The sequence below is a fragment of the Anopheles cruzii genome, chromosome 3 (genome assembly GCF_943734635.1).
Source record: "Anopheles cruzii chromosome 3, idAnoCruzAS_RS32_06, whole genome shotgun sequence".
In the NCBI taxonomy this organism is placed as follows: Eukaryota; Metazoa; Arthropoda; class Insecta; order Diptera; family Culicidae; genus Anopheles; species Anopheles cruzii.
This window is the reverse complement of record NC_069145.1, coordinates 36220968-36293056: the sequence shown is the minus strand read 5'-3', so window position 1 is coordinate 36293056 and position 72089 is coordinate 36220968. Positions and strand designations below refer to the sequence as shown.

The window sequence follows — 72089 nt, the reverse complement described above, 5'->3', positions numbered from 1 at the left end:
GTCCCGTGCGGTTGAGTATCGCAATTTGAATTTCGGGTCCGAGCCCGGACCAACTCGAATTCCTAGTCGAGCGTTTGGCTTGGCTGAACGAAATCCAATCGACTCAACTGCCTGCTCCGTATCGTGCTGTAATTTTTTTTTTTCGGTCTTTCGGCCGCTGTGGAATTGCAGAGAGACTAGCTAGAGGCCGGTCACCGGTAGGTGGCCACCGGTCATCGTTAACCTTCGCCACGCCACGGCGAACCTCAAACAAGAGCGCCTCAATCGGGTTGGTTACGGCGGTTTAATGCGGATCGTAAATTATGACCTTAATAAGCAGAAACTTGGTCAAACGGGTGATTTATATGATCCCGGGAGGGCCCGAACTTATCGGCCGGCCGGGAATGTGGTGATGAATTATTATTCAATTGGCTGCGTGAGGAAAATGTGTGTGCAAAACAAAAAGGAACCGTTGGATGAACTTTCGCCTGATGTTGGTTCCACTCCGAGGGGGGCGATAGCGGCGGATTTTTCGGGGGTCCTACGAAAAGGTCCATAATTAGCTGGTGCTGCTTGATACTTTAGCCGAGCCGGAATAGGCGTGTTCCGTTTCTACGGCCACAAAACAGGATCATGATCTCACCTCTGCAAAGCAACTCACTCACATCGTACACGACTCCGACTCGGACTTCTCGGCCGCAGAGCATATCGGATAACTCATCCCGTATGAGTCAAATCGGGCCCAAACTATTCCGGGAGAGTGCGGGCAGCGCACAGAGCTCATGAAAAACGGTTCCATTTTATGGCGGGGCAATAAAAGTGAGCATCGCACTTAAAACGCATGTGTTTACGTCATTACGGAGCGTATTAAAAATAAAAGAACCGAACTCGTCCGTCTTGGAGTATCGCTTGTTGAAGTGCGCAGCAAATCGCCGTCCCACGATCCGGAGGCGCCATTCAGAAAATAAGTCCACCCCGAACGTCCCATCCGCTTGGCAGAACATCAATCTGCTGCGACTTATGGTGCGACCAACCACGAAGCATCAATCACGGTGCGTGTTCGATAATTAAAACCGTCCTGTTTTTTTTGTGATCCATCGCACGCCTTTCATTTCCTAATCAACCCTGCGCTGTGCCGTGCTGAACGAGCGATCAAAGAAGATCGAGAGTGGGCCCTTGAGCGAACCCTTTCTGCCGAGCTGGGGCTCGCATCCTTTACCTTCACCAATTATTACTCGAAAGCTTCTACTGTCCGAAGGCCGTACAGACGACGACATCGCCGGGTAACTTGAGCCATCTCAGCTCCGTATGCTCCACGCTCGTTCAACTAATAGTTCACATCCGTTTTATTCCGTCCGAGCGGCTTGCAAGTCAATCTTTCCCGTGCGCCGGGCCTCTTCGCTTTCTTGCTCGCCGGCCGCAGGGCCCTAAGTCTACCTCCGGGCCCAGTACGGGGTACCATCTGGTTTGGTTTCGTCATGGCTCACCGAGTCCCGCAGTTGCATACTCCGGAGGACGCTCCGGAGGACGAAAAAGCTGTTGATGACTTTTACACCACGATGAGTTTGAATGTCGAACGAGCAAAAAATAAAAGAACACCGACAAACGGTAAACGACGGAACGACAGCGCAACAGGAACGGAGGACCACAAAAAAAATGCATTACACAAACACACGATCCCGAACGCATCCTTCTAGCGTTCCGGCCGTTGGGAAGGTTTTCGTCAAAAACCGGCAGCAGTTTCCGGTATCCGGTCGTGCCACAATGCGCCAACATTCGAGGCACGGGTTCCCTGGGCACGGCCTTGGGATGGATGAAGTTGTCGACGGAGCATGATCCACAGCGCCCCTGCGGGGTTTTCGGTGTTCAAGGTAAAGGTCATTGGCGGCTGGAACGTGTCACCGCATATCATCAAGCGGATCAAGGAGCGTCACCCGGGGCCCGGGGCTGCCCCGGTGTTCCGATTGTGAACCGGTGACGGTAGCGCGCGCAAATTGGACGACCGACAATCGGAGCAAGGCATCAATCATTATTCTAATTATTTGATCATTCACCGGCGAGCCGCCCTCCGATCGCATCAGACGCTGATGACGGACCTTCAATTGCATCACACGGTGCCAACGCGTGCCGCGGAATTGCACAGCACCCCGCACCGGACCGAGTATCAGCGTGCCTTACGTAAGAAGCCGCGCTGGCGTCGTTGCTAGCAAAACTGTCCGGTACGGGCTACTGATGGGATGGCGGTAAGCTACAAATTACTTACTGCCTCGACGAGGAGCTGTGGTAGCCCTTCGAGAGGTAACACACACATGAGTAAGACATTCAAAGCTGATGAGCTCATCGGCGCAACGGTATCGCTCTGATCCGCCGCCTGAAGCAGTCAGCAGTTGTCACCGCCGCAGCTGATTTCATTCCGTCAGGGAAATAAAATTAGGCCGCGCTGATGGGAAAAATCGGTAACACTGCCACACTCCGACGGCCCGGAAGTCCGGCCGCCACACGTCCGGTCACCAGCAGCGCTGGGGGCTGGTGCTGATGATGATGCCAAGCGCCGCCGGCCGATCTATTGCGTTGTGTGCGGCGATTGCGGCGCACATTAAATTACGCCCGGCCCGGTCCGGTCGATGATGTCAAACAGAAGAAGAAAAGCGTGGCCTTGTGGCCGCACCGGGAAGGGCTGCTGGCCATTCCAGCCGGCAGCTGGATGGTGAAACCAGACGCGCATTTTTGTGATTTATTTATAAAACTAGACTACCCCGAAGCCCTTGAGCGGCGCTCGATGCCCGCGGATGCCAATATTTCAATACCGCTCCTATTGTGGGCCCTTTCGGGAACCCCCTCCCCGGGTGGGTTCGAGAAGGGCACATTAGAAAGCATAATATTTTTACGGTGCCGAACGAATCCGCCCCAAAGAAACCTCGGCCTCGGCAACCAGGCGCGCCACGAGCGTGTTGAATTTTTTGTTCGTGTTCTTGGTAATTATGAAAATCTCCAACAGATGTCATCTGGCGATCGTGGGGCGCGATTCCAAACAAGAGAAATCACATTACAACAACCATAAACCGGACGTGACGAAATATTAACCACCCGAAAGTCGGTAGCGTTCGGTGACGTTTTAACATCGGGAGGAGGTTCGAGAATGACTGGCTTTACGGCACTCCGGGGACGCTCTGGGAAAACTCAGAACCGGCGCATTGCAAAAAAACTGGTCATTTTATACGTCCGAGCTCTGATAACGCCAAAGGGTAGTCTGGTTTGATCGGTCGCTTGAAACACTTTTAATGCGGGTCTGTTTCCCAATCGGTCACTTTTGGTCAATCTGGCTTCTGTGCGATATTTTCCAAATGGATCGACGTCGGCCGGAAACAGATGCTGCCTCTCGCATTCGCGCACATTCCGCGGGGAACACAACCCCTTCGGTTGCTGCGGAACTGCGGATTGATTTGAGTGGGTCTGGAATTTGAATTGGGGTCTTGGGTCGGATAACCGCTCAAAACATAACCGAACGGGTGTAAGTTACTTGTCAGCTTTAATGCAACATGTCCGATCCGATGAGACATTTGACTGTAAACAAATCTCTAGCGACGGGGAACGAGTGGTGTCAATACTGCACGAAAGCGATAGGAGTTTGTCGGAGAAAACGAACCGTACACTAACTTTTAAGAGACCTCCAGGGGAGGCTCAATTAAGGCAGAAGACCACCATGTCTGTCTCTCATTTGTTTTAAAAACGCTTGAAGCATCTTGCGGTGTATCTGCGCGTCCATAACGATGATTCCCGCGAATCACTTAGACAGCAAAGACGGCCAACAGTTCCACGCGCACCACGCAAACGGATATGATGGATGAAGAAGGTGCTCAAAATTGTTCGTTGCTCGCTTGAGATACACCTTTCAAAACACCGCGCACAGCGACCGTTTCCACTTGAACCCCCAGCACTCAAGTTTGTCGTACGAGTCTGCGGGCGACCTACGCAAAATTCTCCCCAACATATCTTGCCAATAGTTTCCCCCGTCTCGCGCCTACCAAAGCCTGGGCCGCAGAGTGCTCTCCAATGCTGCTCCGGTCTAGTGAGCTTTCGTGTACCGTCACATTTCCACCACTCCTTTCCGCCACCCACCGCCGATGGCTGACAGCCGTCGCTAAGCCGAAGATTTGTTCTCCAAGGTTACGATCGGCAGAGGTCTGGCGCCCATAGGTGGTGGCCACACACCACCAGCGTCGTTGGCTCCGCTCCGAGCGACCTCCAAGAACGGCGAAGAAAACTAAAACTGCCATTCGGAACGAACACTCCGCGGAGGCCGAGAGTCCACCGAAGAAGGAATTCGATTCCGCGTTCCGTGACCGCGGGTACATGACATGGAGAGGTGTGCTTCTCCGGGAGAGTAGCGAAAATATAGCAACAAAACGCAGGATTAGATTAGATTACGGGCACGTTGTGCATCCCACGGTCACCATTTTACGCGCCGTACTCTACGTACCGGCCGGCCCCATCATCGTTAGCGAACTTGAGAGTTTTTTTGTGTGTTTCAGACGACAAGCCGACGTGGATTACCGTTGTCACTAGGCGAAGGATACGGCATTGCGTTCGAAGTGTTAACGTGCACGGTAAACATCTCGAACAGACAGAACACAAAGTTCCTTAGAGGCTTTTCTGTTGTTTTAAGGCACACCAGGAAAATACTCGGTAAAAATAGAGAATCCCGGAGTCATGTAATGCCCATACGACGTATCGACCCTAAGATTTTGAGTCGTGCTCTCGTACATTTGGTAGGGGATTTGTCCGTGTAGGAAACAAGGAGGAAGTTCTCAGCATCGGAGTAAATATTAAAAAAACGGTCGAAAAAATCCCGAAGAAGGATGGAGGATAATAGATGAGCATCGAACGGACGTCGAAGTGTCAGTGCCAAGTGGCAGGGCCATCCAGAAGCCTCCAGAGTTTGGCTGCCTCAGATTTGTCTCTTATTTTGCTTTTCTCTTCCATTTCGAGACTTTGAAGTCTTCGAGAAGACGCGTTACACACACACATAGCCACACTAGCGCGCCAGAGCGGGTCCCGGCGTCTGGCTGTCGACCGCAGCGGAGATTCGGACTGCCGATTATAATTCTCAGCTCGGGAACAGAGAACCGGGCCCAAGAAGGGTTAGATAGAACAAAATGCCACCAAAAATTGGAAATCTACCATACGACATCGACATCTATCGTATCACATAAAAAGTATGCCCGGAAAGTATCGAAAGAGAAGCTTAAAAACAAGAACACATTAATCATACACCAAATTCCGGATCAGAAACTTTAATGTCGTTAGGGCTCTGGAGTTTGCGTCGTTTGCATTTTGTACCATATTCTAATAAAATGCTTATGCTTAATCATAGCATACGCAAGATCAGTTAGCCAAAATTGATTCTAAGGTCAAAACAATTCAATTGCGTAGTTCCGTTTGTGTTCTCCGGCGATTCTCTCGGTAAATTCCACACGCCACAAAGCAATTGGATAAGATGTTCTACAAGTGACTCATCTTCAACGAGCACACACCGAAATGCTATTAGAGCGCCGGAGGCCTCGCGGAGTTGATTGCCAACGGAGGGAGGCACACAGCAAGATGGTGGGTTACGATCACGCTCCTCCGTTGCCAGTACCAAACAGCTTTAATTGGCATTCCGTTGAGAGACACCATATTTCAACAAAAAAGCTCACTATCAGCAGAGCTCCGATTGCTTACTGGTCGGCTCTGGGTCGGAAAATAAACAAAACGTGCCAGCATAGAGCCCCACTAAACCCGGTGTTCGGGCGATCTTTAGCTTATCGGGCTCGGGTTGACGTAATAGATTCTTCACCTAAATTATGTCTCAATGGATCGGATTTTTTTTGCGAAAACAATAACAATTTTAGAGCAATAAATTCTAATCAATAGTTGAATATAATACGACCAGCAGGGAAGTATGAAACTTGACTTATATCGAAAAATATAGAATAGAAAAGAAAGACACCGTGGCACGGCTAGAAAACTAACCTTCAAAATCGTGAACTCCAAACAAACGCACACACACACATACAGCAGCTAATCCTTTCCTTGTGGTGCGATCGCCGACAGCCGCTATCGATCAATTCTTCTGCGTTTCGCTCTTCTCAGACTCACTTTTTTACGATCGGAACTTGAAGAATTCAAACCCGCAGCTAGGAAAGTAAACACCACAAACCAAACACTGAATAATGCTAATTAATCTCGAAAACACTGTCACAATTGAAGTGCCGCGACGAGCACGAGAACCGACGTCGATGAATGATTCAACGGAACGGCGGCCACCATCGGAACGATCGCTATGCCGGTTCGGCACTAACATTGGAACCGGTCGGTCGACGTTTGGTTTTATGATCGGTTGTTCATCTAGCGGCCTTCAAAACCCTGCGGACGCGCGTTAGGACACTAAGCTTATGCTCCTACGCTATTGAACTGTGTAGCGCACGTGAATCGGTGATCGATTAATTGTGGCGTCCGGCTCGGTAAAAGCTGGACCACAACACGTCTTTTTCGTAGCCGCGAAACGTTCACCGGCAGCACGCAACACGCAACGGACGCACGTGCTAACGCGTGTTTATTCGAAGGCAGTCAAAAACGACTTCGCGCAGCATAGCGTATAACCGACGGAAACACGCTGTGGTCCCGCATTGGCTCTGAACTTCGCTCTCAAAACCGCTCTCTTTTGCTCGCACCCGCTCTCGAATGATACGGCAAGCGTGAGAAAACGAAAAAAGGGGTTCAAAGGGTGAGTGTGTGTGAGAAGCTCGCCCTTCTCACGCTCACGTCACTGGTTCCTGGAACAACATCCGATGACGAAAGATGTTTCGGGCTTTCCCAGGGAGAGCAAAACAGATGAAGGAAAACAGAGAGTAGAGAGCTCAAAAGGATAAATTCCTTCGCCGGTAGAAGGGGACAGCAACAATAACAAACCGCTCGCACTTCGCTCTGGACATTCCTCGGGACTCCTCGGTGAGAGAGAGAGCCGAAGCAGTGAGAGTGAGCCGAAGCAGTGAGAGTGAGCCGAAGCAGAGAGTGAGAAAGGTTGAAGGTATTTTCTCTTAGTAGGTGAAAACCTATTGTTTCTTTGGAGTTTAACTGGTAGTGTACTTTGAAATGGTTAAGAAATTGACTGTTAACGGAAACAACATTTATTCAGAATAGCCTAAATGGTGTTGCATGTTTGGTGTGGCAAAATGTTTGAAAATAAAACAATTATTACACGCAAACCCTTTCGACGTTCGCCTGGCAGCACTGCCGACCAACCCGTCGTTTGACAGCTCGTTTATTGCCCTGACAGCTGGTTCACCGAAGGAGGAAAATTCCAACTCATTCCGTTCGTCGCGAAAACACCTGCCAGTGTCCGAATTTAGTCGAATAAAAGCTAGTTTTGTGGGAAAAAATGTGTTTCGCTGACTGAAAGGTGCTCGTGAACTCACCCTACCCTTCGTACCATCCCACGTACCGTCGCAAAAGTTCCGTGTCGTGCATGAAAACAGAATCGGAACCACAAACATCGTTAGCTAGGAACTAGGAACTAGACATAACAGGCAGGCAGGCAGGCAGGCAGGCAACCGACAACAAACATCCGACGACGATGGCCGAGAAGATGGATACGTCACAGAAACCGAATCCGGTCGAGCAGAAAACGAATGCCCACATCGAGAAGATTTTTCTGATCACGCTGAACAAGAATCCACAGAAAAACAAGCAGCTCGTGTACATGGAGGATGTGGCGCAGGGGGTCGACAGCGGGCTGCTCGACCTGGAGGTCCTCGAGCAAGCCCTGTTCGAACGGATCCTGCTCTTTAACCCGGCCGAGTATCTGCTACCGAACGACATTACGACACCCAGCACACCGGAAGTCTCGGAAACGAAGGTCATCCTGTATCTGTACGGGTGTTTCGCGCGGAACGAGCAACCCGTCGATCAGAATGACACTGTGGCCGCGGAAAATCAGCGGAAAATGAAATCCCTCATCCTGCGCAACACGTGCACCTCGCTAAAGCAACCGGAACTGTACGAAGGCCAGAATCTGCCCGCCCAGTTGCTGGACATTTTCAAGCAAGCCGAATCGGACGATCAGCAAGCGGACAGGGCGCACTTTGTGTCCGAAGCGGTGCGCGAGCTATTTGCCGATGCCGAGAGTGAAGAGGATGGTTACGTCGTGATACGGAGCATCTTCGGGCCGATGCTGGTCGACGTGCTGAAGGCGCTGCGTACCGCGTCGCTGATCAGCATCGAACGGTGGGTGATGCCGTTCCTGCAGGTATTTCCCAGTGACAAGACGAACCCGCGGTTGGCACACATTTTCCTCGACTACACGACGCCGCCGGCCGGTTCGGAGGGAATCAAGTACTCGGAATCGCTGCTCGGCCAGCTGCTCTCGCTCTCCATAATGCCGCGAAACCACAACGGACCGTACGAGTACTACGAGAACGCGCTAACCAGCAACCGGTCGGCGTGCGACAATCTGTCGTCGAACCTGTGGAATGCCACCAAGCTGCACCTGGAGATGATGCACTCGTTCGTGAAAAGTTTCCTTTTGCTCGGTGGCGACGTGCGCTCGAAAACGCTCGACTGGATCGGAAAGTGTCTGCACGCGAACGTTCCTCGGGGGCAAATTTGGAACACGCACCATGGGATGGGTATGTTCGGTGGTAATCAAACCACTTCGCCTGACTCTTTCAGCATTAACCTGGCCAGCGTACTGTTGCGCCTGTGCCAGCCGCTGCTGAAACCCCAGCTGAAGGTCCTTATCGTCGATCCCACGTATTGCGCCGTGCGGGAAGCGGACAAGCAGGCCAAGGGCGTGCACATGATCGACACGGAAAAAGAAACCTGCCTGCTGCCGCCCGAGGACGATGAAGAGCAGCGGTTGGAAGCGGACAAGTACAACTTCGTAACCGAGTGCTTCTTCATGACGCACAAAGCGATCGATCTGGGCTACCGGGTGTGTATCGAGAAGTTTTTCCGCTCCAACCGTGAACTGCACCGACTGCAAACGATGTACCACGAAACGATCCTTCAGAATGGGCCCGATGTGGCGAACGACATTATGCAGATGCTGTCGTCGCAGACGCAACAATTTCTCTGCCTGCAGAACGTGCTGCTCGAACCGGTCACCGATCAGCTGTTGCTGCACTTCTACGAAGCATCGGCCATCTGGTTGACGCAGCTCAGCGCCCGAGATGCTGCACGGATCGATAGCCTTGGCCGGGCGGTGGGTTACGCACCGCAAACGGTCGAAGATGTGCAACTTCCACTGCCCACGGAAGGAGTTTCACGGGTTCTCAAAAGCATTCCGGAGTACATCCTCGAAAACATTGTGGGGTATCTGCAGTTTTCGCGCCACTTCGAGAGCCGACTGTTGCGCGTGCATGTCGAGGCACAGAACTCCATCTTCACGATGGTTCTCATTTTTATGGGCAGCTCCGAGCGCATACGCAATCCGCATCTGCGTGCTCGGCTGGCTGAGGGGCTGGAAAGCCTGTTGCCGAAGGAATCGGAATCGGGTGGGTTCAGCTTCAGTGCTGCCCTCTTCACTAACCATCCGCATCGGTTGGAGATCATTCCCAATTTGCTGCGCGTTTTCGTGAGCATCGAAATGACGGGCCAGAGCGTGCAGTTTGAGCAAAAGTTCAACTATCGCCGACCGATGTACGCCATCATGGATTATCTGTGGAAGATCGACGAACAGCGGCAGCGGTTCCTGGAGCTGGAGCGCATTGCCATCCGCAACATCGAAGCCGAAGATCCGCCGATCTTTCTGCGCTTCATCAATCTGCTGATCAACGATGCCATCTTTTTGCTAGACGAATCGCTCAGCAACCTGCAGCAGATCCGGCAGATGCAGGGCGCCCAGGATGCGGGCGAGTGGGACTCGTTGCCACAAACCGAGCGCCAGCAGAACGTGGCCAATCTGCGCAACCTGGGCATGCTGGCCCGCTTCGACAACATTCTCGGGCGGGATACGATCAACATCCTGCAGCTGCTGACGTCCGAGACGAAGACGATCTTTTGCCACTCGTCGATGGTGGACCGCGTGGCGGCCATGCTGAACTACTTCCTGCTCAACCTGACCGGACCAAAGAAGGGTAACTTTAAGGTGAAGGACAAGCGCGAGTTTGAGTTTGACCCGGCACGGACGGTGCTCGAAATCTGTCGCATCTACGAGAATCTGAAGGAGTGCGATGCGTTCTGTCTGGCCGTTTCGCAGGATGGTCGCAGTTACAGCCCACAGTTGTTCGAGTACGCCGAAACGGTGTTAAGTAAGTCCCAGTCTCGCAAATCCACCGGCTGTGGCCGAGTCATTTTATCATTCGTTTTTTTTTACTTTGCAGCCCGCATTGGCGGTGGACAGCTCATCGGAGAGATACGGGAGTTCGCGCAGAAGGTGCAGCGCCTGGAGCAGCAACAGAAAATCGACGAAGAAGCGTTAATTGATCCGCCAGACGAGTTCCTTGATCCGATCATGTCCGCCCTGATGATCGATCCCGTTACACTGCCAAGCTCGCGGATAACCGTCGACCGATCGACGATCGCGCGCCACTTGCTTTCCGATCAGACCGATCCGTTCAACCGTTCGCCCCTGACGATGGACCAGGTAAAACGGAACGATCAGCTAAAGGCCGATATTGATGCGTGGATCGCGGAAAAGCGAGCTGCGCATGCGGCGGCCATGTCCTCCGGAGCAGCGGCAACACCGGCCGCCGACGGGTCGAGTGACGACCAATAGCCTTCCCTTCCTTAGCCAATCGCTTCAACACACCAATCTGCGTGTCTCCTGCTGCCTCGGCTCCTCGAGCGAGCCCGGCCTTTGTATTTTGTATGTTTTGGTTTTATTATTAAACGTAGTGCAGGTTTTTCTCTAATTTTAACAAAATCTAAACTGTAGTGTGCGGGAAAATCATCTTTGTATCATGAAGTGTCTGTGTGTGTATCTGAGTAGCTGTATCGAACTAAGGGAATTCCTAAAAATAAAGACAATGCCACACACTCCTTCGGTCACCGATTTTCGGTGTGGAATAGCCAATTATCTGTTTGGTTTTCTTTTTTCGACAGTGTTTCAATCCGCTTTTCGAACAATCTTAACATACGCGTTTGCCGCATCCTTTTCAGTCTATATCGTTCGGAGGCCGAAGGGACGTGTTATCTATTTAATATCAATCTTTGTAGCGGTATTAGATGTATCACGAATGCCGGGACGAAACGAACCGTCGGGCGTTTAAATGAACAGCTTAAACTCGTTCAGTGGCCAAAGTCGACAAATAGCTCGGCTTTTCACGAGGCCAATCGGAACGGGACCATAGTTGCGCGAATCGGAACTGTTTTGTACATTGTCACCCTCGATCCACAGGTGACCCCGCGGTACTGTAACAATGCTCGGTCTGGGTTCTATATAGGTTCCAGACTCGTCCATCATCTCGACCCTGGCTTCGCCCTCGTTGCTGTCTGGCTGGTGACTGTGGCCAGTGTTGGTGGTCGGCGGGCTCGTTGATCGTGTTTCATCGATCGAACTGCTTACATAGTCCACTTTTTCTCGCAGCTTAGCCACGGGCACGGGGAGGGGTTTGTAAGCTGTGGCTGGCGCTGATCTTGGAGTCTGTTGCGCTGCCGTCCGTTCGGATGCGACGACCGATGTGTAGATTGTGTACGTGTTCGAAAGCGGGTTTAGATTGAACGATGCTCGGGTCATAATACGATCACCCGGCATACCAATGATTCGCTTACACACGTGCTGCACTGGGTTTGTTGGGCTTTTCGTGATGATTATGTCGCCGCGTTTTAGTTTCGAAAGCCGTGGCGTGATCCGGTCAGTAATTAGCACGTTGTTGGTGGTAAGCGTTGGTTCCATAGATGGTCCCACGCACTAGAAAATTACCAGAAAAGATCTTTGTCGTTAGAACCGTGCGAACTAACTTAGGTTACATAAATCCATTGGCCTAATACATACGACGACAAAATCACCAATGTACTCGAAGGTGCAATGCGTAATGCAGCCATACTGAATAATGTACCCGCAAACGCCTAGAGCTTTCGAGACGAATTTAAACATTTGCGTGAGGCTTTTGCAAAAACTCAGAACGACTCTTTTCCCGGAAAACTGTTTTGTTGCCCGATCAGCTGTGAAATAAAAATCTCAGCTGTCGAAAGGCTGATAATGGGTTACAAGCATTAGTTAACTTCCGATTTTCGGCAATGCTTTCGCTATAGTGTAAAGTAATACTTTTAACCGTGCCGCACGTTAGTGAGGTTTCATAAAATAATTTAAAGAAAAAAAACCACACAGATAACTAGCTCTCACGGATAAAACAATGTCTTGTTGGGGTTGATTGACATTTTTCAAGCCTGCTTGAAATCGCAATCGGGCTCTGAAGAACATAAATAACAAACTGCGCAGGGTTGCCAGTATTGCTAAAGCCACATTGCATGCTAGATGGCTAAATGTTGTATGCAATTGTGAGAATTTTAAAATTTCTCCAAATTCTGGTTGAGAACGTCCGAATGGGAATTAATACTAAAGCACATTGTCGTTTTAAGAATATTTTTATCGTCTTTGTATTTTTAAAGTTCATTTATTCCGGCAAGCAACAATTCTCTCTTAGTACCTTGTTGATTTACCTCCATAGCCAAAGGAAAGCTTGTTTTATTTTCATCTTGAAGAACGGACAGTGCCGTATTTATTAATCCTATTTCTTAGATCCTTCGACATCACAAACTTAAATGGAAGATGCCGGTGACAGTGGGATTTCTACTGCGCGGACGCCTTATCCCGGGCTAGCACAGTTGTCGGATGTTGATGGTTGGCGTGGTTTGATTCTGATGGTTTTGTCGATTTGTTAATGTGGTTGTTTTTGTGTTGTAGTGTTTGTGTGGTATATTGTTATATTGTCTTTTCTCTATTGCCTATTGTGGTTGTTGGAGGTGATGGAGTGTTCGAGCATAAAGGACACCTTCCGCCCATTGCTCGCTGTTGCATGTTTTGATAACTCATTAAGCCAGTTCGGCCTGCTTCGAGAATTGATTCGAAAAGATTAATAAGCCTCAGTTTTAGTGATATCCTCTTCATTCGAGCGAAATTTCTTACCGACAGAACATTTTTTGAGGTTTGCAAATAGCCAGCAGTCGCTAAGAGACAAATGTTGTGGATTTTTTTTTTAATTTTCTGGTGTTAGTACCTCATTTTGATGTCCACTGCGTTTTGCATCATCGGAGTCTTTAGGGCCACGTTTTACTTAAGTCAGCAAACTAACATTATTTTGTTGTTCTTGAGTTGAGAAGCGGAGTCCTTATACTATTCAAGCCGTTTGCTTCGTTTGAGCGATGTTTTTACCCGCCAAGAAGTAGTGTACAATTAAAACACGAAATTGTTTTTGATCCATTATTTTGAAAGTAACAGAAGTAGGGTCACTCTTAACACAATAACTCTCAAACTTATCAGTAGAATGTAATGAAATTTTAACAACTTTTTTTTAAAGGTTAATACTAACTGAAAAAGCGATGAATGCAATAAGACTAGCGCCATATATGGGTTAGGTCCGGGACCGGGACATGTGTTAAATGTTTTTACTTAACTTGATGTCGAGTTTGTTGTGTAATGTTGGTTTGAAGGTTCGGAGATGATTGTTAAATGTGGTTACAATTTAAGAACATTTAGTGTCCTGTTTCAGTCAAAATGCTTTGCAGAATTTGCTGCACGAACCAACGATCAGATTGAACCACCGGTAAACGAGCTTCCTTTAAAGGTTACGCACTTCTACTCGAGTTCATTGCTGCCTGCCGCCGTTTGAACACCCACATTTCCGCACAGTTCATTATAAAACATTCATTCGCTTCCAGTCGAACATATGGCACCGGAGTTTCGCTCTGTAGAAGGCGTTCGGTTTGGTTTCCTGCGATCCGAAATTGATGTACGCCATATGTCACCAGTGGGAGCTTGTCTCCATAAATTTTCGTTTGCACTTTGTGCATTGCAGCGTCGAAAGATCCTGGCCCGTAAGGCGCGGGCTTGATGGTGAAACAATATATCCCGACGCCGCCATTTAAGTTCACCGTGCACGTTAACCGCCACCACGCAACAATCGTCACAAGCCAGCTGAGGTTGATTTTCCAAGTGTTTTTGTGATTCGCCGCCACCGTCCCTCCGGATTGTGGCAGCATTTGGGTTTGATGGTAAATGTATTTAAACCGAAATCCCCGTTTCCTAGAACCGTGGATGTAAAAACTCAACCATAATCCGCTGAAAGTAATCGTACCTTCCGAATATCATACCGTATCATACCGTAATATATCGCGTCGTTTCAATGTCGGATAATGCTTCTTTTCGAGCATTCAATGGAGATACCTGTCTCATTTCGGAATTGATATCAGAATTTGACAATTGATACGTCTATCGCCAAACTCTCGTGTGATTATCGGTTTCCATTAATGTTACTCGTTACTCGAATTCTGATTCGAACTCTCGATACTGTTACAGACAGAACGGACCCGAAGTAATTTTAAAATTGTGATTGTGCCCACAATATTTATCACAAATCCATACTTTCACAAACCTCGGCACCGGTAGAGATTATTGAAGAAACGGCTTAACGAGTAACAGCCGGCATGCGTTGAAACGTGCAACGCAAAGGAAAGGGCAATATCTTTGATGTTTTGGGAAGTTTTTTTTAAATATTGAAAGTGCCGAAGTTTATAGAAATGCCAACCAACTGAAATTATCATTAAAAATGCAATAGTTTTACAATAGCTTTTTCAAACAAGGAAGCGGTTTTGTTTTGTATATCGCTTGGAGTTTGATAGAATAAAGGAAGTTTTGTATGCTGCACGAATCCATGAATAAATAAGTTAGATTTCGAGTCCCAAGTTTTCTCGGTAAACAATTCAAAAGTTTCGCCTATTCCCCTAACAGAAGCTATATTTTGTCAACTGTGTAAACAACTATAAAAGATTCAGTGCCTTTTTAATTTTTTCATTGGTTTCATTGGTTTCATGGTTTCATGATTCTGATAAAAAAGCTGAAACTGTTTGTATTTACATTATCACTGTGATCAATCGCATTAATATTGATGAATGATCTTGCTAGTAAGGGACGTGACACTTCCTACGCGATTTTTGCACCTACACGATTCAAAGGTTAAAAAATGAATTGCGGAATAAAAATCGCTCCAACTAATGTTCGCTTCCGTGATAGGATAACACGACAACAGCACTTTTCTGTGGCCGTAGCTGGTGTAGCATCCTTCATTGAAGAACGCCAGTAGAGCCCGTCTGAGTGGTCAAGCGCAAGCAAGAAGTTTACTCTATTGTCTTGGCATCGTGACAACTTTTGGTCAAAACAAGACTCTAGTAAGAGTCGGCAATTTTGTTGGAAAAATCAATTGCACTCTGGTGCTCCAACTCAGGCACAAGCCGCTCTCGGTTGTCCAATTTTCTGTTCGCGAACCAATCGAATGGAGGCGCTTTTAACAAAATAATTCTATAAGGTTTCTTGTCTTTAATATCGCTCCACAAAACAGTCGCCAAAGCAGAAAATTTAAATGTACTGTAAATCTGAGCCGAGAAACAATAGTACCGATAATCACCTCGAACTGTTCAACACATTCCCGTCATACAGAAAAGTTTGTCGTTGCCGAATCGTATGCGGGCGAGTTCTCTATGAAACGTACCAGAAAGAAAGGATTCGAGTGCAGTTGAAAACGATTGAATCAGTAAACGTAGTTTAATCTAACGGTATGTTCCATTTTTTGCAACAATATTCTGAATTCGGATCAGATCCATTCATGACCATAAATACCAAACTAAGACATTTTACCAGCCAGCTGCAGCATGAAGATATCCATTGAAACTGGTGGACACGACTTCAACAATTCGTCGAATTGTCTGGTAAAGGTGGTACACATCCTCAGATCAACCGAGACCACTCTGGTCAGGATTTACACCACTTCAGCTGACCAGAAATCGATTCAATGGACATAACACTTGCCTCTGCGATGCTACTTGTTCGACCACGGAAGACGTAGAGTGTTTTGAAGAGTAATTATTTATGGATGTCAGTCCGTTAAGCTTAAAAGCTTCCATCGCTGACCGTCGGGCACGAGATTGGATTTCCAGCTCGGAGCAATCCAATCCGGAGTGAAGCTTTTAATATGCTGAATTTTCACAAAATTATCGGGACGTCGGTGGTAAGTTCTCGAAAAGTCGGTCTTACAGATGCGAAAGTTGCCAATCCTGGGCGAAACGTGCTGAAACCAACGTTTGCCGGTGGGCAAAGATTAAAGCCAACATTGACGCGGAGAAGGTGAGCCAGTCTTTGGAAAATGGCATGTTTTCCCACCGTGATATCGCCGCTCAACCATTTCAAGCGGGCAAACAGGTGGTGTACTGCAGGCTTGTCGAAATCAAACATTTAAATGAGTGGGGCTTCTCTAATTTATGGATAATCTTTTCAAGAACCAGTGAGCATAAGCCCAATAACGCTAATGAATAAGCAATTCAGTGAGCCAATTGTCAATAATCGCAAACGAACTACATAGCTTTCGTAATAGTTTGTTTAATCCTTGCTTTTGATAACAATTAATTATTTTTCTTTGTGATTTTCATTTCATCTGAATTGGATATAGTATAAAATATATATCATGATATGGTAAATTACTATGAACAGGAACCAAAAATCCCATGTTCCGTTTTTATTAAGGTCCTTAAAAATATATTTTATTTGTTTGCTTAATGTAGTTGATAACAAGAAAAGTGTAATATTTTTTTTACTTACCTATGATTAAAAGATTCTATTTGGTTAAAAAGAAACGGCAACACGAGTTAGGAAAAGAGCCTTGATATCTTCTACCGCTAAACACATTAAATCGAAACATTCACTGCCAATCTTGCCAGACACTCGTCGTGTTTTCGGGACCCTATCGGTCGGCACTGAACAGAAAGTGGAAAATCCGTTCGCCCTAGCCGCAAGTGTTCGAAGAGTAAAGAGACCATTTTTATCCTTTCCACTTGAGATGATTGGACAGAAGGCGATTGAAAATGAACGAGTACGGTCAGTAAACAAGTGCTCGAACGGTAGATACTAACTACCCAGAGTGGAGGGCAGCAAGAGAGAAGAATGGTGCCAGCATTGGCCCCTGTCAGGATCCTTGGACTTAAACCATCCATTAATATCCTGCTCAAGGAACCGAGTAAGACATATTCGGGGAGTGTGAACCGAAGTAAAATGGTGGTGCTTGCTTTCACCCAAAAAATAGTAGAACAGTGACGTGAACCGATTTTCCACCGGAGCAAGTTTGGCACGATGCGCTTGAAGAGGAATTAAAGCTGCAGGGTGAAGTTTTACTTATTCTACCAGTTGTACTCGCTGCATTCAATTGCTGCGCTGTAGGTGAAACAGAAGGTGGCTTTTAGTTCCTCTTCTCCGAAAAAGAATCATATCGTTAAACACCTCGAGAAATACTATATTTTCGCGTACCATCCAGCGTACAAGGGCACCGTAATTTCAGTGCCGCGCCGCTTACGGGAAATTAAAACACAAAAACGCTTCCGGCAGCGAACGCTGATGTTCCATTAGTGTGGAGAGCGGATGCTTTACGCTAACACGGTCCGAGGAGTCAAGCATGGGCTTGCGACTCGTCGTTATTTTTTCTAGCCCTACATTAGCATTCAGCATAATGCTCGGCAGATAGCGATGAGCTCGGTCTGCGGAGGTTGAAAGCAATTGCATCGGGGATACGCCAGGGTTTTTTTGTGAACCTATAGCTTACTGCACCTATTTACATTGCTTAATGTTTTGAGAAAGTAAAAATGCTACCTTGCGAATTGAAGGCGGGAAGCAAGGAAAACAAATTCCTCCGAGCGTTTCGCTGATTGGTTTACGTAATGTACCATAAATAAACGCGAAATTAAACCAAAACAAAGTATGATCGACGCGCTAATAAACGGCGCGAAAATCGGATGTCTTCAATTTGGTACCAAATAAACTGCACCGACAGCATCGCTTGAGAAAGTTAATTATTACACAGTTTTTATGCGCACAATCGGCCAGTTTTCGACAGCAATTCATCAATCGGAAAACACTGAACGATGATTCACCTGAAAGTGAAGCTCGTTTTACCAGTAAACTGCGATAATCGCGTTTAATTGCAGGGCGCGTTTGGGGCAACATAAAAGCGTTGGTGTGGACGTGGAAATTAAATTTATTAAAATAACGTTTCTTGTTTGTTTGGAAGGCTGACGAATCCTGCTGGCATGTTTCGCTAACAACATTACCTGCACCGAAAGTTTCGATCGCCCTGACGACGATTCAAAAGTACATGCGTGCAGCCTCACGCACGATTATTACGCACGTTGGCTGGCCAGTGGGTGGCGGAGGACTGCGAGCTAATTCAATTAACTTTGATTCCTGATCTTCTGCGGGCTGCTCCCCCACTCAAGGCCGGCGAGGGTGGTGAAGCAATACCAACGTTTCACCGTTGTGGCGGTTTTGTGTAGGTAAAAGCACAACATGAAACAGACAACCGCGGGAAAAAAAAGAAACACAAACATCGCCCTGTCGAATACGCTCGGCCCGGCCACGGCTAGTACATTAAACATGACACACCTCCCGGGGGCCAGTCAGCAGGATGCGGAACGTTATTTTATTTCCATTCGCGGAGCTTTTGGAAAAATAACCATTTGCCTTTCGGGCGTGGAAGGTTTTGCCCGTTCACGCGTCCCCACGGCCAAAAGCGGGGCCCGCTAGCAACCACGGTTTTCCATTTCAAAGATGCAACTAATGGAGCGGAACTGAAAACAGAACGTACTAATCCGCTTCAATAATAGAAAGCTTCAATTAGCGTGTCACGTGACGTGACACGGCCCTGATTGAAATTGATGGCGCCGAGAAGCGAGCTGGGCTGGGCTGCTGGGTTGCTTTCGGTGCACAAAGTTGATTTAAATATTATTACAAAATAGACTCACCACATCCCATCATGCCCCACACACACACACACAACCGTGCGGAATCGTCAATAGCAAAAGTTTCAACCTGACTTTGTTGCGTGTCGTATGGTTTAAATCCACGATTTAAATAACACGACTTTGGCTTCCTCTTTGCACTTGTCCGCCAATTTTAAACTCAAAACAAAACCTTGACAGAACACTACACTCCACCACTTATCATTCGATCCTGATGTCTTCCGGTGGTAAAGTGCTTCTGTTTATGTAAAAATGATTCAACATATTCATCGTTGGCGTGTCTGTGTCGTTCGCACGCGTATACTGAGACAAGACAATCCTGGAACGCGCTCCGTGACCCAATAATGTTGCCTCGCATGAATATTTATGGTGTACAGCCACAGTATAGCTTCAACAGGAAGCAGCAGTGCTCGGTGCCACTGCCAAAAACTCCGAACAGATCACTATCAAGCTTCGTGTGCCGGTGCTGGTAAACGAATTTCTCCTATCTGGTTCCTCATATCAGCTGATTTATAATTAGACGCCATTTGCGACATCTTGCGTCTCAATCTCAGGGATGTTTGTGTGATGAGCTTGCCGCCTTGCTGCCATTTTCGCATTCAAAGCCCGATTTAGTCATTTTAAAAAGCATAGCTCTTAAATCTTTAAGCTCGGTTCTAGCAATGCTCGGCGCGCTTGAAAGCGGCCACGGTCGTACCGTTTGGTCGAGGCGATTTGTCTGTGAACGTTTTTGCACTCTGATAAAATGGCGATAAGTGAAGAAAATGGTGTGCTTAGTGCCCGTTTCACACGTCTGCACACAAAATAGCATTTAATGAATAGGGTTTTAATTGAATCGGGCAGTTGAGCGCATTAAGCGGCTTTGAATGGAGTAAATGCATTACCGGCACCATAAAACACAACCCGACGTCAAGAGTTTTATGTTATTTGATGAATCGATGCACGCCCCGCAGAAGGTCTTGCCATGGAGCAGTTGCGTTAGCTTCCTTGTAACGATTGTTCTGCGTTACGTGGCTTCACCTGTTGCTTATAGTAAAGCATTTTCATACCATCCAGCTCGAAGGATCAGCAACGGAATTGGGCGGTAAGATGTGGTGCCCGCCCAGTCCAATGATACCAGGTGATGGTTTCCCTGTTCAATGGAAGCTACGGTCCAATACTGGCGGAAACGAACGCATAGCTCCGGGGTCTGTGCGAAGAATCTGCCGTAGCAATACTACCATCAATTAGGGGAATCGTTTCGAGATGGTTAGATTAGTTAGCGCACCTTTCAGTGGGTAATCGAATTACCTGCGCATTAAGACGTCCGACGAAGCTTTGTGTGTGTGTGTGTTGATGAGACGCTATGCGTGCGTAACAGTAACATTAAACCACGCAACGGCGCAAGCCGTCGGCATATTTAGTGTGGGAACACCGGCTGTCGCAATCTGTACCGGCATTGTTGTTAATTTTTGATAAGGATTTTTACCATTCTCATTTTGTACTCTACCAAGGGGAGCTACGAGTCAAATTAAAAAGATAAAGAAGCGAAAGATAAGACGTGATTCAAACTGGTCTGTGTTGAACAGTCCGTCGCAGAATTTGACATACGCCATCATTTCATATTTACTACAAGGTGCAATTCAAAAATTCCAGGACTTTTATAATTTCCCATCTTCTAGTAGCGCCATCTCTTTGAAATTTGTATCGGTTGTTTGTCTATCCATTAGTAATGTTCTGTCAAATTTTTATGACATTTGGATGTATACAAGCTGAGATATCGCGCCAAATGTGACAGTACATTTATTGTGTCGGTCGAAAAATGAGCATTGAACAAAGAGCCAATATTAAGTTTTGTGTTAAACTTGGTAAAACTTTTACCGAAACTCATCAAATGATGAAACATGTTTATGGTGATGATTGTCTATCTCGTAGCCGTATTCACGAGTGGTTTAAACGTTTTCAAGAGGGACGGGAGGACTTGGAAGACGACGAACGGTCGGGGCGGCCAAGAGATATTGTGAACGAAGAAAACACGGAAATTGTGCGTGAATTCATCAAAAAAGAGCCGAAATCATCGCTTAAATACATGGAATCAGAATTGGGAATATCTGCAGCATCGATTTTTCGTATTTTGACAGAAAATTTGGGCTACCGAAAGGTTTGTGCTCGATTTGTTCCAGCACCAGCTCACCGTTCGACACTCACGACAGATTTTTTGACCAAAAATCGCATTTTAAGCATCAATCATTCACCTTATTCGCCTGACATGGCACCGTGCGACTTTTATTTGTTCGGAAAACTTCATTTGGCCATGAAAGGAAAACGCTATATTGACGTTGATGCCATTCAAAAGGCGGCGACCACCATTCTCAACGCTGTACCAAAAGATGGCCTAAAAAAATCATTCGATAATCTTCTTGAACGTGCAAATCGCTGTATTCAATCCGAAGGGGATTATTTTGAAGCCGACCAATAAAATTTTTCAAAAAAAATCAATGGTTTTCGTTTTTTAATAAAAGTCCTGGAATTTTTGAATTGCACCTTGTAGTATCACGAGTGAAAGCTAGAGAATCGATGGATATAAATGTTTAAAGCTATATGAATATAATATTCATGAAAAATGAGGATTGTCTAAACTAATGTGAAATAAAGAAGTGTATCATAAAAAATATTCCCCTCCGTTAAAAAAATGAAAGTATACAATTATTAATAAACACATTCCATCGAGCAAAATTGATGTGATTCATCTAAACGCGTTTTCGATTACCGTGTCACCTACAGCATACACTTAAAATCATGAAAATAAATCGATGAACAGCACTGCCAATACTTTACAGATAGATAAAGAAACTTTCGTTAAATAATAGGCCGTTTCTGGTATTTAGGTACAGTTGAATAAAAATTGATCAGCAATACTTAATGATATGTAATTATAAAATGCGAAAATATGTTTCATAACAAACCAATTTTTTAGTTTCAACTATGTCATGTTCGGTAGAAATGTTAGGTTAGGTATGAATGTTAGGTGACCCGCATTCGATAATGTCTTTTGATTGGTGTTTCGAGTTCCTTTTTCATTGCTAGTTCAAATTTGTCTGGAAAATAAAACTAGGCCCGTATTTGTAGCGAAAAAAGCAATGTGTTTCGGAGAGAGCACCGTTTAGCGGGCCACTTCCATCTAGGTTTCAGTCAAGTTCGAGACATTCGTATCCCTACACAATTCTTTCCTTACGCCGGGGATACTTTCTGTTGATTGTGCAAAATTGCATCGAGCGCAAAACTTGATTTCACATGAAAGCAACAAGAATCAGGGTGCTATTATTGATCGTTTTGTTGAAACAACAATTTCGCATGTTCTTTCAGCGTCGTTCATTGGAATCGATAAAAAAATTGGTCCGGGAAATAAATTTGACAATATTCGAAATGATCCATGGTTTTAACTATTTTCGAAACAAAACTATAGTACATTAATAACGAAGCGGCGCTCGTTCACAAAGCGTTGGAATGACCCAACACATTACCTGTGCCATTTTTCGCTTTCATTATTTCTCAACATCCTCCGTGGTCTGCATAACAAGGACAGTTTTCTCTCGATAATACCACCATAATGCTCAATACCGAGCGTAATATTCTTTCAATAGAAATTTCCAGCTTCATCGCCATGACTTACAAGCAAAAAAAGGGTTTCCATTTCCATTTTCTCCGGGAGCTTCTGATGACCAGCATGCCGTACACCGGTGAAGGCATCTTCCAAGAGGATTGAACAAAACCTGATTGCGGCACTTGGTTTAATTCTTTTTTTCATCGGCTTGGTTTAATTCTTGCCGCAGTCGCATTTTTTACCAAGAGTCCTGCAACGATCGTCTTCGGATGCTTTATCGCTACCATTTCCCGTCGACAATGTCGCTTGGTTACAAGTGCAAGTCCAGCGAGAAAATAAACAACACCAGCCAAACCATTGCGAGGTCAGCTGAGGCGCAATTGAACCGGAAATTTCGTAGGAAAGAAGATCCGCTTCGATTATATATTTCCAATGCCAAGCTTGGGTCTGCACGGTTCAATCCGAGATTGTTGTGGCGAGTCAAGTTTTTGTAGCTGCTGAACTTTGTCTGTTTGCTGCTAACGGTAAAAGGCCTGCGTTCGAGGAAAAGGCCATGCAGGGATCCAAAATAATATGATTCCATCCGTTGCGTCGCAAACGTACATTGTTGACAGTCACGATAACCGTTCGTTGAAAATAGATTATGCAGTTGATCGGAAACTTTTTGATGCTTCATTACAATGTTGGACGCTTCGAGTAGCTTTGCAAGATAGACCAACAACTAATGACAGTGATAATGATGTTTTCCACATTAGCATGTTTACTATTTGTTTGTCCACCGTAATACATACATGTTTAACACTGTATACATGTTTACCAGAACGAATCAAACGATTTTTCGCATGTGGTAGAAACTTAGCACTTCGCTTCGCTTTGCATTTAAAGATAAAAGAATTAATAGTTCGATATTATGTTTAGTTTGTAATATGGCAAACGATTTGATTCCCATTGCTCTTTATTCTAAATTTCATTGTTTGAATTTTTTTTCTTCCTCAAAAATAACACTCCCAATTGTACAGATTTGAAAACGATATTTGGGAAAGGTTTATAATCTCACAGAAAGTCACTTTGACACCAACATTTTTAACGGAAGTCATTCAACAAGTTCTAACGCAAAATATCTACGTTACTTCACTATGCGTAACATTGTTGTGCGCGTAACATAGTTGAAAGTAGAATTTATTTGCTTTGATTGAGTACTGATCACCCAGTTCCATTCCATTCCATCACAATTTGGTGGGAATTTTAAAAGCTTCATTTTGCATAAATGCTTTGCTTTCAATTTGGTTCAATTTTTATTAAAGTGCCAAACCGCAACGAATCACAGAATGGGACTTTATTCATAATATAGTGATCTGGTGTCCTCATTTCGGTCTTCGGTCATCTGGTGTCCTCATTTCGAGTCGACAATTGCCCGACTAGAACGAGTTCAGAAGCACTTCACGCGCTATGCATTAATCCGCACTGGTCTCTTTAAGCGTGAAACCTTGCCACCCTACCCAGCGCGTTGTCTCTTGCTCGGCATAGAACCCCTCCGCACGCGGCGTGTCATTGCTCAGTGTCTATTCGTGGCTGGTCTGATTATGGGCCGGATCGATTGTAGATCCACTCTTGAGAAACTCGATTTCATTGTGCCGTCTCATACATCGCGCACCGCGCCAATCTGTCTTTCCGTTAGTTTTAGTCGTACAGTTGCTGGACAATACGAACCACTATCGTTTGCTTGCAGACAGTTTAATGCCAATTTTATATACTTCGACTACAACGTAACACTTGACTGCTTCCGTGAAAGACTTCGTACAAATGCTATTGATGTAAGCGCAGGTGACCATCCCTCTGTTAGGTAGTTATTAGAAGACTTGATTAAGCCACTGGCCCGTCAAGCCAATTATACAAATAAATAAATAAATAAATAACACTTCGACAATCGACTAACTTTGCTCCAACTTTGTAATAACCCTAGAATATGTTGGGTTCACTGGCGAAATATTGTTTATCAAGTTAGTTTCAAGACTAAAACTTTCTGGACGCAAACGTGGAATTGTTTTGCGAAGGGATAGAAAAAGTCACATAATCCTAAGGGAGCATTGCCTGGCCCGGAGCGCTGAGTATGTGGAGACGTGCTACATAAAATATGGTGTTCCATAAAACGCATTGGAAAGGCGAGACGTGTCTGGCGCTAGCAGCAAGTCGTACGCTTTGGTGGATTGATCCTTGCCGTTATTGTTAGAAGCAACCATCATCATCATTCATGTTACCGACATAAACGAATCCATCGGAAGACGCGGTCACCCCGCGGTACAAGTGCCCTGATGTTGCAACCACGAAGGGGAATTCCTTTTCTGGGCGCAAATGCTCTCACTTGCGGAATGCTTCGGCTCAGTCTTCGGTCGGTGTCATTCTGCGAGGTGAACATTCCACTTTACCGCCGTGATCGTGTGCGCATTTTTTTGTCCTCGCGTCACGGCGACGACATTCGTTCACTGCTTTCGCAACGCTCGCCAACTATGCGTATTTTCCATGCCATGTTTGCCCGCCGTCACGAAGTGACACGACGAGTTGCCGCGGGCAATTACGCGTTCAGAGTTGCGGTAAGCATGGAGCATGGAGAACGATTTGCAAAGAATGAATTCCTTGCTAGGTTCCCGGGGATGCTTTGGCGTATGTACCCGGTAGTGCCAGTAAATCTTCATTAGGAAAATGCGCACTGCACGACATGGCATGCCGACATGTTACGGTCGCCGTGGAAGTGAGTCAACAGTTTTTGATTTCCCGTTGAACTTGTTCTATAGTTTTTGCCTAGCGCTTTCCGTCGCCAATGATGCTGCAACGTTTCAAACATTTTTCTATCGCAATATAAAATAAATTAGTTGTCACTGCGTCAGTTTACTGTTTGGGTACATTTATATGTACCTTTAAGCGTTTTGTTTGGAAGTTATTTATGTGTATTGATTGACAATTTGTTGAACAATTCTCCAAGCTTCTTTGCTTCCAACACATTTCTTTGAACAAAGTGCAAGAAGAAAGCTACGAAAGAACTAAACTCAGGGTGTTGCGCTTCTTACATAGTGCCGTTCCTATCTTACGGATCAACACACGCCCGTTCATTTACAAGGATGCCGTTGGCTTGTTCAGCGGGCTCTTTGGCAGCTATCTGGATGACGCTTCCGGTGGTGTTCCTCATTTTGTTCCAGCGAACAATGCAAACAGTCGTATAGTTTCACTGAATGTTGGACGCAGGCAACCGTGGCTGTTGTTGCTGTTAATTTCAACCAACTACGGGAGACGTTCACAATAATTTCCACTATTTTACTTGTCGTTGGCAGCGTCCGCGGCAGCGTACGCACTTCGGTGCTCCTAATGAAAGCAACCGGAAGACAGGGGCCACTTTGCCGGTTGGCCGTAAACATTTACGCTAATGATGCCACTTCCTGCCATGGCGCACGGCGAGCATGTCGTGTATGTGCGGGGAACATAAAATTCTGGCAGGCCAGTAGCGACTATCAACCGGATGGAGGTTTCGAAACCACGGCGTGAATCCAATTAGGCTTTGGTTCAAGGTAATTTTCTGTTTGATTACTACAAACAGCTAATCTATAAGAATAGCATTACTTGCTTCATGATTTAGATGCAGCAGTATTTCTAATAGGTTTGCTGAATTTAAATAGGACTTAGGAAATTCAAGAACAAATAAATTTCATGTTAAATTGACTTGTATAAGTTAGCGGTTCCACCCTTTGTAAATATTTACTTTTCATGCGTAGCTGAGAAGCAGTTTGTAAATCCTCCGAAAAACTGTACAGACGAGCTTTACGGAAAACACATCCAAAAAGAAACTATTATCTTATATGGCAACTGTCCTAGAGTCTTCGTCCAGATAAGAGACAAAAAGTTCAGATAAGCTTACTAATCGAAACGTTTCATTTCGTGTGTTCTGTGACTTATTGATGACAGGAGGACTAGAGAACTTTGGGAAAAAACTTGATGATTTTTACAAAATGCATTACTAAACATATAGTGAACACTTATAAACTTTTTTGGAATAGCATTTGTCACGTACAATTGTATCATCACTATCGTGTTTATTCTAATATCACGAGTAAATCCGAATTATTAAATTTTAATTTGAACTTTCTTCACACACAGGCACGACTTTAAACTATTCAAATGGAGGTAACACTCAAATAAAAGACGAAAAGTGCAGCATCGCAGTGCAGAAGAGCCCTCTAAAATCAAATCAAACAGATTCCTTGGGTTCGATCCAATCCTGCGTTGATCCGCGTACGATAGCTGCATCGACTGTACCGTTTACTCTCTGACCACAGGAAAACCCCTCCAATTCTAGACCGGTCTGAAACACCGATGCAGCAATTAAACTCAGTACACACAAAATGTCATTATCGACCAGCAGGGCACTTCAAACGGATGCGGCGTCAATACGATTAATATCCGCTTTGCGGCTTTGCCCGAGGCGCCTTTCATTACTGCCTAGGAACAATGCGCCTTCAAGGCGTTTGAAGGAGTTACAGTATTTCGGATAACCTCGTAACCGCGCCGCCGTCTTGATTGATGACGTGAAATCAACATCAATTCAGTAAACGCGAGCTTGTGTGACACTCACCCAAGCGAGCCGTGCGTGAACCATTGGCATTGGCAACTGTTTTGTCTACCCCGCCACAGGGGCATGTTTGTGCTCCATGTACAATATTTCATTTGTATCGTTCTATCGTACGTTTCCTGTAGAGACGGAGCGTTGAGGTAATGGAACGCAACGTTTGCGTTAAGTAAACGAGAGGCAAACAACAAGAAGCCTCCCAAAAACCTCCCGAGAATTGGGCACCATTTTTCTTGATAGACTTTTAAATTGGAGATTGTTTTCCTTCGCAACCTCCCACGGTGGGCAGTTCGCTGAAGATTGATTGCTCCGGTTCCAGTGTACCGTTTATTAAATAATGTGTTCCCGGTTCCGATCGCGCCACAGGGACGAAATGACGCCTCTGATTAGATCTATCGTGTCGCGAAAAGCGTCAACTAATGGCGGCTTGGTATCCGTTTACAAGACCGGCTATCGCACGCGATGAGCAAACAGTTCTTTAGTCACATTTGTTTGACTCCTGCTCTCGAAGGCGCACCGAACACCAGGCGCCTCCATCGACCCGGGGATGGGGCGCCTAAAGCCTAACGCCAAAGCTAATTTGCCATCGCCGACTGTCGATTGTAAGGATAATGCCGGGCGTCTGGCAGTGGCGTCGTCCGTTACGCTCGACCGTCTTTCTGGCACATAATCCATCGCAAGGCGCGTTCGTCTGGTTTGCGAGAATTGAATTTTCCTGCCCGGCTGAGGGAAAAACGCTTAATCCGCGCTACTTTAAAGTCCGTAAGGTCATCCGAAAGCTGTCGCTGTCGGTGTGCGGTTTCGTTAACGGCTTCGTACTCTTCGACCGCGACCGTGACGGCCGTACGGACGATTGAGTTTGGATTGTGTTTTGGAGCATCGCTAGCGGAAGCGAACACTTCCAAACATTGCCTAGCCCGCAACTTTACAGTTCACCAGCTCGGAAGCCAGCGTCCGTCGTTTGGTTCGGGGGCGAATGACAAATTAACTATGGCTTAAACGCGAACGGGTCATCAGAGACGGGTTGCCCGCAGGAACAATTATCCTGCGAGCCGCTCGACCCGATTAAAGCATATTCATCACCGATGAACGATGAGGTTCAATTAGTGAACGGTGAAGGCAGCTCGCATCACGGTCGGCCCCAACCGTCCATCAGACGGCACGGCACGGAGCGGGACCGCGCGCCTTGATGGTTGTTGAGCTGCTGCAAAACCGATTCAAACCGAAACCGACGTCGAGCGGTTTCATCATTGCGAGGTGGAAATAGCAAAACCTGACGCCACCACAAATCACATAATTTGCTGTCCCCCCTCGCTCTCTCTCTCTCTCACTCTCTCTGTCTTGTTCTCTGTTTATTGCCCCGTGCCTGTCCGCTGCTTCCGGTTGCTGCTGTTTTATTCATTTCGGTTTCCAATTTGCCAGCACCCGGTGATGCGAGAGAGAGAGAGCGGAGAAATGTCCTTATCGGCTACCTGCCGATCGATGGGGCAATCAGCGTAAATGGCTCTCGAGTTTTCACGTTCACCCTCTCTCTCTCTCCCGGGCGCGCGCCCGTATTCCGAGGAAACTGACGGCCCAGGAACACGGATGAGGCCATTCGTGCGGCGACTAACCATTCGGCACCTTCGTTATGCGTCCGTCGAGCTGTTTTTGTGTTATTATGCTCCTTCGCCTATCGCCAGTTATTGCCTTGTTGGCCAGGAACGGATGTTCCGGTGTCCTGGTTCTAGGCCCGGCACGCAGCCCTACGCGTCTACGGCAATGTAATTGATACGTTCGATCGGCGGCCCGCCCTGGGGACGGAAATTGTGTTCTGATGGAAATGAAGCGGCAAGCATCACGAACGCCGCCGGAGCCAAAATGGCCACGGCACGAGTCGTTTTCATTTTTTCTGTTGGCCAACCTGTTTTTCTACCGTCCCGGGTTCATCGTGATCCAGTTAGATGGAATAAAGTTGGCGATATGCACGTTAGACGGGCAAGTGGCCGGCCGCCCCAGGGTGTCACTAAAATAACACGAAACAGCCAACCGGACCGATCGGTCGTAAAGGTTGACGCACCAGCACCGGAACCTTGCCCCAGCCCGGGCAAAGGGACGAAGAATCAATAATTGGAAAGTAATCAAACAGCATACCGAAACGGTACCCATCCACGGGGGCCCGCAATGTAACCGCCCGCCCGTTTGCATACACGTTCCGGTGGCCGGGAGTTCATACACCTTTTGACACACCGAAACGGCCACCGTGCCGACGTGCTTCCCAGGTCGGCGTGTCGAAACATGCAAAGAATGAGCGCGGCCCGTGGCGCCGAGTTCGCGTTCGCGCCAGTTCGGTGAATTGAGTGATAAACTTTCCCGGCAAACGCGGGGTAAAACTGCTTCCCGACGGTAAATTCCGAACACTTGAAAGCAACGGCGAAGCAAAAGGTCGGCACAATACATCACCAGGCACGGCGGGTATGATACGTCAGCAGGATGAAAGCTTTTACGGTGCAGCGTAAGTTTGCTGGAAAGGGTGGTGATATTTCGAGTTTGAAGATCACTTCCGGTTCCTTACGTCGGGCTGCGCAATTACAAGTTGGCCGGAAGTTTGGTTGACGCTCTCGGGTTTGATGCCGTTCCGTGTGTGGTCACGAAAGTTTGTTGCCATCTCGACGAGCATTACAACGCTCCGAAGAAACAATGAAACGCTTCTTCAAATATGTTGCATCAGTAAAATAGCGCCAGAGGCTTCGAATGGTTACACTGGATTGTTCAATAGGTTTTGCGCTTCAATGAAAGAGGACGTTCCTACTAGCATAAATTTATCTTCTTATGTTGGTACACTCTTCATATGAACGTATGTGAAGTTTTATTTCAATCTGTCAATTCATTCTACGTTTGCAAGCCATTCAATATCGACGACGTCACAGTATCTTTTACAATGGAAAAAGTCAAGTATCGTGCAGTGATTGAATTTTAATATTTGGAAGGTTTAAAAGCAAAGGAATTTTAAGAACGAATGTTGAATGTTGTATAATGACTCTTCGTCTTCAATTAGTACAGTAGGAAAATAAAGGATTCGAAAGGATAAAGCGGTTTTTGTGTTTGTTTTGTTTTGCGGGATAAAACTGCAGACTAAAGAGTCGTTTAAATCGGCCAAAAAGGCGTTAGCATCCCACAATCAGCCAAAAAGGTGTTTTTGGGAAGCGAAAAAAAAGGGGGTTGAAGGAGAAAACTCGTAAAAAAACCGTTTGCATAAAAAAAGACCTTTTTGATTAGGACAATGCACCGTCTCACAAGAGTATTTTGAAAATGGCAAAAATCTATGAATTAAAGTTCAAATTATTGGAGCATCCACCTAGATCCACTAGATTTGTTCGCTAGCGACTTCTATCTGTTTCCTGACCTAGAAAAATCATGCGTGGAAAGCGTTTGTCATCAAATGATAAGCTCATAACAGCTGTGGAAGCGTATTTTGCAGCCCTTCCAGATTCTCACTTCAGCGATGGCGTTCATAAATTGAAAGCTCGTTGGAACAATTGTATTGATGTTCAGAGAGGCGAAGTGTATTTAAACCATAAAATATGGTGTTTTTCTTATCGAACCGCAACACTTATTGAAGAGCCTGATACCGCCTGGGTATGACGCGCGTGTTCGACAAATTTTGAGCCCCATTGGAGCAAGCAACGCCGAAGACGATCTGCTTTTGTGGGCGGTAATTTTAATTTTATGGGTAGGCACTCCTGCACCAGTCAATGCGGGAAGCGAATGCATCCCCCGGATACTCATTTCCAATCTCCTGCGTCCTGCGGCACACCCGCGCTCCCTCCAGAGGTCGGTCCCTTATTTGCAGCAAACAGGCGCAGGCGACTTCACTCTCCTGGAATACTCTAATTACGGAGCATTGGACGGAAGCAAACAAACCCAAGGGCCGGGGGGCTTTTCGTTTACTTTTGTTACGCCCGGCGGCGGCGGCGGCGGCGGCGACCACGCAGGTCGGAGAGGGTCTATGCTCTATCTACCCCTCTTAAGGCAGCCGGTCCCGTGTTGTGAATATTCATGAAACGTTAACACCGTCTCGCAACTAACATAAACAATCTTCGATCGTGGCAGATAGTATTCCGCAGACGTGTGTTTGTGTGTGTCTGTGTGTGTGGTTAGCTTTGGTGCGGTAGGTTCCTTGAGCCGGGCACCAAGCACTGCAGCTGTACGTTCAGCCCGTATTTCATGCAATGTAACACATGTCCAGACAACCTGTGGTGACGTCCGTGCAAAGCAATGCTTACAATTACTTTATTTGGTCTGCACCCGTGGACTTCTAGCTCGTTCTACGTGCGATTACACTGCGGAAAGATGGAAAATCATCATGATAAAGAATGAGCACCCTTGCTGATGATGGTCCTGGCCTCCGGCTACGAGTGCCATTAACGTATGAAAAGCTGCACGGATGATAACGGTACCGAATTTCATAATGGATTCCGAGATGCGGCAACGATACCATAGATGGTTAATATTGAATGAAGTTTTACAACATGACACACATCGTCGTTATACCTGAAAGTTATCGTAATACTGAAAACACCCATTTGTCATCAATCTTGAAAATGAAGGGAAAACGACTAAAGAGGAGCGGGCAGGGCAGTACATTTTATATTAACTTCATTTTTATTAGAATTTTTTCATCCAAAACAAAATAAACTAGTAAAATAATACTTTTACCGTATAGAGTCACGACACTTCCACCTTGTTTTAGCCTATCGTTTGTTTAACGCATTGTTTATGCTTCGTTTGCCTTCGTCCACGGCCCTGTCCGTTTGTCAATGTTCCGTGTTCGCCTGTGTTTGCCGAACCGATGACGTTTGTTATTGGTAAATGCTTGCCTAGCTTGCAGCCCGGCTGCACCGGTTGCGATCCGTTATTCACCGGTTCGTGATGGGTGTGGTGCTGGTGTAAAAGCTCCACCAAACCACTTGGAATCTGATCCGTCGCTCATTTGTCGGCCATCTTTTGCGTACCCCCGGGGGCGGCCCATTTTCAAATTCGTAGTTCCATTCCAATTACACCAGATTTAGATTATTAACGTTTGTGTGTTACTTTGCTGCCTGCTTGTATTGAAGTTATTGTTTTTTTAAGAAATTCATTTAGTTCTCGCTCCGTATGACTTTGTATCGTTCGGTTTGGCGTGGTTTCTTCTGTTCGTCGTTTATTATTTAAAACTTTTCTTTATTGTATACAAGTTTCACGAGGAAGGTAACTGCCATTCGAGATATCCGTTGTGTAGAAGAATATATGTAGTGAATTACGTTTCCAATGTTTAGTGTGTTCTGTGTTCAGTTTGCGCGCGCGCCCCCCCCGCCCGCGTATGTGCGTATCAGCAGGGTGGTTACCCTTTGCAGGCGTATGATAGCGCTACATCGCCGAGTACCTGCTGCTATAATTTTGTGAAACTGCAGGAAAAGAAACTAGGGGTAATATTTTTGATTTCCTAAATATGCTCATTTTCGTCAAGTATTTTCGTAAATATATTTTGTATTGTTGGATAAATGTGTGTGCTTCTTTCTGCGTCTGTTGGATTGCTTTATGTTGGATTTTGTTTTCCATTCTGTCGTGTAGCATGTTGTGTAACTTTCTTTGTGTCATTGTAGCGTTGTGGCGTGTTCAGTGTGCAGTTTTTAATTCTTGTTCGGTAATATTGTATAAGTAGCGCATTGATGACCTCTGCGAGTTCGGTCGATTAGTTTGCGGGTACCTGTTCGTGGGCAGCTTGCTTGCTTGTTTCGCTCTGACTCGTACGCCAAAGGATTATTATTAGTAGGTGTGCCAAAACGTGCAATGAATTTGATTTTAGTTCAACTTTACCCGTGTCCGGGCTTAGCACCGGTAAAGTTTGAAGCCGTTCGGTGTTCTATAAAGTGTGGTTTGTGGAATTTCGGTATTGCTTCCGTAGTTCTAGTTCCGGTAATTAACCCACGGTATTGTAATTTAGAACCCACCCCAATACTATCTTCGTGGCATTCGTAAACACACAGAAAAGAGAAGCTCTTCGGTTTCATGTAGTAGATCAGCTACTACGGTTCAACATCCCATTATTAATGATGGTTTCGGAGGTTGAAATTTAAAATAGTTTCATAAATGATCAGTTTTCGGTAATTGTTCAAAGTTCACTGTTGGCATAAAATCCATATTTTCACCCATTATTTGTTTCGGTAAACGAATTGGGGTTTGTTCTGTCCATGAACAGATTGATTGATTTCACTGCGAATATGATAGAGTTATAAAGAAGTTCTTAAATTTTGCCTCAAACTTACAGACGTAATTTGTTTTGTGTTCTCTTCATGGCGTTAGATGTTTGTTGAATTTCACTCCACTGGTGTATGTTAAAAAATGCATATGTTATGTGTAAGAAAACAAAGATAACATATCAACATGTCAATTTTAATGTAACGACATACACCGTTCTTTAAAATGGTGAAACAATTCAGGCCAAACTAATTGGCACACGAAAACTGATGTGAAAATTAATGTGAAAGTAAAACTAAATGATTGCATTGGAACTAGATGGCGGACGTTAGGTGGACGACGACTCAGTGACAAAAGGAAACATTTCCAAGCTTCGCAGCTCTCACTGCTTCGGGCGATACTTTGTTTGGTGAAGATCCTAGTGGAAGGTTTTCGGCTCGCGACCATATTCCAATGGATCCAACTATACCCTAATGAATTTTAACAAACCATCTCATCATCCTTTGAAACACTCCGTTTCACTGATTATACAAACGGTGACTTGTTGGAGGTCGATTTTATTTTGTGCCTCACGTACGATAAACCATTTTTTAGCGGAAACAGACTAACTTCAACACGAGTGCTTGCCTCCGGCCGTCCGGGTCGTAAACACGTCGTGCTTATTCACCATTTTTAAACTACCTCTCCCAACGTGAAACAACCCATTAACTGCTTCTCCTAAAATCTCTACCTCCCTAGCCGACTGGCCTAGCCAACGGCCCATTTTAATCTTTCCTTTCTCAGAATATTTCTCAAATCGCTATGAAACAAAATACATGGAAAACACATGTTTTAATGTTATTTTTTCTACATTCAATTTCAACGTAATATTATTCACCTATTCACCCCCTCTCTGCGGCGTCGCTTTGTCTCGGTCTACTTTCGTTTTGTTTTTTTTTCTTCTTCTTTTGGTTAGTCCTTGAATTGCGATACTCTTGATTTAAAGTCATTCGGTCAGTTATTATTAGCGTTATTATAGTTATTATTATGAATTATGTTAACATTTGTTTTTCCTTTCATTCATTTTCAGTTTATTTTGGTTAAGATTAATGCTAACTAATATTTCCTTCACTGTTATGCTCATATTCCAATAACCACCGTTTTGTTTTTGGTTAGTTTGTTGTTTTCCGGTTTGCGCTTTTTTGTGTTTACTCTTTGTTGCATTAGTTCTTTTAAAAAGAGTTTTAGTTATCTTTGTGTGTTTTTAAATTATTATCTTCTATAATTTATTTCGTTTCCGTTTCCGTAGTGTATGCTTTGTGTGTACGTTTCCATTTTCTATCACTTCGTTTTAATGTTTTTTTCATGTTTTGTATTTTTTTTCCATCTTCGCTACCATCTCGTCGGGTGATTTCTGTGTTGATTGCTTATACTGATTTTTTATCGCAATCGATTGTTTGAATTTCGTTAATTTGGGTAATTAATTCGCTCTCTGCTAGTGCAGTCTGGGGGTGTTAGGTATCTGGGGGTGCTAGGTTTGCTTCCATTGTGTGAACCGATTCTCCGGCGAACATCGGAAAGTGTTTCCTTCGACATTCGTCCGTTTGCATACGTTCCTGCGCAACTGCCAACGATCGACGTAAGTGTGCAATCTGGTCGTGGCTGTTGCACGAGCTCATTTACCTGCAGTGTGAGGTGATTGATCAAACAACTACGGCCGCAATATGAACGGTACGTTAAGTATGAAATCGGATTAGTTCAACACAAGACCGAAAATGGCTACCGCTATGGAGTTTGTTTGTTTTCTACTTGTTGCCTTTTTTTTGGTTTTTCTCAACTTGGCTTCAGTGGAAGAATTGGTATCAAAAAAACAAGTACTCTCGACGCTTACACTTTCACAGGTCACGACAAGGTGCATGTCATTCAAACAACAGAGTGTGAGCCATGTTTGATGATTGGTTTGTAGGTTAGTTTGATTTTGTTGTTTACTTGCTGATGTGAGGTTGGTATTCGTCATTCGATTTCGTTTGAACGACGCGGCTTCAGCGTCGATCCGCGTGGGACAGACCTTCAACCTCACAATGGGGTGCTAATGATGGCAAACTTTTGCACCCTCGACTTTCTCAATCGCTCCAACCGGTCACGTCGGTCAGCGGTTAGGCGGTGACCGGCTCACTTAAGGTCTAGCTCACAATCGCAATCACAATCGCACTCATCCTCCAAACAGGCGGGACATTCTAGCTCACTATCTTGTCAGTACAGCCAGGACACGGGGACCCACTGGGCGGTCGAATGCACCTTATCTATAGCGTTCTCCAACGTTGCTATCGTCTCACCGATGTCATTGTTGACGATGGTCAGGTCGAAGAAATGGCCGTATGCCTGGCGCAGCATATCGGACTCTTTGGCGAGACGCTCAAGACTACCATCGTACTGTAGAATCGAACAAAATCGAACGAAAGCGATTGAAACGGTTTGTTTGTATCTAGCATTGAATGTTCAAATCACGCAAAAGAAACTGCTGCGCTCGGAAAACGGGACTTTCTCAGAATGTTTTCAGAATAAAAAGGGGTTTCCGGAACGTTCTACGAATGTTCGTTAGTTCTCTGTCCGCAGTACGGTGGCTGCGGGTGTCTATGCAGCACAAGAATAGTTTCCCTTTTCTTGGTTTTTTTTAAATACACAATGAACCCCATAAATACATAGGTACATTGAAACCTGTGCTTATGTTTTAAGTCATTTAATGCTGCTTTATAGGAAAAAATGCATGCATATAGAAAACAATTTGTTGCCGACCACTACTTACGTCTGCGATGTTTTGCAGCAACGGAGCTGCGATGAACACAACGTACGGCGTAAATTCGGCTGTTCGAAGTATTTTTAAGGCCTGTGGTTCCACGTCCAATATTGCCATTTTGCCGTCGGCATGAATGCGTCGTATCGTTTCCAGCTTGGTACCGTACATTGCATCTTCGTGCGTGCCGTACTCGAGGTACTCGTTGGCCGAAATGTCCGCCATCATCTCATCGTGTGATATGAAATAGTAGCTTCGCCCATTCTCCTCGTCCGGCCGTGGTTGTCTGGTGGTATCTGTGGTGTGCAGACCAAAATTAAAGGACGACGGGCCACGTTAGTGCTAGAGACACTGGAGACATTTGATAGCTTCGGTGGGATGCTCGAAGCGACGGGCTCATAACGCAGCATGGACGCTGGATAGACTTACGTGGTATTGGATAAGCGTATTTATCCGGATATTTTGCGATGAGCGTATTTTTGATATGACGCCTGCCAACGCCGTGCGCTCCCAGCAATACAAGCGTTCGTCTTTGGAACGCCGGATCTCCGACTGAAGCCGGCAATGGAGGGAAGGACAGTATGACGTGTACATAATTAGCTTGCCACGAGCCGACTTCCTTGGTATCAATTGATTACCGCAAGCCGGTACCATGCTGAAGTGTACTTACTTGGCACTTTAACCACTTCCTCGTACGTCACCAGATCCAGCTGATCGAAGACGGCATTGTGTTTCGCCAAATACTTGTCTCGACACTGCTTCTTTTTACGGCTAAATATTGAGCAATTAACTACTTTTTATGGTATTGTGTGTTTTACCATCGTTTGTCATAGTTTTGCCAAACAAAGAGCAGGGGGAATTAAGGGCCACAACGAAAGTGAGTAGAAGAGAAAAAACAAATCATTTGATTAAAACCTTCGTTACTCCATCGTTTGATGTTTGGTAGAAAATCCAAAACATCACACAACTATCTGACTCTGTGGAGATCATGGTGCCGATACTTGGAACATTTGGGAGAGTGTGTGTAATATTGAGCAAAAGGCTGACGGAAAGTGTTAAGTGCGAATAAAATAGTGCAAAGTTACTGTGAACAAGTGTATAGAACATTGCGTAGTGGCGCAATCGCTGCGACTGCTATGTAAAAGCAAAACATAAAAACACATGCAAATAATCGAACCGTAATAAAAAAGAACTAGGCCGAACCCCTGGCACGAAACAATTTACAGACGAAGAATTGAAATGCTTTTCTGTGACAGTTGCTCTCGAACAGGAAGCGCACAACAATAGTAAAATAACAGCCCGGGAGGGACAAAGCTGATGGGCACACTATTTCCTCGTTGAAAGGTTCCGTTAAGCCGTGGGAAATCTTTAATGAAGCTTGAAGATCGTGATTGGAAAGCCCAGCAGGATACGGTACCGAATCCTTAGAGTAGTTTTCGTTTCGAGGGCAAACGTTTCAGGCGGCCTCCGACGGAAACTGTCCCCACACCGCGACCGAACGTTCAATCAAGTACGGTCGAACGTGTCAAGGGATGAATGCAAAACTAGGAAACGCTCCAAAAGGCAGCTTTTCGCCTCCTGTTTCACCAAACTTCTATGAGCGGTATCCATTTATCCCAGCCAAGGAACACAGGCGGGCCTATTGTCACGTTCGGTACGGTTGCTGGCCAAAGTGGATGCACTTAAGAATGCCTTAGCGTTGAATAATGATCATTAAACATACGTAAGGCTGTGGGCCAAGCGAATCGCTGAAAATGCGCATCGACTGCGAACGAAACGAGGTCAGCTGTACAATGGTGAAATAAATTGGTTTGCGAAAAGGGAATCGAAAAGAAGAACGGGAATGTTTTATTATTTTGTATCAAAGCTCGTTAATCATTGCGACAAAACGATTAATATTGTACATAAGCAACTTTTACGAGAACTTCGACTGAGAGAATGATCATTTGGGATAACTAAACGTGAATCTTTCGACGAACGCCGAATATTACGTGGTGATTAAAAATAAAATGATTGTGTGTTGTACTGTTGTCGCTCTTTGTCGTGATGATGATGGTTGAATAGTCACGAAAGGGAATTTACGATACGGATAAAACTGAAGTGAAGTAAAATAGCCAAAAACCCACAGCAGCTAAAATGGCGAAATTTCGAACGAACTTCTCAAACTACCATGACACAAATATAATTAAGCAACAGACATTACAGCGGCATCCGAAGGATGTTGAAAAGAAAGCTAATTGCACCAGGGCAAATGTTGAACGAAGCGTGCTTACGTATTGGTGTGTTATAATGTTTATGAGTGTGGCCTGTAGCATGGACATGTAATGATCAGTTCGCGTGAACGAGATTACAGCATTAGCGAATTTTATGATGTACCGTAAAAAAACACACATAAAACAAGAGGTAGAGGGTGAGTTTTATAAAGTCAAAAGTACTGAACAAGGAATGATAAACAGCACACGTCGAGCGCCACTGAGCGTTCAGTGACGGACGCAGAATGCGGTGGGAAATGGTTTGCTGGCATCGCAATCATTACTGCAATTGTGTGCCTGTACCTGTAGGTCCTTCACATCCTTCTGCCTGAGCTGAACAACCGGGCCCTGCTTCTCCTGGCGGGCGGGCGATTTGGTGAAAGTGCGTTTTGAGAATAATTTAAATCACGAGTTATCGAGTGGAACTTTTGGTTTGCTGATTGTTACGTTAATCCAACAATATTCTGGTATGGTATCGATATGGGGTTACATAGTTCAAATACAACAGAGTAGAGAGCGAGAAAATCTTTGGAAAAAAGTATCAGTTACGGCTATACAAAAGGGGTCGGACCAGGAGTACACTAGAGAAAAGGATAATTGTTTCAGTGGAGGACGCTCAAACATATACAGAGCGGGAAGCGAATGTTTATACAATACATAAAGGTAGATCGATAGAGAGAAGAGCATGAAAAGAGCCGTAAAACGGGGACTGTGAAGAGCACCGGACACGATAAACTGAGGCTCAGTGGAAGTAAATGGGTAAAAGAATTAAAATTCAGTGAATGTTGAATGAACAAGATCATGATGCTCAGACAGCAGCAATGGTTATGGCGAATGGATGAGAAGAGTAGAGCAAACAATAACATTCACACATTGAACAACATTGAGCGGTCGAAACGAGCGCTCGATTAAAACTGGAAACGGAAGAAGTTCGGGCACGAACGAAATCATTCATTCACACATCGATATGATTAAAACAAACTGGAAGCACATAAATTGACAGAAAGACATAGAAAGAAAGAAACATAGGTAAATGAAGGTTTTCAGGTTTCAATCACATAGAGTTGAAAAGTATCGTGAATCGATCGGTTACTTTGTCTTTTGCAAGTGTGTTTGTGTAGAGGATCGTGAAACTAGAATGCTGTGTTGGTGAGCATGTCTCGGACAGAACTTTGAGAACAATTTTGTACAACATATACAACTGGATCCATAATTTGCTTACATAAAAAGATACTGTAATTTCACATTTGAAAACTCTGTATAGTCTTCAATAGCGGACATCAAAATATGGTCCGATTTAAATTACAATTTACAAAAGTCACAATTTGGGACTAAGTTCAATATTTCAGCTCTAACTGGCACGCTAAGGCGTGTGATGACATGCCGATTTTGTGTAATCCAAACTCTCCAAGGAAGGTAGGAATAAAAGTCGATCAGGCCACATGGCCTCTCGGTAAATGAGAGCCTTACTTCGGGCATCATTCAGTATTCGGCTTGTAAACATTTATCCATCCATCTTGAAAGCGGTACAGATGCACCGGGGTACTATGAATATTCATCAGAAAAGCACTACGCTTATCGTTTGCTTGCAGCCATTTTTGCCAATGGTCCTGCCAGCCAGAATGGGCCCGTAGATTAATACGTTAGAATGACAACACATCGCCAATTGTTTGGCGTAGTGCTTATGACAGTGACGACAGACAGATTTTACCCGCTGGAGGGTGCAACAGCCGGTAAACCTTTTCCGGACACCGCAAGTCGAACCTGGCCTCGATATCGAACCAACACGAGGCACCGATGGGGGGTCTAGTGTTGTCAAAAACCTTCGCCACACTTCCGGCACGGGGCCACGGATTATTTCTCCGTTCGCATTCATTCATGGCTGCCAAGAGGAAAATCATACTTTCCTCCGGGCATTTCAGCGATTCGAGCGAAAGGCGATGTATTCGGGTGAGCGAGCATTGTCGTTCGTTCGTTGTGTAAGCAAATTATAGTTCCCACGCGGAAGACCATTATGTTGCGAGTGGCGGAACGGATCGCGAAGTAGCTGGTAAGCGGCGTGTGCGGCGAGATATTTTCGAACCGTGTCGTTCGTATCGATTCCGCCCGCCGTCTACTTCCGGCTGCCGGCTGAGAGACTTACCTTGTTCTTTGTGGGATTTGTCCGCCGACTGGCAAGCGATGCGCCACTCTTGAAGCTCTGGTGAAGGTATCAAACCGGCTGAACCTCCAGCAGCGTCGTGCCTGGCCTGCCACCAATGATGATCGTCTTTGCTAATAATCTGCAAAGTATGGATTTCAGGATCGGGTTGAGTAAACTTTTTCCAATGCCATACACGACGCGGCTGTTGTGCTAACCTGAAGTATGTCAGAGACACGGAAAGCTATTCCTGCTTGTGCGCACGGTATCAACTCGTCGTCCAGCGGGTCATAGTCGAACTGAGCTCGTACGAAAATCTGATCCACCAGAATTGGACAAAGAAATGGAAAATTGAATTGTAATGAGCGATTTCTGAATGAGCTGGAGAAGAATGAGCTACAGTGATTCGTTCAACATGTTCAGTGTAAAACAAAAGTAAAACATGTCAGCCTAAAAGGCTGAGTATGGTGAGATTTATGAGCTTCAATAAAATAATGGACACAATATTTTGATGAATAAATCATATTCTACTTTTACTCGCACCCAAAAATACAATACGGTATGGTCCATGAGCATGCGTATTCTATGCTTCAGAAAAAATATATGAAAAGATCCAAATAACGTCAATTTGATGACTTCAACATATTGATGCACAAATAAAACAAAAATACCTATATCATGCCGACACAGATTTCGAACATACAGACACACCCAGGATGAATAAGAGCAATGGTCTACCCAATGTTGAAATCTACTCGATATTAGAGAACCGTTGAATAGAAATGACCTTTAACCATACGATAGCGAAGTAAAAATGATCGTAAAACAATGCGTAGTGATAGAGACAGTGACGTTTTGCGAAAACTATTATCAACAAAAATACTTACTAGAACCGGCGCTGGTCTTATCCTGAATAGCTGTTCGTGCGCGCGTTCGGTTCGTTAGCGTTTTGGGGAAAAATACAATATTCAGAAATCAAATTTAACCTCAGCACGGTAAGAAATTGGATTTTCTGTTCGAACTGGAATACCCTCCCTCCAGAGGCCGTCAACGACTTGGTTACGTTTCGGGATTGAAACGGTTAGGATTGTATAGTTGTGCAAGTACATATGTATGTGGGGAGTCGACAGTCGACGACAGTTGAAGCTGTCAAAATGCTTCCAGAGGGCAGCTTATTATCCCTCCACAGCAGCATATAAACTTTCGAACATAGGACCGTAGGGACACAGCGAACACTTACCTCAACCGGCGGTGGGGCACTTCTATATGAAGGAACTATTTTAAAAGTAACAGAACCACGCGCGTCCCGCAGCAATCGTTGTAATTGACTAACTGTTTGGTGCTGCACTGGCTGGCCGTTGATTTCCCGGATCTCGTCGCCAACGTGCAGCGTGGCCTGCCGGTGGATCATGCCACCGTGCATGATCCGGGCCACGATGCACCGACCGTCTTCGGTCATTTTCAGCGTAATACCCTGTTCCGGAGAGAACGCGATCATGGTGCGTGAGTTATTTGCCACCAACTACTACCGAGCAGCCAATCGGTGCGTACCATCGGTTCATCGGTGTTCTTCTGGAACTGCACCAACCGGACGCGTGTGACGTGTTGTAGCTCTCCGGCATCACCGTTGTCAATTTCATCGTTTCCTCCGTTCAGGTAGGGTGCGATCGGTGGTGGTGTTACTCGCAGCGCTTCTTCGCCGTATACTTCCCTAGCTACCACGTCATGCGTGTGTAATAGAGCCTGCGAACGGAACCAATGGGGAAAACGGCGGCATTAGAGGCGAACATCCGAAGAAACTTTGAACACGATGTCGGCTGGGTGAACCAAATTCGCTGACCCGTAACAAAAATGACAGATTGGTTCGATGAACAAATTGTATTCAATTGTAAAGAATCGCATAATGATCCTTTTCCCTAAAATTAGTCGAGACGTTCATAGTATGTAAGTGAGTGGCTCGATTTTTTCGACCACGCATGGCTGTCACTGGAATTTAAGTTCGTACCAGATTGTTTTACTAAAAATCAAACAAATAACTCATGTAATAATAATTTTTAAAATAAACAATAAAAAACAATTTAAGCAAATAAATAATATTTATGAACGTTGAACAGGGCAAAGTTACGCTACCACCCCTGTGAGAATGTGTGCAAGGAACTGCGACAGATAGGTCACAGGTTTACATAAACGATGGCAAATGTTTTTTTCAGATAAGTTTAATAAAGTAAAGAAGATGACTGGAAAAAAGAGAAAACAACAGATTGATCTGATTCTTCCGTAAACAAGAAGGGTTACCACAGATAATGGAAGTTAAGAATTATATATAAATAAAATAGCTCAATGTGAAGAAAGGATTTCCAACGATTGCAATCTGCTCGGCAGTGCTATGCCTCGGCGTGAAGATAAAATAGCAAAATAAAATAAGCGCCATACCCTAACCGATATGAGATTGCGCCTCTGGCGATGAAAATGTTCTTTCACCTGAAATAACATCAATTCAAAGGCACGGGATAACAAATAACCAAATCGAGGCTTCCCACCGGGCGGTGTTCGGGCAAGATTGGGCTTCCGAGTGTCAAAGGAGCAATCTTCTTTGTCAACCGAAAAGAGCCCAGAAGCATTAGCGAACAACCCAAATTGATGATAGGAAAAGCATGAGAAATGTGGCAAAAAATTGGTGGTAGCGGAACGCCAAGCCATTGTGCGGGAGAGCACGGCGAAAGAAGCACCGCTTGGCTGGCTAATTTCTGATTTCGACTACCATTTCGATTCGCTCGTGTTGGTAACCTACAGATTACGTACGCGTCGACCACATTCAGCCAAGTTCGAAATCAATTATACGCCCTTAAGCAATGAGGTCAGATTTTTCGTCTGATTGAATATAATGAACTATGTCGTACACGACGGAAGCTGCAGGAAGAATATGTACGATCCAAGCACATCCGGACGAGCGAAAAACCGGAGAATGCTCGAGTTTTCAACGTTGGAACGGGAGCTAATTTTTGCGAGTAGCAAAGCAAGAATCATCTGCTGCCAAAGTTTGGTGCAGAGTGCTTTTAATTATTCAGAAATGTTCTGTATTCAACTAGTTTGTTCGTCGTTCTTACAATTTATTTTACAAAACTCTGTCGGATACATTTCCTGTGTCCGATTTACACAGTTCCAAGTATATAAAGATGCGCGTTTCCAAACAACTGTCACTTGCAATAAATGATACTTTGTCGAGTGAATACGCCATACAAAACATTATTTATTCTTCCTCTTACGCTCTAACATCACGAACAGACTCGTATTAAGATGCAACTACTCTTCGAATTCACCATTGTCACAGCACTGTCCTTGGGTCTCAGGTCCTCGGCTTTCAACGCATTTACCGATCTCTTGCGAAAATCTATTGCTTCTGGTCGATGTGGTTGTGGGCACTACTGCTGCTGCTACCATCTGGACAACGTTAACGGAAGGTGTCCCGTCAGTCGCAATCGAAGCATAGCGTTCTAGCGGAACAACTATCCCAACTATACATTTTACAACCACGAAATTGTAGCAAACATTTACCAACATGGTCGAGCAAAGCTAAGTCACAATGGTTCGACGACGTAACCCGTCATTAGAATTTTAATGGTGGTCAAATAGTGCACCATTACAAGGACCGACCACAGACGTTCCGAAACCGATGAAACTATGCGTAGTTGTAATGATTTATCGCTTCACGGAGTTACACACCACGGAGCCTCCATTAAACTGTCGCTTGGATTTTGTCGCACGCTCATAAATTTTTGCAGCACACGCCCAAACTGTACAAACAAACTGAAATACTTCTTCCCAAGCTGTTCCGATGCTTACCGTAACATTTCGACATTTTTTGCGCTTTGCGGTGTCGGTTATGTTTTATTCGGGTTGGCATTTTATTCGAAGCCGCGCGCACGCGAGGGTGTAAATAATGATCGTCAGCCACCTCAAAAAAGGATGTTTGATTGAAAAAGTTTTTTTGGGAACCACGACATATTGCAACAACTGGTCGATGGTGTACCACGGTTGGCGTAGGTTCGTTCATGTTTTTTCTTTCGCGCCCAAAGTTTGGTGGCAAAAGGTTCAATGAATAAATTTGGATGAAAAAAGCTACGATAAGTTTTGTATTGGTGATACGCCTAACAAGGCGCCTCCATCGCATACCACCGAGCGCCTCCATCGGTAGGGCTGTGGCATACTTTTGCTTGGTTAAAATGTTTCTAGATAAAGCTACGTTTCAATTATAGAAAATAGTGTAGAATACTAACTCCAACACATATTTTGGAAGACAAAACAAGAATACATCATTCGAGTGGTGCACATAAAACAACTTTAGCATAAATCTATTCATGCATCGGATGCCCTGGTGAATATTTGAATGAAATTCAGTTACAACTGGCTTACTCACAAACACACCACAGTCCGTTCCTTGACGGAGAAAAAGCAAGTTCAATTTGGAAAAAATTATACAGTGGCAGACACTGGGTCCATTCGATTCAATTTCGTATAGGTTTTAGCCGTAAAACATAAAAAGAAAAAAAATAACACACACCAAAACTGCTTTCCGGGTAATGGATTGAATATCCCTTTTAGCAAAATGTACAATCCGTTTCTGCAGAGCTCTTTAAAGTAGCAGAATATCCTCCAAAGTTGTGCTCGAAAAAAGGAGAAGCGCAGGGAGAAACCAGTCCATATTAACACAGCACAGGCAATCCAACGTACCGAGCGCGGTCATGTAGAATTTTCCACCAACCGGGCTACACTTGCAAAATGCAGTGCTGCGAAAGAGTTATAGGACTCATTATCAGGATGAAATATAATGCGGCGCGTCCGATGGGTTGCAAAACCCATTTGCAGGAACACGCTTTGGCTGGAGTTTAAATGCGAAAATGCCATTTTGCGAGGTTTGTTTTTGTTTTCGCACTTAGTAGTTCACAGAATGATGATAATTATCTCTAAAACTCTAGTAAACCCAAACGAGAGGTGAGTGCTTTTTTGAGCCATGGTTACATGTGCGAAATGAACTTGCCCATTAGGCCGCTATCGCCGCTTCCAACGTGTACGGGTGCTAGTGGATAATTTCAAAAATTCCCAAACCGAGGCATAACATAATAAGACCCGTGGAATTTGCTTGTAAAACAGCAGAGTTTTTGCTAGCTAAAGGAGCAAACATCAAACTCTCTAATCCGGTGCGAGTGGACTCGCTTGGCAGCCATTTTGTTGTCAAAATATGTATACGCTTGTGCAGGAATATTGCAGAATGAATATAAATTTTTATGTACTTCTTTCGCTTTCAACGAAAGGAACCACGAAGACTTGCACCTGTTTACTGGTTAATTATGAACGAGGAGGGTTGGTTAACATATTCTCCGGATTCCTGCTCCTGGCTATCGCTTTGTAATATAAATAAGAAAAAACATAAAATAAATAACTAGACCGCAGAAAATATGTAATCTTTCAGATTACTGGAGCAGGCAACGAGATAAGCGAAGGCCAAAAATGCAACGAACACGTCTTTGGGCCGTGGTCCGACGCAAGGGACGAGTAGACACAGCGTCGGCAAGAAACGGTAACATATTTCTTCAACCACCTATTGACCGACGGCGCTTGTTTGTAGCAGCAACACGCTAAGCGCGGTGCACATAAACCGTGCTTGGGGCGGAAGATAATGAGTAAAATTAATCACGAAGACTGCTAACGAGTACCTGAACATGAGTTAGGCAAAACTCCTTTTGGCGTCGCTGAGACGTAACACGCCGACAGCCCGTAGGGTATTCGTGTCACTAATCCAGTCCGGTAGAAAGTTCACTGCCGAACAAGTCTTACGAAGGCACTAGTTAGCGAAACGATGTAACCAGCAAAGGGAGCTACGATTTGCCCATTTCCCATTTGCGAACCATTCAGTTCACTGAGCCGGCACGGATACAAATCAATGTCTTGGTTGTGTCGAGAAACGGTGCATTAATTAACAAATCAATACCTTTTCACTGACAAATGGTTTTCAGCTGGGATAACGCAAACGAATTGATCTGAAGTGATGCAAGTCTGAAAGTGTGGAAACCAAAATGTGCCAAACTAAGGCTTTTGAAAGGTTTTAACAAATACGGAAATGTTTACTAACGTTCTTGCGTTGGCCAAAGGCCCTTCTCGTTTATCTAGCTGAAAGGGCAGTTGGTGTAAAAATGCATGGTGGCTAGAAACGAAAAAAACTGAATGGTTGCTGCTCGTGCAACCACAGCGGCAACACTATTTTATTCATTGCTGCGATTAAGCCATCCGGAAGACGTAAAGCCACGAGAGAAATACGAGACTCGGAAATAATATGATTCAAAGAGCGGCAGCTTGACTCCACAAGTTGACCAGCGACGCTACATGGCATATGGGTGCTGGGTGTTTTTCTCCAAATGCAAATAACTCCATATTGCTTGCCATAGATCAAAGAGTATCGCCATAGAAAAAGCTTGGATAAATTTACGTTTGGTCTTTAATTTTTGATGATGTTCATTCCAATGGTCTTAGCAAGAGTATGGAATGTTGAAGAGCGGTTTAGCTCGCGCCGGTAAAAATCTTCGTCACTCATAATACAGACATAAATATTCAATGTGCATGTGTTTGTTTACTGACGATATCAGTGACCTGAAAGCACAATTCAACGCTTGCTTGCAACGAAGAAAGGTTGCAAGAAAAGTCATCGACACCTGCACTCGGCCACTATAAACCCCCATCAAGCAATAAAGTTAAAAGTAGCAATTGCTGGTCAAGTAGTCTGTATAAAACTACTCAAATGCATAACATTATTCGTATTGGTCGTCGGAACATTATTCGCACATGCTTACGAATTCCCAATGATTCAAACTCATCAAAACAATAGTAACGCTAGCGGTAGTTCCCCGTATTGATTTACGTTAAGCGATGAAATGCAATCCATGCGTCAAATTACTATAGAGGCGAATAGCATCATGGCCCATTATCAGCTTATCAATTGCTACAGTTTTCCAGTTACAGCTTTCAGGCTGCAATTCATTTTTAAGGAAAAATAACAAACCAGAAAATATTATAGGTTTAAAATTTCAGGTAGGTTTTAAATTTCAAATATGTTGCTATCGAATTACTGCAACGACCACATCCACATGCAAGGTAAAATTTAGTGTTGGAATCAAGTGTTATAAGCTGAAATCTATTCAATCGTAGAATAAAAAAAAACTCTATTCCTTGTTCATGGCAAACAATTTTACAATCGTTTGGGCTTTACGGCTGCCTAAACGTTCCAGTATTATTACCATATTCCGAACCGCCGGACGTAACATACATAACGTATGTGAATAAACAACAAACGTAGCTCATTCACTCGCGCGAAGGTTTCACATAAACAGCTTAAAGCGTTAGCGTTCAGCCTAAAGGATGATAGGAAAATTATAAAACATAAAATACTTTTTACCGAATTCTGCAAGAAACAAAGCGAAATAAATTTATTTATGCAGGTCGATCGTTTATTTAAGCTAATGAAATGTATTCCACTGTTTTGCCACCCTCCGTGTTCGCACAGCTGGAGACATATTTTTGCTCGCGCGTTCGTCCTTTGCGAATAGCTCAATGGTGAATGTATGCAAAGCTTGTGGTTATTTCTGGTTGGGTTCCGGTTCATGGGAAAAAGAAAAGCAGCAAAACCGATTCCTGGCTAGCGACGAAGTTCATCATCACCTTCCGGCAAGCTGGTGATCCTTAACACCACTGAGGGCTGAAAAAGTTGCCCATGCGTCATGCTTTCATGGTCCCCCTTTGCTCATAAACATGGATTAGGCCGTTGTAAATGTCAAAACTTTTGCCGACTCTAATCGATGGAAAGTTTTCTCACATGTCATTTATCAGCAAACGGTTCTCTGAGTAAAACGTCCTTGGAGGAATGAATTGGGCATAAAACATTAAAATTCTACGATTTTGCGAAATAAATTGCCACTTTGAAATCATTTCTAACTAGCCATAGCAAAAAAAAACATATATAATGATTAGTGTCACATACTTTCACAAGGATTCGATGTATAAATAAATCCCCTAGCACTTATTCGTTTTTTGTCACGTTCTTCCCTCATTAACGCCACTTAGTGGAGGCTTTTGGAAGAATGCGGCAAAGAGGCTCGTTTCGGAGAAGATGAATAGCACATATAACGAAGAAAGAACTGGTCTACATCCACGTGGCGTTTGATAGTTGGAAGTTACTTCTCAAGTTTAAGAGAGAGCAGAGATGCTAGATTATAAGTTTACCGTTTCAACCCGGTCATGGTCATGCAGCATCAGCACAAGTGCCAGACTTGAATGCAGCGGTTAAAGTGTGTCGTGCTAATTTTGCACTATGAATATTTATGAAAGGTGCTTTTGGTTCACAAATGAGTGCTCATATGGCAGAAGGGTGCTTCATTTTTCTTTTTCTCCTTTTTAACGTCTATCACGTAAAAGTAAAACGTACGGAACCCATCACACCATAACCGAACCATTTTCACACGATCATGCGTATGTACCTCATAGTCATGCCGTAATGTGTGCCTGAAATCTTAAAAGAACGGGTTATTGTTCTGTAAAACTTCAATTTTAAAAATAAACTTCAATGCTGTATTTTTGAGTGCATCCATAGAGTAACGTAAATATTTGAGAATACTTTGAGCAGAATACTAAGGAATTTAAACATCATGACGTACGCTTTGAAATATGCTAATATCAAATGGTTAATAAAATAAGGAGTAGTTCAAAGAAGACAGAAAAAAATGTTGAGCAGACACAAACTGCTTTTGTACAACTGTTTTTCGTCGTTATCCTTGACAAATATTAGGAACATTTTTTGTCCACATCATGAATGTGATACATTAACTCCTGCGGAGTGTTCGCTTATACATAAAAAAGTAATCGTACATTTGCGTGAGAACAGAGAGTGGTAGGGAAGCGATGTGCCAGTGGTAGAAAACAAACCTAAAGGAAACCTTGGCAAGAAATGTTGCTTTCCAGCCGCATCATTCATAAAGCGATTTTTTATAACAGAGCAGAGACAAATACCATGCCCCTTTTTGGTAGATTTCGAAATAGCGAGCGCTTCATCTCATCTCTGCCGACTGTTCACGACAGAAAGGTGTGTTTCGAAATGTGTTAGAAGTTAATCTTTTGGCCCACTCAGCGGCGTGTGATGTAAAATGGTGTTTCCGTGCGTGATTACACAAAGTGTCGGCACCAGAAATGATGATTTATGTGCAATCTCCACATTTCTGGGGGGTTTAGGCAAGAGCGTAAGCAATCCAACATTATCTGCATTCAAAAAAGTAGGTTAGTTCTTGTAGCAAGGCAATTATTGGTTTATTTCCATGACTCCTACGCTACGCTATTACGCTAATAATTTAATAAAATTAAATTTCAAATGATGTTACAATTGTAAAAAAGCAATAAAAATATTCTTTCTGTATATGTTTTTTAAATTCTGATAATAATAAAGCAGAGTTAAGAGAGTAAGTAAATAAAGTTCCATATTTTAAAGCATATGGATAAAAACATCACATCGACGTGACGTGAAGCGATACGCAAAAATGTCAGTAGGAAGGCTCACGCACACGCAAAATGGTTTTAAAAAACTTTTGAAATAATATGCAACTCAAGGACAGACATGTTTATTTCATCCAATTACAGCAGGTAAACTTTTGTGCTGCATACACTTTGGCCGAAACGTGTCACGGCGTTCGTGGAAATTTCAAGAGGTAACGGAACATATGGCTCTTTACGTTTGCTTAAAAAATTTGAAAACTGAAAATTTAAGCGGAAATCCTTACTTTGTTAAGCTTGATCGAAAATCCAAATATCATAATTCATGAAATTTGTTTATTAGTGGTCCTCGCTCCTTCACGATGTAATCCGTACGGTAATCCACATGACTGTTTGGAATTCCCTCGGTGTAAGGTTAACTATCGTGGCTTGTTTGCACTGTTACCGTAAATTTTCCCACATAAAGCATCACCTTTTTTGCATCCGGCACTCACAGAACTTCTAATCACTATGTGGTTAGCAGAACACTATTTGCGCTCCTGCTGTAACTGGATTTTGGCCCCGCGATGAAAATAATTAAACGATTTCGTTTTTTTACGGCGCACACATAATTATTTCACTGTTTGATCCACGGAATGCTGATTGTCGTGCTGAGAGAGGCCTACTATTAACACTGATTCACGAGTAAATCGAAAGAAAACATGAACGATCGAACTGCCGACCACGAGCCGAGCGTATGCGGCCTCCACGAGCGGCATCGGTGAACTGAGCATCGGGTGATAACAAACATGTTTGCAAGGTCTGTTTACAAGAGAATTGCCGCCTGGTATTACTCTCAAATCTCTGGCGGATTCCACGAATTGAGAGGAAAAATAGGATCTCTCGTAAAACGCCTCGAGCTCCGACAAAAGAAAATCGTTGTGAAAATGGGAGTAAATCCCAACATTTTCTGCTAGATGTCGCTTTGCATTGAAAAGCTCCATCCGAACCATTCCAAAGGATATCAGCGTAACACGAAGGAAAAAGGGAGACTACTTGAAAGCTTTGCTGCGTTATCCTATAGTTTGCGCGTATGCATAACAGTGTTGAGTGTTATGCAAGCGTTAGTTGCGCTTTGGATTCTTTTCCCAACTAACAGGAGCCGATGCCGCTGCTATACAGCATTATTTTGCAGAAAAGCTTCCTTGATGCGTTACCCAGTTACTGTTATACTGTGATGGGCTGTTTCGAACACCAGCGTACTAGAGTTCTGTAACGCACGGTAATGTAACGCATAACTTCAAAGCTTAAATAGCATCATTTCATTTCAGCTTCAATTCAGAAAAACGGGATGCTCACGCAGTAGGTAAATCCCAAGACTTCATCTAACTTTTTCTATAAATTAGTAATCGTCTATCATTTGCATTTGTTATTCACGTTCGCTGGGTAAGGAATGCGGCAATCATAATAGATTGTTCACAGTAAAATTCAACCAATAAAATCATGCATATTGCGGCCTTGATCATGTTTGAAAATTTGGCTGTGCAGTCGGACTTAGCGATGTTCCGAGGAGCGCGTGCCAGCAGCTGGACCCCCCATGTTGCCCCAGCTTTCTTCACCACGGTGCGGTTGAATAAAATTACTACACTTCGCTATTCGCCACTTTACGATGGCATCAAAATGGCGGGTCTGTACGCAGCTCAAGGGCGGTGCTTGAGAGTTACGTGTCTTCGATTCTGCACGAACCGGACGGCCCTGCAGCTGACACCTTCACCTTGACCGGTGAAGCAGTGCGCCGGAGGAGTTATTATTTTATTTACGAAGGTTATAAACACTGCACTAGGACACTGCGCTCGAGCAAAACAAGGAGGCCAAAAAGGGAGAAAAATAACCGGAAACTTAACAGGCTCTCCAGAGGACGCCCAGCTCTCGGGCCGTGAACCAACGCAACCCGACGAAGTCGTAAACTTCGCGAACGGGAAGCGAACGGTAGATTAAATAATTAACTTAAACGCCTGGGGTCCGTGTTCGAGAGGGCGCAGGACTTCTTTGACTGCTTCCGCTTCCGCCGAGTAAGATGACGGGACACTGTCGAAGACACAGTCTTACAGTTAACATTTGAATCGAACGCCAAATATTAGACTGCTCGACCGCGTCCGCGCCAGTGTCATGGTAATGGCGGCGTTCTGTGTGGCGTGAAAACAGTCGTTGGAATCGTTTATTGACAATAAAACGATAATGCTCAAGAAAACGGCAAATCCACCCGCTGCTCGGCACGCCCGGATGCGCCTGAAGAAATTAAACAAAGCATAGACCGAGTTGGCATCGACCGACTTTTGGCTTGTGTTGCCACACAATAGTGTTGCCGCCTTTCAACCGGGTCACATCCTAACTTCCGCTGTAGTGGAGACTTGGTGTCTTGGAATAGAAAGCAGCTACCACCGACGGGAAGGCGTTCTCTGCCCCACATTCCCCGCCATTCTTCGGAGGCACATAAGCATAGCGAACCAATTTCAGTTCAAGACACACATATTGTATTGAAGCCTTGGAAACAGATCCCATTTAGCTGACTGACAAAGCAGCCCGGCGAAGACTTTTGCGGTAGCATAAGCACAGCAGATTACATCAATGACACAAAAGTGCCAAAAGGGGTTTCGTTCGACATTGCACCGACATTCCAAGTGAAGGAGGTTTTTGACGGCAATTGAATCTATAAATACCTTCCCGAAGCTTGTAGGTGCTTTCGACCGAGTTGTTTAATACTCGCTTCTATGAACATTGTTTACCTGAAATAGAAACCACAACAAGAAAACAACATAAGTAATTTAATTAAACTAGTGAACCGTTATGCGCATTAAATTACTTCAAACCATGTTGAATTGCAATAAATATATTTTACTTAAATTGGGTGTCTAGGACAAACTGTCTCAACAAGTAGCTATTTTTAACTCAATTGGTTTACTTAGATTATAAATGAAAACAGGTTCGTTAGCTACGGTGATTGGAGCATGGTGATACGTGGACACGAAACGCAATTTGTCATTTCAGGTGGCTGCTGCCATTACACACCTTGCACATATCTCCGGATCAATCGAATAAGTGTGGTCACACTCTTGAACAATAGTGACACCGTAATAAATGTCCATTTCCCGGATGATATCGATGAATAATTTATCGCAGCATTTCGGCATCTGTCGGTAAGGTGTGAATCACTTCCAATTGGCTGTTGTATTTAACCTAGCAGTGTTCACATGTGATTGAAATGAATACCCTCGAAAGGGGTTTCGAAATCGTTTCTACAAGTTCAATTTGATGAAGACAGCATGAAGTACACTTCTGTCGTTACATGCCGTTGGTGTTACATACTCCAGCTTGTGCTTCCTAGTCTGAAGCGAGCGAAACAGGTTGCCAATCTCAGGAGCGATGTTGAAAACTGTTGCTTCAAAGGATATAGCTTGATGTTGTACTAAAAGCAGTAACCATAATCATAACAAAAAATCCGCACCGTAAACAGCGAAACGAGCGGCAAGCAGCATGAGTTTGATTAATAGCAACCGATATGGGAACCTCCGTGCTGGTCCGCGCCTTTGCCGAAAGGTACATCATAAATCATTCATTTGTTTCCGGTTTGTTCGCACGATAGCGCGGATGGGCATCATACTTTTATGCTCGTTCACGCTATTGGTCAAGGTGCGCCAGAGTGTTTATGATGGTTGTTTTTTTAGCATTAATGCCAAACCAATTACGGCAAGTTGCCTGCGGACTCTGACGTAAGATTTAGTTTTGGGGGCATTATCCTTAGTTTTGTATAAAGTTTCTTTAATTTATTGATGAGTACTTGATCCGTATATGATTTCATTTCGAACAATCTACTGGTTCATTCACCGATAAAGAAGAAAAGATACGAACTGACAGTGAATGTATAAATGTTGAATTAATCAAGAGATAGAGTCTGCATGTTTCGGTATCGAGCACCTCGTACTACTTGAACCCAACTAACGCAGTCCCTTTTTTGATTTATTGCTGCCCATTTATGTTCACCAAGCACCGCAAGTTAGCTAAACGGGATCGGATTATTTCTCACACGGCTTGATTTGCATAAAAAACAAGCCGATGGATATAATAAATTAAAGGCACTACATTTGTCTTGCGTGCCTCGAAGTTGCGTAGTAGCGCAAATGTACGACGAACTTAAGCCCAGAGACGGCAGGTTCACTCAAATCTCCGTCTAACCCGTTTGTATCGATTTACTTCGATCAATTCAGTGGCGTGCCTTGGCATCAGGGCAACGTCTACTCAAGTTGCCACCATTACACAGAGCTTAACAAGCAGCATCGTAGTTGCTCGGTTCACGCGCTCGGAGTTGTGATAAGTGAAAATCCTTTCCATCACGTGCACGTCGATTTGCATATGAACAAAAAAGTGAAGTAAAATCAACAGGACGAGCGACGGGTAACGAATGCGGAGCTGGCGGACGCTAAAGACGAACCCCGGATGCGAGCGAGACGCAAATCATTAGCATTTCGCTGCAAAAAAATGGCCGTTCTTTCTTCACTGTTTTTATTGTTTTATCGATGGCCCTTGGTACGCCTTGGCCGAGAGATGAAAAGGGGAGCCTGGACTGACCCTAAAGAAACAAGCAAAGCAGAAGCATGGTAATGTGGTCGGGAAGCAGGAGGATCAATCATTCACAGCACCACCACTCCACCGAGCAGCTCGGCGTGGCCGCCTCAGCCGATCGATCGCCAGGATTTTGGCTGCCGAGAAAAAATCGTTTTACATTTTCCATCACACCGAGCCGCTTGCATGTTAACTTTGTTCTTGTAACATGCAAAATCCATTTAGATTATAAATTTTCTCTCTTCTGGATGTGCTTGCACAGCAACTAAGACACGGCCGCGGCAGTGTAACATGATTTCTCTATGCGTTTGAGAACATCATTGCGACACAGAGTAGGAAAACCTAGGTCTTTTAGAAACTATCAAGATGAACAAGACATCCCGTTCTTTCGCCGCGTTGTCGTTAGCTAATGTGGCAACATAATACGGCCGCATTACTAGCTGTGAACAGCGTCCGAACGGACATCGCAAAACAAACGGAGCTCATTCACCATGTGACAGTCACGGGCGAGAAGTTGTTGCCATCATCCACGACGGATGTGGAAGCGTGCTCCAGAGGTAGTGCATATGCGTATCTGATATCTTATGCCAAAGTTAGCACAATGAAGCTCACGAAGCACACTGGGAAGAAATTAGCTGTCTAACACTAATTAGCTTGCGTTCTGTAACGCCACAAACGTGACACTTCTCACCAACGTAGGGCGAAGATATTAGATTAACTAGCGTTGGGTGGCCAATGCCATGAATTTTCCGACACAAAATGATGAAAAAAACACTAGCTTTTATCAGGAAAACGATCGATAGGAACGCGTTCGCGCTTGACCCGTTGGCTGAGGTGAGGAAGTTCCGTGATGAAAAGTGAACGATAAAGTGAGGGATGCAAGCTAACAGGATGAGCGCAGAACACACGCATCATCCCATCCGGGTCGGGCTCACAAACGACGTGAATGACAGGTGAAATCCATTTTGCGTTCGCATTTGCGAAGGTGACTCACGCTGACTTTTGCTTAAAACCCACTATGGCCACCGGGGCTCGGTTACGAGGATATTCGGCTGGGCATCATTAACACGCCCGGTGGCTACCAGTGTTTGGCGAATGGGATCGAACAAGCAAAGGGATTGATTGGGGCCACCGTTCGGGCGACCGTCACCCGTTGGGACGGAGGAGCATAAAACCGGGGTTTGAAAAATCATTCCACGGCAATGGCTGCTCGGCTGGGACTCTGATGCTTGCAAAGCATCATGGCGTTGGCCAGATTTGATCAAGCACAGTGCGGTGTAGATGAGTGCGAGCAGAAAACTTTCACCCAGAAGCCCTCGGGCCCTAGCCGAGTACATCGAGCGAGCCCACGGTGTGCCCGGATTTACACGAAAGCTCTGCGAATGTGTCAGGATGTCGGGGTCGTACTAAAGAGAGAGAGCTTAGAACGGTCGACAGGTATCACGATTAGCGACATGTCGACGGACAGCCTCGAGAGCGGTCTGGAAACATACCGTATTTCACAGTTTTAATTAATTGCAACAAACGATTAGATGGTCGTGCGATGGACGGCGCACGTACTGGACGAATGTCGCCACCGGACGACGAAGCGGAATGCAAGCAGCCGGACTCGCGGGAAGGACCGCATTGCTTTCGCTAATTTCCCGAGGGGTCCATTTGTGCGCTGATGAGTTAATGTTCGCTGGAGATGAACGCTGGTGGGCCGGTGGCTGTGGCGTGATAGTTGTGATGAAGGCTAACCTAATTTATTGGCCACCACAAACCATCCGACCCCACAACGATGCTTCATTCGATGCCCGAGCCGAGCTTCCAATCGATTACTTCGTGGGGAACGGGCAATTGGCAAAATTTGTTTGCGTACAGAGATGCTGTTTCAAAATACTGTTTGGCCAACACAGCTCTAGTAGGTCGTCGTGCGAGCAAAGCGTGGCGTAACTAAATTACCAAAAAAAAAACATCAGCTTACTTTACACCTTCGGTTCGATGTGATTTCGGGTCTTTGTGAGGGGGCGGCGATGTGCGTAAAATATGACCGCCATTACCGTCGAATTCTCAGGTGGCTTCCGTGATATGGGTCATCATCATCATCTTGCTAAAACAGACATTTGGGAATATTTCTCCTAAGCGCACCTTCTTTTGAACATCCCGAACGAAGACCGTCATTATTTCAGTTCCAGTTCGGGTCATTTTTTTGTGCGGCCGCCCCCAAAATGGCCGTAAGTCATAGGTCCAAGGAAAGTGCGTTTATAATCCTTATCCGTCATTGTTACTCGATTCTTGGTTCTCCAAGGGACCAAGGAGGTGCGCTCCGACTACCAATGCCCGCCAAGGCCGTTCAACCACGTCTTTAAGGGATTAGAACGCAAGGTATCGCCCAGCAGCACCGCACCCATCGGCAACAGGCCTTATCGAAAACGATGTGTTAATTTTATGTTCCTTAATCCACCCATAAAGCAAACAGCACCGGATTTTTTTTTTTCGTTTGTTTGCTTGCTTGTTCCACCTCGCCTTACGGTCGTGAAAATGACCGGAAAGTGAAACTTTTTCGGTAATTTCCGGCCATCGGCTGCGGAACATTCGTGCTGAGCGGATAATCGGCAACCGGGGGCTGGGGACAGGAAAGCCACTGGCAACCGGTGGGGCGGTAGCACACGATAGCAAATCTCTCGTTTATTAAATAATAAATCAGAAACCATTTTCTCCGGTGCCTCTCTAGCTCTCTAGCTAGCGCCCGTCCCGGTTGGACTTTCTATTAGTCTTGCCCGAGGGGCAATGATTTTTCATTACCCCGTGCTGGCTTTGGGCGATTTCTGGGTTCGGCGGCACTGAGCGGGCAGCTGTAAGCGACGGGAAAATTGATCCCCAGCCTTGGAACACGGAAAATCGACGCCCCGAGCAAACTCCGATCCAGAACCGTCGACCGCCATCACCGCCAGTGGCAGGCAGCTTTCATCTTCATTCGTTCAGCAGTTCGCCCGACAGATAAGTCGAGCGAAAACCGCATTTTATGGGATTTAAAATTCCGCAAATGCGCGTATCCTAATAGCTTGCCACGGTCGTGTGTCAGTGTTCGGCGCATTTGCAACTTTTAAAAGATACAATTAATTTGCTAACTTTTGATTTGTGGTCCGGTGCCGGGCCGAGGCCTTCGCAAGCATTCAACAAATGGGTTCCACTTCACGTTTTTGTTGCTTCAGACAAGTTCCACACCATTCAATTATCATGCAACATTGGAAAAAATATTGAAATTAAACAGAAATGTTTAGAGAATGACTATGTACAAGTAAACTCGCTGTAGGCTTCGAGCAACATGTTTTCGATGTTTACAATGAACTATTGTATTAGATATGAACTATTGTACTCAATGAACATTTCAAAACCCACAACGGTTGCAAACCAACCATTGTACTGCAGAGAGGGCGGACTTCAAGTGCATAACATCCCGTTTTGTTTGACGAGTTGTAATGATTTATGGCACCCGGCGATGCTACCGGTTTCGGTTGCAAATTGAATTGAAATTTGGCCGTGCGCTCGTGTGCTTCCTGTTTTGTTTATTTTTTCGTGGGAACATAATTCTTTCTAGCTCAAAACCAAACAAAACCCCGACACTTAATCCGGATTTTCAATTAATTTAACCCGAAAGCACTTTCATTGTTCTCAACAGCAGCGCCGGTTAGAGTTTACCGCACGGAGTTATGATTTATATTTCGATTTATTGTTTCAACCAAATTGCACATCGCATGACGAGCGGCGCCAACGGCACTGCACGCCCACACACGCACAGACACACGGTTATGTGAATTTATGATAATATCATTATCATCGCGCAGCATACAGCGAATCACCTGGGTGTGGGTTGCGTAAATATAAAAACAAAACAATAAACGCATTCCGCGGTTTTCGGCCGAAAATATGGAACCATTGCGAAAAGTGAGTGGGAAATGCGAAAACGGAATACGAGAAAAGCGTAAAACTAGAACGCTTGCGTCGTGTCAAATGACCGCACCGTGATGCTCGCGTGCCTTGAGAGACACAAAAAAAAATCCTAGAACTCCGTGACGCTCGTTTCATTGGGTTGCCAGTTTTTTTTTCTCGTAGGCTCATCGATAACTCATTCTTACGGCGGGCAGTCATCGACAAAAAGTGCGCTCTGTGAGGTTCCTCTTCAATGCTCGTTGGGTGGAGCATTGGGTGGAACACCATAAAACAGCGTACGGATCTCGCTCGCAACTCGCCGGTTTGCGTGACTCCGCACGCACGCATGCACGCCGATACATAAATTCGTGAATGGATGAAAAAGTGTTATGAAGGCGTAATATATATATTTTTTGGTTTAGCCGAAAGATTTACGTTTATGATTGAGGGCAACGCAGGTGAGCGAATGCCGTATCTCTTGCCATTTTATGTGCATTCCCATTTTTCGTATTCTCAGCGAAACGAGCGTCGTACTTCAGAAAGCAGCTAGCGAGCGATCTGGCGTGCCTGGATAAATGATACCTAGTTCGACTGTGATTAGTAAAAAAGGCGTGACCAGACTCACAGCCGTTTCGGTCGGTTTTTAAAGTTAAAGAACCCCATGCGGACCTTCCATTAAAACCTTATGTTGCAGCATAATTAATGCTTAGCGGTTTGGCATTAAAAAAGCCGAACCATTAGAAGTTAACCGTCGAAAGCGTGTCGGGATCCGACGGAACGCGAACCCATCAGAATGATGATCTCCAACGATATTAAAATAAATCATCCGCAATTTGTTCGCCCGAAAGACAAATAAGCTCCGGAACACTCACGACATGGTATCACGACATGGTTCGCCAACTAGCGGCCGGCGAGCGTAGAAAATGATAAGAATAATCTGTAATGATGCTGATGATGACGATAATGCTGCGAAGTTCATTAAACGTTCGCATAAATTTGTATACCACCGGCAGACAGTTCCCCCAGCCAGTGCTGCCGTCGCCTTTCCCGCGCCACGCCTCACCGAACCGATGCTGGGAAAATGATGATGGATGGATCAATAAACATCGATGAAAGTACGACATCTTTTTTTGTGCCCCGACCGGCATCAAATCAAATCTATATTACCTTCGAAATGCATTTGGCTCGTTTAGTACCGATCGATCGCTCATAACGGCCATCAAATTTAGCTCGCCAGCGGTCATTGTGGCGGTCGGCTCGGGAAATGGTATCCCGCTGCCTGGAATTCATTGGACCGAACGAGAAGCGATGGGAATGAGAGGTGGGTGGGGAGTAGATGATAGATGCGGGGAATGCGTAGTCCTAAATCGATGTCATAATCGGATAAAAATATTGGACCCGAATGAAATGCTACGTTCCACATTCATTCTTTCACTGACGGGGGCCCCGTCTATTCCGCTAAAATTGACCATAAAAAAACCAACAATACGTCACACCCGGAAAGCGTCAGTTTCCGGTGCGGACCGTTTTGCAAAAGTAACATCGGGAAACCGAAACGATCGAAACGTATTTCTATGCTCAAAAATCAAAATCTAATAAACTGGCCAATAATGGAATGGCCGCGAAAGTTTCGTGGTCAGTGTTTTCTCAGTGAATGCGTACGGTAACCGTAGCCCTATTACGCCGCAAGTCCTCGTGTGAAACAATAGAACTCCAGGTACCACGTCCACCCAAACTCTGGAACTTTGGCTTCTCACCGGAGCTTAATGCTTTTAACAATACCAATACCAAGCTCCTATCAGAACCCGGGAACGCACTGATTTCGGTCGGTCGGAACCGGGGGAAAATTGAGTAGGGAAAATCCTTGCGTGACCCTGCGGGGAAAATGTTTAATGAGCCGGAAAAACGGACGCTTCGCCAGTTGCGTGGCCACACCGATCGCAGGTAGAAAATTCCCACCACCCGGTGGGCTTTTTCGGTCGATCGAATTCAATCGAATTTCAGGATTCTGGGAGTCCGTGTTTGCGTTTTGATTGTGTTGATTATTTAGGGTCACGTTTTTGATGGGCCGTGGCAACAGTGCGTACCACCGTATCGTATCGGGTTCATCACGGTCCGTCTGTAAGTTTTCCTTGTTTCCAAACAACAGTTGCCACCCATCAACAAACTATCGTTAAAATTAAGTACAGAAAACTGTGCTCGAAAGCACTGTCCAATGGGTACAGAAACGGCTTAGAACGACAATATCGGTACCACTGTGAAAAAATCAATAACGCACGATAAGCAACACATCGGGCCGGAGTCGGATGGAAGCATTAATTTCCCGATGAACTTTATAGCTAAATCATGTATAAAATTACCGGCCATGTGTTCGCCGTTTTGGCGTGGCACTGCGTCCACGTGACGGAACAAGAATACTGAAGCACACCAAACGCCGGCGAAGAAGTGGTCCCTGGCCGTACCGCAGCGTTCCGGATGTTATTGCATGACGTTGCCGAATATGGGTGAGTTCAGAAAATAAATAAATAAATCGTCTCGAAGAAAAGGTAATATCCGAAAGCGATTCGCCGAGAGAAGCGTATCACGGCCACACCACAACAGGCGGCAGCAAATGGCACTCTCTCTCTCTCTCGCGCGCGCCGGCGATGGAGGTCCACTGCCCAGGAGTGTGGAAGCGTCTGTCGTGTTTCTTCCTCGCGTCCTTCAGGCAGATTGCTCAGGAAGTGATCCTGTTGCTACTTTTGCCGTGGCGCCCTGTCGAACGCTCGAGCGTCTCTTCTGCCAATTCACGCTCTGGCCACCGTTTCGTGTTTGGCAGCAACAATGGACGCGAAACAAGTGTTCGGAACGGGCAACAATGAAAAAAAAAACAATATTGCTGGGTTCGATGGAGCGTAACGTGAAGAGACCGAGAGAAAAAAGAGGGAGAGAGAGAGAGAGTGACAGCAGTAGAATGGCTGGAAAGTTGAAGGAAAATGGAAACAGAAAGAGAGAGCTGCAGTTGAAAATTTATTGCAGAAGGCGAAGGCGGAATGCGACAATCTTCTCCGGTGAAAGGTTTTCTTTCGTCAGCTTCCCGGAAGACCCCGACGGTCGGCCCCGGATTCCAACGGATAGTCTGGGGGAATTTGTACCTGAAGAAAAATTATGTGATAAACATAAAAGGCGAACATTCCGCCGACTATCCGGCATCGGCCCCGCTTTGGCTGCTCTCTGGCCATCGTTAATCCCGGGCGCGCGGCAACACATTCCACGGGACCTTCCTTCGAGCAGTTTTGCGCTAATGTCACCCTCATTGGCCTCTGACAAGTCGATGCTTTCCCCACCCAAAAAAGCACATGCTTCCGGTGACAATTTATCGCTCTAGCAAGTTTGTAGCCGTTTTCTGCTCCCATAGTTTTTCGCACACCCGCATCGATCTTTTTCGGCGGCGCATTTAAAGTTATTAAAAAAAAAACTGAAAACTGAAGAAAAAACTTGTCACGCTCGAAGCAGGTTAAGTTTATTCATTTACGTACATTTCGTACATAAGTTTATGTCAAACGTTTCAAATTGAAGTTTTGCTAAATGAAATCTGCCGTTACTGTCCCTTCTAAAACGGTAACCGTAAAACGATGTAACCTTCTATTATTCTATCCGGACCAGTGAGCAGCCGCAAATAGAGTTCGCAGCTAGCATAGATACGGTGCGGGAAAGTTTCATAAAAAGGTACCACGCACTAGCCGGAAGTCCGGTGCGAAAGTGCGGCGAAGCAGTACACACCGAACCTTTGAGCCGATGGAAAGCAAATTTCACGCAAATTAATTTCATACCTTTCGGGCATTCCCACGCCAAAACGTGTGCTGAAAAAACAAAGCTGCGATGATGATAATTAATAGCCCGGTAAACCGGTAAATGTGCCTCAGGTGGGTTGGACCGGTTTTTATAAGGATTGCTTGTGAGGGCACAGGCCACAGTTCCGTTCGATTCATGATTCAGTTCAGTCAGTTTGTGGGAAATAGCCAGAAGTAAAACCCAATTAGTCCAAACTGACAACGTGTTCATGTTGGGAATGAAAATTGACTGACTGAAACAGGATAGTCGCAGCTGGCATCCGAGCCCTTTCTGGCGATGAATTTAAATTCACATGTTTGGTTTTCAGATAATGCCTAAAAATCTCCAAAGATGATCGAAAAGTTCGTTTATGCAAAACAAAACAACAGCTTGCTTGGTTGCTTTCTGTTTAGCTTGAAATGTCTCTCCGTCGCTAAAGTGTCCCCAACAATTGTCCATACTGCTCTCTTGAAACAAACAATCGAACGTTAACGCAGCCCGAATATTATTTATAGGCGCAATTGTTAATACTTGCTCGGTGCCAGTCTGTAATTTCGTGCTGTATTACACCGAAGGCAGATCCTGCATTTAACAGGCAAGATGACCAGCTGCTTTTGGCAAATTGCACAAAGCCCTCGGGATAACAGACGGGACATTCGACTAGAAGACGGTTCTCCGTACGGCTAAGCCCACGGCTAATATGATGCGAATGTTCCGAATGCACAAACTGAAATGACAAAGCAATTCCATGTCAAAAGTGATTTATTGTGCGACATATTCCTTCCTTGAACTGACAAAAAAGAAACATGTTCCACTTCAGAAAACAACTGGAGCGCCAACAAAACTGCCATGCAGGCATGCCACGTTGTACTCAACTTGTCTTACAAAAACTTTGTATCCGGCTCGTTCTGTTACGAGGTGAGCCGCTAGAGAACTTTAGCCGCTTGAGTTGTGTTACAGTGTACCGGCCCATTGAAATTGCCCTGTCAAAATGGTCTTTGGTTCTAATCACACGATTGCTATGCCTACATAGGCAAACTTCTCTGACTTCTTCGAATTAGCTCGAAAAGGCAAAGCAAACGTATAAAGTGGGACCGCGCGAAGCCTATGCCCTGTAACATTGAACCGATGCTTTCGACGAGTGCAAATATACTTTGCATACGAGGTCGCTCTTCTGCCATGAGCTACGTTCAGTTGCCGATTAAAGACACACGCTCCCGTTGCTGCAACGAGCTGGAAGAATAACCGCATCGAATGTGTAATGTCATCCCTGGTCTCCCTGGTCCGGGCTGTAGCAGACCAGGAGAACTTTTTTCGTCACCACATCGCTTGTAAACAACGTATGCTCGAGTTAACAACGATGGCAGTAATAACCATAAACGATAAACAATTCCGGCAAGGGCCGATACGTAGCGCTGCGGTTTGGGTCACCAGGATACACCCGGTCTCGTGTCTAGGAAGTGTCGTAACCCCATCTTCTGACGCCCGCGCACGACGACGACGACCGACAACGTTCTAGAAATTATGTAGGGCGTAATCATACGCCCGTTTTCCGTGACCATCGACCAGTGTGACTCGTTATCTTCAAGGATGCCCGTGCTTGGCTCGGCAAGATGGACTCATAAATAGCGCTAATTTATAAACACTTGTGCCATGCCCACGGTGTCAGCCGTTCTTTCATGGGGCGTAGTTTAGGGACTGGAATGATTAAAGACTCCCGTCCCGTAAGTTAAGACCGTTTGGTTGTGCACCAGGCAACATCGAGTGCCTCAGCTACGTAATGTTTGTCCCACTGCAAAGTAGGCCCTTTTTGCGGAAGCAATTAGGGCGGAGCACAAGGGCAACAAGAACCCCCCAACAGTGCTCCTCTAAATGGAGTGCTCCCTTACAGCATATAATATAAACGGTGTCATTTGAATCAGGTGTGTAATTGTCCTGAGGGCGGATTTGGTTTCAAGCTAGGCGTGAAGACAGCAAAAGTAGAAATCTCACTTGTTGAAGCGTACAATGAACAGGGGAAAATGTAAAACAGGGAAAAATGGCTTATAGTTTCACCACTAAGGAATTTGCTTAATAAGTTTACATAACACAGTCCATTTAAGTGTAACATTAGCGTCACGTGTAAAATAACTGTGACGACTAAACCTTCATGAAATTTATTTGCCTGACTGTGTTAAGACCGGCGATGACTGTGCTAAGAAACATGCAGCTAAAACTTGACTGATAAAGGTACTGAAAACAAGGAACCTTCTACCTCCGACGGTGATACTCGCATGAGTCGTAGAATGTGGTAAATGATAACATTTTTATCTGCCAGCTAGACCACATGCGCCTGGAGTCAGTGGTCGCCAACACATGCTGTTCTATCCGAACGGATCGTTACGATAGATAATTTCCGACTTTCACCCACAACCCAGCAAGCTCATGAGAAGTGGGGTTCTCTAGCTCTATCCACCACTAGAAGGCTCCATCATTTTAGTAAGTGTCGGGTTTGGTGGCAACCAAATTTAATTTAAATATGTAAATATTCACTCCTTTGATACACATTGCCGATCTAGGCAAAGACTACTATCGTCGTATAAAGGTTCATCACCCGACAACATTTACTATACCGGGGGTTACTGTATGTCGAGCTGTTACATAGCCTCTCCCCGGGGAGGGAAGATTAATGAGGATGCAGCTGGATTTATGGAGTGAAAATATTTGACGAAGCACACTGTTCAAGCATAACCCGATCGGAACCCGATGATGGCAGGAACGGAGGTTTAAACGATGAGGCAACATCACGTCACACCAGCGTGCTCTTCTAGTCTAAAATTCTCTACCGCAACGATTGAAAAGTGGAACATCGCAGCTGCTCCCACGGAAGTGATAAGATTCCCCTCTGTAGCATCTATGTATCGTGAAGTATCATGTATCTGAAGACAAACGAAGGTTCTATAATGAAAATGGATTTTCGTCTGAAGCTTCCTTGAGTCGACACATTTTCTAAGGCCATTTTCTACGTCCGGACCGCAATTTGCAACACGTAACTTTTGAAATGAACAAAATGAACAAACTTAACGTTTTACCCGTCTACACACAAAAATATATCACTCAGTAAGTTTTGTATTTATATAGAGGGAAAAATCAAGTCTGTAAATTTAACATAATAAAGTTTTTTGAATCATTCTAACATAAACATGTTCTTTGCTGAGGGAGAATCATAGAGAAGTTCCTGATAGTTTTGTGATTATAGTGTGCGTGATGTGCCAAAATATAAAATAAAATATAGTGTGCCAACATTTACCGCGCGGCACAAACTTTCAACTGTTCAAATAAGAGATTATAACGCTTGTCGCAATTTATTTTGCTAAAACCAAGTTGAGTAACGATCCCCAATACATATTTCCAGATTTGCCAGATTTTTAGTACCTATGTGTAAGGATATACACACACAACAGAAACAAACTAAATGCTTCGCATGCTCCGTCATTAGAAACAGGACGCAACAGTTTGGTGTGAAAGTAGACTAACTTTGGCGAAGCAGAAAGTTTCTATGCTACATATCCTTCAATACGTGACAGACGATGGAAACAGGAAGTTTCGGCACTTCCGAAATCAGCACTGACCATGCTGGCCTGTCGTATCGATCATGGTTTCGCGAACTTTTGCGTTCGATTCGAAGATATTGACAGTTGGGGGGCTACTTAACATAAAAGTTTGGTGTTTTCTCGTGAATGAGTTACCACGTTTAACGCCAACAGCCAATGTAAAAGATTTCACGAAGAAGGCATCGGTGCTCTGAGGCAAGGAAATGCATACCTAAGGTTTTATTGCAATAGTTGAGCACTTCATCATATGGCTTGAGAAATCTGATAACCTAATACAGCACGTTGAAGTAACAAACTGTAAATCTTATGCTAGCTATACTTTTTGACCTAAGTATAGCTCATTCTTGCTAAAACATATATTTTTTCTAATGCCATTCGCCGCAGCATAAACATTTTCAATCGCCTCTTTGTATGGCAATCCTTTCTTATGATATTTGTTTCAAGTTGCTCTCGCAAATCAAATTTAACGAGCCCAAAAACGCATTTTAAAGCCAAGGGCGGGTTACATAAAGAGACAGAAACTGTGTACGGATATCGTGAAAGACGCGTACGTGGAACGTTTACGACCATCCATAAAAATGTATATTTCATTCGCTTTCAAAAATACTGCCGGAAAACAGCTCGTTTTGTGGTTACTTACAACACCAGAGCGCTTTGTGTGGCTTGCATTATATTCAGCATTCTTTATGCCATTACCATCCCCTTAGTACTTGTTTCTTTCTTTAAGCATGTTAGTGGATTCAATAGGTCTCAAAATGTTAAAAGGAGTCCGAAGCCATCACAATCAGCGATCAATAATTTGTACACAAAAATTAAACGGTAAACGGCAAACGTGGAACAAAAATGCCACGCCATTCACGAAAAGTTGATTAAAGGCAAAAAACTTTAAATAATAAATATAAAAATGAGGTTCGTCGACACGCTAATTGATCGTGTTGTACTGTTTAGAGTATAAAATGCGATGACAATGCTCGTATACAGAACGAATCCAGGGCCACAAAGAATTAACATGTCGCTGTCTGTGAATTTGGAAGTCGCCCAGTATAGAGTACCAACAAGCCAAAACGGCGTGGAGCCAACCACAAGAACACATAACTGTGGTATCTGCCCAAAAGAAATGGTAACGTTTTTCAGACAGCAATCGTTTATTTTTTACTTCTTCGGTATCTCTTAATCTTCATGCACAACCCGATTGGCGTGCGCCATGTTAGCTCGACTTTTTGGTGATCTTATAATGCTTTCCCGGTTACGGCACACCGTGCGATACGTGTTCAGTATAACTCCAGAAAGGGTTTCCTTGATTTATTACAAAGATTTATGTGTATTTATTGCAGTATCCACATTCAGCTCAGATGTGGGCACATAAACGAAATGGAAAGAGGTTTTGATAATCAAGTTTTTCAGAACACCATTAGAATGCCCCAACATAAAATCTCGATGAAACAGGCGGAGAGATTTAGTAAACCAACGGGATGCCTCATTCATCTTATTTTTATAATTCAACCATCAGTAAAAACAGTCTGAAACCTCAATAAAGTGTGCCGGCCGAGTTTCTGATAGATGTTTCGGACTTTGGCGTGTGGTACCGGTTCCATGCTGACTTTTCTTCCATCGGACCACAAACCTTCAATCGCCAAAGGGGATATTCTCGAATTTGGAAACGACGGCAAAAGATTAATTTACCACAAAGCGGATAAACGACAGCCGATTCCGGTTGTCGTTGGTGCTGCCACTGCTGCCGAGTGAACGAAAAAGCCACCACCGAAGCCAGGGACAGATTAGGGTTTCGGCTACAAGCTGCAGAACAACATCCGGTCAAAAATGTTTCGCCCAGTGGTTGTTTACTAAACAGGCGCCGGGAGAGAATGTGTAATCTGTCGGCACTTCGGATGGCGGAATCGTTGCTCTTGGAACGATATGTTGTCCTTTTTTGCATATGTGATCCAAAAACTTTTGGTACAGTTCCAAGTTTAGGCGGTTGATCAGAATTAAATATACTTACGATAGGCGTATGCTGAAGGATTTGCAGCATAAAATAACGGATGTAAGGCATACACACCTGAAAGAAAAGAGAAGACAAAATGATGCTTTTAGTGAACTTTCCGAAACTTTCTGAGCATATGGTTAAGACAAAACCGTAGCAATGATGATAAATTCAATAGCGACAGTTACCAACTAGAAGAATTAAGTAATATAATTTTAGTAAACCTTTCAAACTCAAACAATTCCATAAAATTATCATTTTTTTTTTGCTAACGCTTCGTTGCTGCTTCGTTGGCCGATGTGTGTCATGTGAAAAAGTGTAAGTAAAAACAGTAATAATGGCAGAATTGTAGGTCATCATATGATTTTCGAGCGAACGCGCCTAGCGGCGAAGGGAAAAAGTCATCATACGCCCCGAGGGCACGCCACACAAGATGACTTTGATATCCGGATCATCAACCAGTGGCACCGCAAGCGCCAGGGACCCGGGCCTTTCATGGCGACTGGATCTGGAGAGTGACATTATAAATAATGGATTCATTTAGATCCACATCTACGCTCCCGAGCCCTTCCTCGCTCGTTTCGCCCCGTACAGTTCGCGCCGTTTTCCATTCAATAGGCGTTGGACCGTTTTTGATAGCGTGGTTACGGCGGTGAGGTCGCCCTTTCACTCACCTGGAGGCGATGTTCCGGTTCTTTGAAAAAAAAAGTTTCACAAACACTATTTATCCCCCTTTCGATGGCTACAACCAACGACTGACCTAGCTAGACCGTTTGGCCTTTAAACCTATTTCTATGCGCTGACATTTTAATCTCACCTTCACTTTTTTCCACCACTTTTTGCCGTACTTATCTGATTCATGTGGTAGTCGGGTTCACAACCGTCGGCAAAGGCAAGAGCGGTAAGTAGTGGGCAGATTTACAAAAAAAACGATATTTTGCGGTCAGTATTTTCCGATTCGGAAGACAAATGGATAGTTTATTGCAAACGAATGTGCGAACAGCACAAAAAACAAACGTTTAAAAACCACACCCCAGTCAAAGACATTTATAGTTGAGGATTATACTTCTTCTAAGTGATTGAGATACGTTTTTGAGTGACACTTTATCATGTGTCCTTAAAATTTGTCAGCTAGACAACTGATCTTATTAAAGGCATTTTAGAAGAAGCAAAATTATGTAACCCGTTTCATAACGGATCTGTTGATTGTTGATTGTCAACTTTGATTGCAACCAACTGAACCGAAGTGTTATGTAACTCATAAGCATGTTTGCTGCTTTATCTCTTCATTAGCAGCAGCAGCAGCCGCTTTAATGCCGTTGGTAAGGAATAAGCTCCACGATACGGGTGCAATCCGTATCAGTCGACTTAAATTATTGTCGGCGTTACGATTATGATCCAATTACGGTTCGATTGCACACCGTGCCACGGCGCAAATACATTAACGCGCTCGATTGCAACGACACCATTGGGGGAATTTCCGTGTAGGGCACATCCACAGCTTCCGGGAGGCCCACTGTTCGCTGTGCATCCTCAGCAGGAACCGAAGAACAGCGGCGAGAATCTCACCAAATCCAGCAATCCCAGCCCAACCAGACCCGTATCGCACTTCGAAAAACGGTACCCGTAAGTGTTTGCTTCGTCTATTAATTAGTGGAATAATTCATTATACAATTATATTGATTAGCTCATCACCGTGCCGTGTTTGCCGTGTGCAGGGTTCGCGCGTTGCTCACGGCTGGCGGGCTGCAATTTTGGGGCACGGTTCACAAAACGGTCCTAGTGCGGATCGCCTGTGGTACCGGCGACGCACATAAGCGCACAGAGTCAAACAGGACTTAACAGGAAAACACCGTGTCACGAGTCCCACTCTCTGGCCCCTTTGGCTTTACCCCTTTGGCGACTCTTTTCGATGCCGCGCGGTGGAATTGGAAAGCAAACACAGCCAAACACACGCCCGGAACCGATGGACACAGACGTGGTTTAAAGGATTCGACGCTTGTCCGCAGAGGCTAGAGGTATGTGCATTTAATTAGAAGATGGATTGTTATGGCGGGCCTGTGCAATTTGGCGAAAAATATTACCAACGATGCCAAAACCCAACGGCCGGACAAACAAGTGGCGTATATCGCGTCGGTGTTAGGTGTGAATGGCGAAAGGTTTCATTTCGTTTTTGAATAACGATACCCAAGGCAGTTCCAAGTCCGTGAAGTCCGCAGCAGCACGGATGAGAGTGACCGTAACTTTGTTGCGTATTATTTTGGGGGCCTCGGTGGTTCGAAATGTTTCCAGCAGGCCAAGATTGTGCCTGACACTCGCACGGTGAGTTTTAATTAGACAAATCTTTGCACCGAAACCCCACGGTTCACGCAACCAACATTAATGCGCTGCGACTGGCAGACCCGACTCGGGCATTCTTCATAAATAATTCCCGGCACCTCACTTTCAAGATTAATGATGTAAGGTAAAAATTTGTGGCATTTTTAATTTTCGCAGCTCGCAGCGCGCATAACCGCACAGGGCAGACCTTCCTCATTTGGCCACCACGGACGGCACCGTTTACTGCTCTTGCGCCGTATGATAAGAATGTAGCACATTGTTTTTTTTTGCCATTTTTTCGAGTACTTTTCACCGGAAAATTAATCTTCTCCGGGGCCGGGCCCATCTGTGGCCCAGCGTTACGACGAGCGCGAAAAGGAAAACAATATTTTCCCAAAAATGTGCCCTCCGGCACCGTTTCGGCATAGGCTCGGTAGGGTTGAGTCGTCCTAGCGGTGGGGCGGACGTTCTTCTTTTATTTAAATTTGGCAAACAATATTTGTCCAGAACAGATCCGCAAATACCCGGGACGCGGCAGATAATTTGCAGTCTACCGTGGCGGTGAGGCCATAGGCCGGTGGTTAGGTAATGGCACGGCCATTTCCAGGGCTATCCGGTAACCTACTAACGATGGGGTCGCGAAGCATCGGCATGGTGGATGGGAGTGGGAGGCAGAGTGCACAGGAAGTTGGACCTGGTCCAGCCACAATAATGATCAAATCACGTTGTTTCGGTCGGCTATTGATCGGCCGTGTTTGCTTTCCCGTTGGCCGTGCCGAGCCGGGGTGCGAACATTGTGAATTTCTCATGTAGCACCCAGCCGTGTCGGTTTGCATACGTTGTCGTTATATTAATTAACGTGTCCAATAACGCACGCGGCGGCCGCGAATTTTCCCTCGCTCAACCGATGGGCGGTTGACCGCGGGAGGTTTTCCGATGGGCCACTCCAACACTGTACTGTCGGAAGACTATTAACGGGTCCGTCGGTAGTGTGGACAACTTAATCCACACACTGCACAAAACCGACCGACCGACCAACCGCCGGTCGAGAGCGAAAGAATTGGGAATGAAACATTCAACGCAATCGTTCTAAATATTTTGTGGTTACCGAGCGTACGAGCCACTGAGGTCAATTATAAGCCATAAAAGGCGTCAGTTCCAAGGGCCAGATTCTAGATACCAGGTGGTTTAATGAATTTTGCGGTACGATTTGAAGTACTCTAAATTTTGTCGAGAAAGTTAGAATATGTTTTTATTACATCGTAAGCGAATTCTGAAACTCAATACTTTAGTCAAAATATTGCTTACACTGCCCAATGAGATGCCAGGGGCTTCCAGACATTTGACGATTACTACGATATCCTTTTTTTCCTACGATTACAGGATTGTGCGAAATTCAGTAACCCATCTTCCTACTGTACTAACTGAAGTCGAAGAGTCCTTGTGTTGTGGTTACCGAGCGTACGAGCCACTGAGGTCAATTATAATTATTGAAAGTGAATACTTTCAACATTCGATCATTCATTTCCTCATTTCATAAACCTTGAAAAAATAAAAATTCAATCTCTGCAGGATACTTGATTTTTTCCATGGTAAACAATACTGTGACACGTCGATATTAAATGGCTTGTATCCATACAAGCAAATAAATTTGGGCTAGCAACAGCGCTGTCTGTTATTGAACCACAAAACTTATTAAACAATCCAGTATTAATTATGGTATCAGACCCTCGGTCTGATCGGGGAAAAAAACAGTAAAGGTCAGACGGTTGTAGTGACGGTAATTTCTGAGTGCTTCGGAA

The 72089-nt window shown here is 44.9% G+C and overlaps 3 protein-coding genes across 3 annotated transcripts; 1 reads left to right on the top strand and 2 right to left on the bottom strand.

Annotated features, from left to right (window-relative positions):
• Positions 1–7508: 7508 nt before the first annotated feature.
• LOC128275751 (ubiquitin conjugation factor E4 A) lies at positions 7509–11057 on the top strand. Its single transcript, XM_053014360.1, has 2 exons — positions 7509–10268; positions 10341–11057. Exons 1-2 carry the CDS (start codon positions 7595–7597, stop codon positions 10733–10735), a joined length of 3069 nt encoding a protein of 1022 aa, XP_052870320.1. The 5' UTR covers positions 7509–7594; the 3' UTR covers positions 10736–11057.
• LOC128275752 (mitochondrial inner membrane protease subunit 1) lies at positions 10782–12096 on the bottom strand. The gene is made up of 2 exons (XM_053014361.1): positions 11954–12096; positions 10782–11869 (listed from the first exon to the last, which is right to left on the bottom strand). The coding sequence occupies exons 1-2, from the start codon at positions 12053–12055 to the stop codon at positions 11225–11227; spliced, it is 747 nt and encodes a 248-aa protein (XP_052870321.1). The 5' UTR covers positions 12056–12096; the 3' UTR covers positions 10782–11224.
• Positions 12097–31786: 19690 nt separating this feature from the next.
• On the bottom strand, positions 31787–50384 carry LOC128274555 (peripheral plasma membrane protein CASK). The gene is made up of 11 exons (XM_053012786.1): positions 50340–50384; positions 42088–42279; positions 41777–42010; positions 41429–41453; positions 40755–40867; positions 40540–40678; positions 38700–38753; positions 36815–36937; positions 36574–36696; positions 36157–36440; positions 31787–35783 (listed from the first exon to the last, which is right to left on the bottom strand). Exons 1-11 carry the CDS (start codon positions 50382–50384, stop codon positions 35604–35606), a joined length of 1512 nt encoding a protein of 503 aa, XP_052868746.1. The 3' UTR covers positions 31787–35603.
• Between the last annotated feature and the right edge of the window lie 21705 nt (positions 50385–72089).

What these genes read in the sequence shown, in the direction of transcription:
- LOC128275751 (XM_053014360.1), top strand. Translation starts at nt 7,595, where the DNA reads ATGGCCGAGAAGATGGATACGTCACAGAAACCGAATCCGGTCGAGCAG. An exon ending in GTACGCCGAAACGGTGTTAA is followed by an intron (nt 10,269 to 10,340) that starts GTAAGTCCCAGT and finishes TTTACTTTGCAG; the next exon opens with CCCGCATTGGCGGTGGACAG.
- LOC128275752 (XM_053014361.1), bottom strand. Translation starts at nt 12,055, where the DNA reads ATGTTTAAATTCGTCTCGAAAGCTCTAGGCGTTTGCGGGTACATTATT. An exon ending in ACATTGGTGATTTTGTCGTC is followed by an intron (nt 11,870 to 11,953) that starts GTATGTATTAGG and finishes GTAATTTTCTAG; the next exon opens with TGCGTGGGACCATCTATGGA.
- LOC128274555 (XM_053012786.1), bottom strand. Translation starts at nt 50,384, where the DNA reads ATGATATTTGGATTTTCGATCAAGCTTAACAAAGTAAGGATTTCC. An exon ending in GTGCCCCACCGCCGGTTGAG is followed by an intron (nt 41,454 to 41,776) that starts GTAAGTGTTCGC and finishes GCGCACGAACAG; the next exon opens with CTATTCAGGATAAGACCAGC. An exon ending in GTGTCTCTGACATACTTCAG is followed by an intron (nt 40,679 to 40,754) that starts GTTAGCACAACA and finishes CATACTTTGCAG; the next exon opens with ATTATTAGCAAAGACGATCA.